The sequence below is a fragment of the Cydia amplana genome, chromosome 25 (assembly GCF_948474715.1).
Source record: "Cydia amplana chromosome 25, ilCydAmpl1.1, whole genome shotgun sequence".
Lineage (NCBI taxonomy): Eukaryota > Metazoa > Arthropoda > Insecta > Lepidoptera > Tortricidae > Cydia > Cydia amplana.
The window spans coordinates 7,139,964-7,207,734 of NC_086093.1; the positions used below are offsets into that span (position 1 = coordinate 7,139,964).

The following is a 67,771-nucleotide window of genomic DNA, read 5'->3' on the forward strand; positions in this document are numbered from 1 at the left end:
AACGAAAAAATACCGTTTCCGTTCCCATACAAAAAATACCGGTATCCGATCCCTGGCTACAGGTAGCTAAAAGTACATCCGTTCCGGCGCCAATTTTGGGGAAAGCCATAAGCCGCGCGTGGCGCTGTCGCCACCTAGCGGCCATATCTGTGCTGATCGTAGCAGACGCGTTTTGTTAGAGAGTGAGTCTTCTATACTTAGTCATAGAGAAAAAAATACATAGAGTGCTCACTCCATACATCAGTTTTAGTACCAAAAAGACTATTAGCATCTAGCATCGAGTAGCGGAACTATCAGTACTGCTACTTGACAATAGATGTAGCACCGACCGGAAAGTCTTATGCTGTTGAGATAAGACTTTCCGGTCGGTGCTACATCTATTGTCAAGTAGCAGTACTGATAGTTCCGCTACTCGATGCTAGATGTAGACACTGAAATTAATAGTCTGAACTGATGTATGGAGTGAGCACTCTTGTCTTACTTATTTCTCTATGACTTAGTACATATACTATTATTTATTCTGTGGCAGCACACAAGTTACGAGATACGAGCTGTTTAAAGTAACTGTCAACGCTTATTAGCAATAAGGATGGTATTCTCATGCTTATGTTGTGTGCGGAAGAATTGACTTTAAACGGTTGTAAATCTTGTAATGTCCACTGAAGCGCGGCGTGCTCGCAAAGTCGATCGCGGGCCTCAGTAATTGTGTTACTAGCAATTTGCGATTAATTTGCAGCACGTACAGTGGAAAGGAATAGTGGTAGAATATTATTAGTAAATAAGGACAGCCTCCCATTTAAAACTAAGTATATACAAGTCTCACCAAAAACCTTCAACTCATTCTAGAGCATTCTAATCCCTATTCAAACACTTATTAATTATTATACATTTCCAATTTCATTGCAGAACTGAGATGTTAGTATTTTAGTCAAAATTTGGTCACCCTTGTTACCTAGGCAATAGGGACCAAGTAAATCAATTAATTGCTGCAGAGTAGATGTTCGCGCGGCGAATGGTTTGCCGCTGTGGACTCTATTGCTTAGGTAATAAGGGTGACGATTTTGACTAAAATACCAATATCTCGGTTCTGCAATGGAATTCCGGTTGGTGCCATAGAGCGAAATTAATTACATAGAAATACCTATCTAAAGACCTAACTCTCATTTCTGTTGGTTTTTGGACCATTTTGACGCATAGTCCTTTTCTATGGTAAGTCAACTCTTCACACCTAGGTACATACTATTTTTTTATTTTTATTTGTCGCCTTTTTCTACTAACAAAGTGGGTGTGTTGGTGTGGCCAGAATACATACTGAGGAAAATAAACACTTGTGTAGCGGACTGTACTGGCGATAGGTTACCTACATTGTGTAACATAACGCACTGGTTGAGCGACTGCATGCAAATATGCCCGTTCCTTCGTCATAAGATGTAACAAGGTCAGATTGACTGTACATAAGTACAGTCGCCATTAGAGCGGTCAAGGTGGTCGAAAATGTCTGAACATGTTACTCGTATTTAACATCTAAACAATTGAGGCTTCGTTCAGATATTTGTGAACACCTAGGACGCTCCGATATAACTGATGGCGTACACACGCAGAAAAACAAAAGTAGATCGTTCTAGGTGCGTTGGTAGCCTAGCGGTAAGAGCGTGCGACTTTCAATCCGGAGGTCGCGGGTTCAAACCCCGGCTGGTACCAATGAGTTTTTCGGAACTTACTTATGTACGATATATCATTTTATATTTACCAGTCGCTTTTCGGTAAAGGAAAACATCGTGAGGAAACCGACTAATCCAAATAAGACCTAGTTTCCCTTCTGGCAGGCGTGTCTCACTCCGCGATTTCATCGCTTTTCTACAGGTAGCTAAAAGTACATCCGTTCGGCCCCAATTTTGGGGAAAGCCATAAGCCGCGCGTGGCGCTGTCGCCACCTAGCAGCCATATCTGTGCTGATCGTAACACACGCGTTTTGTTAGAGAGTGAGACTTCCTGTACTTAGTACTATTATTTATTCTGTGCCTCTGGGTCGAAAGGTCGGATATGGCAGTCGCATTCGTAAAAATTTGTGACTACGCCAAATTCTGGAGATTAGTTGCGAAGCGGACCCCAGGCTCCCATGAGCCGTGGCAATAAGCCGGGACAAACGATGTAGATGTAGTGTACGTGTAGTGTATGTACGGGACAAACGCTAGGAAGAAGAAGATGTTCGTTCTAGGTGGTCTAGTCATGTGTGTGTGTGTGTGGGTGGTGTGTGGTGGACATTAGTCGCGTAAGCTGATGAAGACATATATCGATACCTACGGAAGCGCAGCCAATCCGGCCTTCGGAGGGCTTGGTCACTTCTACTTTAGCATCATCATCATCTTCCTCGCGTTGTCCCGGCTTTTAACGGCTCATGGGAGCCTGGAATCCGCTTGGCAACAAATCCCAAGAAATGGCGTAAGTAAGCACTTATTTTTACGAAAGTGACTGCTCAACTCCAACCCAGAGTAGAAACTAGACCTTGTTGGTATTAGTCCGGTTTCCTCACGATGTTTTCCTTCAGCAAAAAACGACGGGTAAATATCAAATTATATACTGGTCGCAAAAACTCATTGGTACAGTCACCTGCAATTATATGTTAATCTTCAAAGGCCGCAAAAATATGTGACACGCTCCCTATGTCTCCACAAATAAGATCGTGTCAGATATTTTTGCGGCCCTCGTTGTGTATCAAATTATAGCAGGGGGCCGATTTTTGAATTTCCACCACTCGATTTCGTGTATTTCGTTAATTGATATCTCCACTACTAGGCATTTAAATTCTACTAATAGAATTGAAATCGAGTGGTCAATGCCAATAGATTCCAAATTGCTCCGTTCGGCTCAGCATTGCTCCGAGCAATTATTAGGGTTGGCACAACTTGACGTCCCTTTGCGTGCACGACAGTGCACGACCACAGATAAGATAATGACTTGAATTTTGACAACCCGAAATAGCCGAAAGCGATAGTGCCATAAGTTACAAAGGGATATCATGATTCGACCCTGAATCGCTGTCAAACTTCGGTTTTGTAGGAAATGGCCCTTTCTGTACGGTAGTACTACATATTACTACACATAATATGTGTTAAAACTAGAGATGGGTCGAATATTCGGTAATTATTCGGCATATTGGCAATGATATATAACTCAAGATAGGTTATAGGCGTTCCAAAATTGAAGCGCTTAACTTGTGGCAAATTGGATAAGTTCCCTTTAGACGCGGCTGGACAAGCGAGAAATGTGCACGTGCTAACGAGCTCCCGCACACCGAAAGAGAAAGAGACGACCTTATGTTTAACAACGAGTGTGATAAAGATGGATGTAATGAGAAAACTAATCAAAAATAACAGATTTCTTCGTAGGCACAGAAATAAATATGGAAGTATTTTTTGTGCTCCTCAAGTATGAGTATAACCTATCTATGGTTATATATATAATATCATTGCATATTGGACATATTTTTCAATGTTCGTATTCGGTTGAATAGTTCGGTTTTCATGTTACATTTGGTGTGTGTGGTACCTACCTATCTACAAAGATTTTATAGGTAAACGCGTAGGTATTCTTTTATAGGTAGTCTTCTAAAGGATTTCAATTATTTGTTAGCATCTTCCTTAATTATCTTGCGTAGGTACAAAGTATTTTAATAGTGTTATTAACTTTCATGTTAAGCGACCCCTCCCGACCCGATATTTGCGGTCGACTGAGTTATTGGCAACGCTATATATGACGGCGTTTCATCACGCGCCCACACATTCTGTACAGTGCTGTGTTAGTGACCATGAGGGTAGGTGGATTTCTTATATGTAGATTGTAAAAATATGGGTATGTGACATATACGTCAGGTGTAAAAATATGGGTGCACACATCATAACTCAAAAATATGTCCCATAGCTCTTATGTCAGCGAATAATCAGGTACATAGTATAAAACAAAGTCGCTTTCCGCTGTCTGTCTGTCTGTATGTATGCTTAGATGGGGCATTATCTATGAAAAGGGCCCTTATTGTCGATGGCGCTTACGCCGCTCAGCGTCGTGCGGCATTGTATTTATATCGGAGCATCGTAAACAAAGGCGTAAGCGCCATCGACAATAAGGTCCCTTTTCATAGATAACGTCACAGATCTTTAAAGCTACGCAACGGATTTTGATGCGTTTTTTTAATAGATAGAGCGATTTAAGATAAATGTTTATGTATAATTTGTTAACCCGTGCGAAGCCGGGGCGGGTCGCTAGTTAAGAACTATGGGACATGTTTTTGAGTAAGTTATTATGCACCCGTATTTTTACACTTGACTATACAAAGTGAACAATATCTTACGCTAAAAGTTTTTTAAAGGAGTGAACAGGGTTTTATATCAATAGGCTACCGTAGCCGCTTACCATCAGGTGGATTGTATGCTCGTTTGCCAGCAACGAGGCATAAAAAGAAAACAAGCCATAAAAAGTGAAAAAATACTGTATAATATGTGTATACCTGTTGGTGAAAATATCTTAGTTTCGTAATTATATTCCTGAAATATAATTAGTTCCTGAAACATTAATTATGAGCATTTAAATTTATTAGAGTGCATTTAGCGTTCATGTTTGTATGCAAAAAAATATTAAAACTAGCCAGAAGACCCATCCCCTTATTTTTGTTATACTTATGTTTTAAAACGTGAAAAAAACTTATACTTAAATATAAATACATGCATATATTTTATACTTCATGTTATGACTAATCATTTAAATTACCGGCAGCTGGGGTGAATAGGGACCAAACTACTGATGTGCCTAAGGAAACTTTCCAAAATTGCGAAATGTTTCTGAATATTAACGTAGGAGAAATTCGGAAAATTTCTTACGTTTTTGTATGAGAATTGAAACTTTCCAATTTTAAATTTAAATTTCCCATATTTCCTAGTGAAACTATCATGAAATTTCCGAGTATTTATAGAACTTTATGGAAACTTTCCGCAACTTGCACTTGCATCTGTAGACCAAACGACCAAACTTAAAAGGTGATTTATCTGACAATTTCTTTAAAAAATATAATTAATCTCTAAAAAGAGTAAAACCGATTTAAAAAAGATAAAATAAAATATTATTGTTATATGCACTAGCAACTGACATGTTTGAAGTCGGTGCCAAGCCGAAGTTTGTATTAAATTGAAATTAAATTGCCGTTCCACAGTACTAACAAATGTGTGTTTACAGTTAATATGCATGTGGTGTGCGGTGATGGCGGCGGCGCGCGCGCAGGACGACTTCTACACGCCACAGACCTTTAAACAACATGTAAGTAACCGTTTCCCAAGGCCACTATATCGGGAAACCCATGGTATCGGCTACAACCTAAGACCGGCTAAGAACCGAACTGCATTAGAAATCACCAGTTTAAGGAAGCTTAAACAACCGCAAATGTTGTTTTTAGTCGACTGTAATGGTTGAATTAAGATTTCGTATACCAAAAATTATAATAGCGTACTTTTCATGTCGACTCCCAACTCAACTATAATATATTTTTTGGATACGCTGTAGTCAACTATAAAAAACCGGCCAAGTGCGAGTCGGACTCGCGCACGGAGGATTCCGCACCATCAACAAAAATTAGAGCAAAACAAGCAAAAAAAAAAGAAGCAAAAAAAACGGTCACCCATCCAAGTACTGACCCCGCCCGACGTTGCTTAACTTCGGTGAAAAATCACGTTTGTTGCATGGGAGCCCCACTTAAATCTTTATTTTATTCTGTTTTTAGTATTTGTTGTTATAGCGGCAACAGAAATACATCATCTGTGAAAATTTCAACAGTCTAGCTATCACGGTTCGTGAGATAAAGCCTGGTGACAGACGGACGGACGGACGGACGGACAGCGGAGTCTTAGTAATAGGGTCCCGTTTTTACCCTTTGGGTACGGAACCCTAAAAATGACCAATCACGTGCCGCAGCGCTCCCGTAGAAAAGAGATAAACGGGCAACTAATTTCATGGTTTTTGATTTATAGTTCTTCAAAGAACTGTCTCATTTCAAACATAGAAAGAGAGAATCATACTATCTTTGTCTTACACTAGTACTAGCACCCAAAAGAAAAGGATGAGTAGTTTTTTTTGTTCTTATTTAGTGACAATTTGGTTTGACCGACTACTATATGAGCATATTTGTGAAATAGTCGCGCGTTGATGTCTTTTTTTTACTACATTTTTGTGTATTCTGAGATACTTAAGGTTTATTCGGGTAATTCCGGAAATCGGGTAATACCGAAAATCATTGTGAAATCACTCATATTCCGTTGTAGTAAGAGTCAGCTTTCGGAATTATCCGCCACCTTACCAATTTTCATTAATTATTAAAGTATTATTTTAGATGACTCGTAGAAAAAATATTGTTTCATTTTTATTTTTTTTATTATATATATCTTCTGTCCGGCGGTTTCCACCCGTCAACAGTCAAATACCTTATTGTATGTAAATATGTATGTATGTATGTATGTATGTATGTGACAGGTGAGGGGAGCGCTCTTCCAGCCCATGCACCAGCCATGGAACATGCCGAAGGAAATGGACAGAGTAAGGTTTTAAAAAGTTCGGTCCTAATTATCACACAGACCAAATTGTAAATTTATTGGTACCTATCTGTTTTCCTGCTAAAATATACATCTAGCCATGCGGTTTCAAAATCATTGTCGTTTCACCTATTTTTTGGTTTGTGAAAATTCTCGTACGTTTGAGTAGGTAGCTTATAGAATCGCAAGCATGATAAATCACTAGGTACCTACACCTTTACGGCTACCATCAGTTTGGCACTGAAATAAACGCCGTCGAGAACGTAATTTGCTTTCTATACATCTCGCTCGTACTCGCATATTAGTGCAAACGAGATGTATAGAAAGTAAATTACGTTCTCGATAGCGTATATAAAATTATGTCAATTTTGACACCGTCAGTGAGTCATGGTACGGGATATGTAAAACAAAGCTAGTCTCCCGCTGCGTCTGTCTGATTGTGTGTATGTATGTTCGCGATAAACTCGAAAACTACTGAACGGATTTTCGTGCGGTTTTCACTTATCAATGGAGTGATTCTTGAAGGTTTAGGTGTATAATTTGTTAAAGTTTTGTGTAACTCGTGCGAGGCCGGGGCGGGTCGTTAGTTAATTATATAAGTAAATATTACCTCGAATTAATTTTTAATGGAGAAAACGTATTCTTATTTTAACTAACCTTTTTCAATTTCTATTGCGTTACCTACTTATTTTTCCAAAAATACTCATAAACATGTACCTACCATAAAAAGAACACATGTTTTTCTCCCGTCCCTCATAATTTTGATTATAAAAAAATTAAACCTTACTTTACGTATAATTTATAGCCTACGTATAATGTATAGCCTCGGTAGAGAGTACCATCATTGTGTACCATTTGGAGTCGAAACTCTAGGTCCATGGGGTCCCAGCGCGCATAAGTTGTTCGCAGAAATCGCGAAGCGTCTGGTTGACGTAACTGGTGACCGAAGAGCTGGCGGCTACCTCGCACAACGTATCAGCATTGCGATACAGCGAGGAAATGTCGCCAGCATCCTTGGTACAATGCCTCAAGGGCCTATTTTAGATTTAAGCTACTTTTTAATTTCTTTTAGTAATACCACTGTATATAATTATCTTGTTACTAAATAAATGCTTAAAAAAAAAGAAAAAATAAATAAATAATGAAACTTTTGTCAACAGTTGGAGTCGTACCAAAAGGGCATGTTCACGCCGGCCCTGCGTAACGACGTGGATCCCCAGGCGAGTCAGAACTGGAGACCAGCCGTGAACGAGCGAGACTGGCGAGGTTAGTGTCGTAGCTACTTGAAACATGTTACCACAACCTTAGAACAAATAATAGTACTAAGTACAGAAGACTCGCTCTCTAACAAAACGCGTCTGTTACGATCAGCACAGATATGGCCGCTAGGTGGCGACAGCGCCACGCGCGGCTTATGGCTTTCCCCAAAATTGGTGTGGAACGGATGTACTTTTAGCTACCCTGTAGCAAAGCGACGAAATCGCGGAGTGAGACACGCCTGCCACAACCAAATTGTCTCGATTGTTTCGGTTCTCACAGAAGTACCAAACTCCCGGGCCGGACCGATACCGATACGATACCGGTATGATACCGATCTGTCAGTGTCAAAAGTGTAATTTCTTCTACCATAAACATCACTTTTGACACTGGCAGATCGGTATCGTAGCAGTATCGATCGTTATAAGCATTGTTCGAATTGGTCCGCTGTCTCTCAAATGACAAGTAAATCGACCGGCCGTTCAATCGTAAAGTACATATTAATGAAGTTTGAACTTTAAATTTCATCGAAATCGTTAGAGCCGTTTCCGAGATCCCCGAAAATATAAATATATAAGAATTGCTAGTTTAAAGGTATTAGATACCTTTTACGTTATTAACTATATATGTTAATATCTAGATAGTTTATAGGTAGATAGATTAACGGGTCAAACGCGATTAAATTTCATTATTTTACCGTTTTTCCAACGAAGACTGACGTCCCAGCATAAGGTATTCAGTATTCAGTATTCAGTAATTTATTGCTTTCATAGGTACATTAGATATGAGCGCCGCGCCGGCGCGCCGCCGCCGCCGACAAAATTTTCGCGCCGCCGCCGCCGACGCTGCGCTATCGGCGTGGCATCGGCGTGACCTTGGTAGTTACTACTACTTTCGGAATCAGATAATATATTTTTAATCGAGTTTAGATCATTAACGGGCCACTTCGAATAGTTTATAGGCATTCAAAAGGTATTTTAGGCCCATATAATTAAAAAATATCGAAGGCAAATGCAAACTTATCTGTCTAGTAACCGCGCTACTAGTCTTGGGGAAACGAAATTATTTCAATTTTAACATCAATATGCTTGTAATAAACATACTGATTTCCTTCCATTTTTATTGTGGAACGTTCCACATTACAATTTATAGATTGTATATTATACACTAGACATAAATATGTCAATCACAATGAAAAAATTAACTGTGATCAACTCTGGCTAACGTGAGACTCGAACGTCTCGAACCCACATCTTTGGATTACCGATCCAATGCATAACTAATTTTGCCAGCTAACCATCCGTCATTTACCGCGAATTTAACCATTGCAAGCATGGTTAAACTTCTTTAAAAGGTATTAAATGGGGTTAATTTTGAGATATTAAGCGTTTCCACGTCCAAATGTCCAGCCGTTGGCTTCGCACGGAAGGGCGTCGGAATCGGGTCTCAATTAAACTTGGCCACTGTTCAAATTTCAAGCTTTGCTCTCTCGCAGCTCAATCTTTGGCCTTGCATTGCTCGCATGGAATTAAGCCGCTATCTGAACCTGCAAGTTTTTGGCCCGGTTTGGAGCTCAACTTTCGGCCTGTTTTAAAACGCTTGAGCATTGGTGCTTATCCGATCTTAGCTCCATTGTAGCTCGGCCTTTGGCGTCGCACGAATGCGCCCGCAGGAAAGCTCCAGGTCTTTAACACTATGGCTTCAGTCTTTATCGGCCTGCGCCCTCACTCTGCTCTCTTGCAGCTCGGCCTCGCAAAGAAGCGCGCCGCAATCGGCGCTCCAGGCGTTCGGCCGTCAGCCAAGCTTACACTTGGCGTTCGATTCTTAGCTGTATGCTTACCTGCAGCTCATCCTCTGGCCTCGCATTGGGAGGCGTCGAAATCAAGTCTTCGGTGTTACATGGAGCTCGGGGTTAGGCCTCACTTTTTGACATAAATCGGTTTTGTTGAATCGATATTGGTTAATGACGGAGCTCGATTTTCTTTGGACTGTCGACAAGACGTTTCCCTGATACAGTCAATCCGCAATTTTTAACTTATAGAAAAGATAAGGGCCTCGTTAAGATCTTCTGGCCAGAGCCTCGCCAAGATTAAGACCGCCTCCGCATCCACAGTTTATACGATATCAATTTTTTTCGTACCATTATTCAATAAATTATCCTTGAAAATAAAAAATGCATTTATTTCATAACTTTCTTACAGCAAAAACATGTTTTTTCGGTAAAATTTTGGTTTGAATTCTTTTTTCATTAATCGAAGGTGTTTCAAGGCCACGCCGCCGATTCGCCGCCGCCGCCGACCAATTTTGACCGGCGCGCCGCCGCCGGCTATATGCCTATCGGCGCTCATATCTAAGGTACATTACATGGTGGTACAACAAAACAAGATCAGCTATGAGCCCTGCAAGGGCACTGCAATTTACATTCTGCAATAGATCCGTTAATGTCATTAATTATGTGTACAATACGCGAGAGTTTAAAGTGTTATAAAAGTTTCTCTAGTCATTTATCCTGTATTGTACCCCAGGTTCCCCAAGCCCGCTCGCCCCCGCAGCGCCCCTGCAGCCGATCCTCCAACCAGAGCCTTGGAGGCCCGCCTTCAGCCCCCAACTCACTAAGGAACAGCAAGCCGCCATCCTCCATCACAAGCAGGCTCTTACATCAGGTAACCCCCCCCCCCCTCCCCCTTCCTACCCTTCCAACCAGAGCCTTTGAGGCCCTCCTTCAGCCCCCAGCTGACAAAGGAACAGCAAGCCGCCATCTTGCATCACAAGCAGGCTCTTACATCAGGTACCCCCCCCCCCCTCCAACCAGAGCCGTGCCCCTACCTTCAGCTCTTACATCAGGTACCACACACAGTACAGATAATACTATTACTTATTCTGTGGTATTAGCATAGGTAATATGACATGTATTTCATTTCAAATGGAACTACTCACATTTGGATAACATATTAGATAGATAGATTTATTTATTGGTACTGATCATACACTGTCAACATGGGTTCATATTTACAATGGGATTCAAGTGCATTACAATTAATGATTTCATAGTAGGTATATAAAACTTCAATTAAATATCAATTCAAAAAATAATACAACAGCAAATTAAGTCCGTACATAAAATAAAATTTACAATAAATTAAAATTAAAAACATTAATAATTAATTAAAAACAATAAATTAATAATGATGTCAGTGTCAGTTATGTATTTTTATAGGTATTTTCATTCATCAAAGAACTCGTTTACTGTGTAGTAAGCCTTCATTAGACAATACATTTTTAGCTTATTTATAAATTGACGTTCGGTGTCAACGTCTTTAATTGCCTCAGGAATCTTATTGTAAACTTTAGCACCCATTATCTTGAGAGACTTGCCGGTTTTCTGCAGCCTGTCATTATGCTTTGTCCTCAACAGATGGCGCGTTCCGTTTCGAGTACGCTTCCGACAACGGCCTGGCCGCTGGCGAGCAGATCGAACCCGACGGCACCCGAGTGGGAGCCTACCAGTACAAGGACCCGAGCGGGCAATTAGTCAAGCTGAAGTACCGAGCTGGGAAGGAAGGTTTCCAGGTAGGAAATTATCTTTTTCTTTGTATTAAGAGGTTATATGTAATGTTTGCTCCATAGACCTATTATATTACTTCGTATTCGCTAGGTGCACGACTGGTACTGCCCTCATTTTGTCGAACTTTCTACGTTAAATCTTATGGAGTAAAATTAGTTCAAGCAGCTACCGCTAGTACTAATGTCGAAGATTCCATAAGATTACCTATGTTTGTGACGATCAGGCCACTTCTCTCTCCACCGACTTTGCACCTTGCCAATAGTTTATATCTATGGTCTGCTCACAGGCTTCGGTCCGGTCACATTCCGTTAAATATGTTTGCTCATCTGATGAGGAAAGCAGAGTCGCCCAACTGCGATATCTGCGACTCTGTCGAGGATGTACAGCACTTCCTTTAATGGAATGTGTTCAGACTCGAGACAAGAGGGCGCAACTATTTCAAGATAAGTAACTGATATTGGGGTTTTTCACTCGATATTGGCGGAACCCCTGTCTAGAACTGCGGAATTCGTGTACAGTTTTTTTGATATCTAGTAATACTTATTGAAACTCTGTAACGGAGCCGACATGTCTCATTGATAAAGTATCTTCTTTTAAGTATGTAGATAAAAAATAGGTCTGCTGTCGACACTGGCAGATTTTTTGCCTGACTAATGGAGTTTAGCGCGTAATGCATGAAGTCTGATGGGTTACTTGACACCCTTCGATAGCCGTTCACTCACGATTCGTCGGTACACGCCTTTTATAGGCTAACAGGTAATAAAACATTTTGTCTTTCAGATCCTCGAAGGCAGCCATCTCCCGAAGAGCCCAGAACCAGTAGCACCGCCTACTTCTGGTGAGTTATCCCACTCAATTTTCAATGATATCATCAACAAGTTATTTATTATCACGTTTTAATAACATTAATCGGTATCGGGGCTATAATGTCTCACTGCTGAACTTTTATAAGCATCCTCCCATTCTATATTTGTATAGGTTTAAGAGAGTGTGGTCTCCACGTTTGCCCAAAGCATATCACACACTTCACACTACTTAAAAAATACACACACTCATTTGAATTTCTTCTCAGATATATAATAAGCATTGGTTTCCTCACTTGTATTATTTCACTCTTCGAAAAGCACTACGGAAATATCTATTGATATTTTTTACATATAAATGAATTAGAAATGAAATTGAAATTAATTGATACAGTGTCGAATCCCGTGACCTCCACACGGTCCGGGCCCGGACCCCGCCCAATACTTTTAAATCTATGAAAGCACCGCGTGTTCACCTGTCATAGAAAAAGAAGTGTCGGAAGACACGTCCCGGGCCCGGACCGTTTTAGCGTCATCCTGTATACCTTACGTCTCAGCTATCAGTACTATAGTTCGTTTTTTTAGCATTAGAAAGAAGATAAGCGATCTTGACATGTCTTTTAATTGAAAAACGCTTGTTGAAAATCAGTAACTATTGTTTATGAAAGCTGAAGAATATAAATGATCGTATTAGATTAATAATTGCTACATATTTGCCGTAACTTATTTTTATAACGTGTGTTTTTCAATTAACAGGCACATCAAGATTGTTTACCTTTTTTCTAATGCTAAAAAAAAACAAACTATTACTATACTTCGTTTTTTTTTTAGCATTAGAAATAAGGTAAACAATCTTGATGTGTCTTTTAATTGAAAAACACATTTTAAAAATAAGTTACGGTAAATGAGCGTTTTCCAAAAAAAGTGTACATTTCATTCATGTCTTCAAAATATTGACTTCTTGGGCTCATTTTACTCAGAATCATTTGTACATTCACGCGTCATACATGAAAAAATGTGTCCCAAAATTTTGTATGAAAAAAATTTTTTCCAGTGCGTCACGTTCATACAAATAAAAAAATACAAATTTCATACAAGAATGTGACGATCAGGAAAGGAAATTTTTGGACACATTTTTTTATGTATGAGGCGTGAATGTACAAATGATTCTGAGTAAAATGAGCCCAAGAAGTCCATACTTTTGAAGACATGAATGAAATGTACCTACACTTTTTTTGGAAAACGCTCAAATATGTAACAATTATGAATCTAATACGATATTTTATAGTCTTCTGCTTTCATAATGTGTTTCATAAGTAATAGTTATTGATTTTTAAAAAGTGTTTTTCAAGACATGTCAAAATCGCTCACCATCTTTCAAGTTCTTTCTAATGCTAAAAAAAAAACTATTATAAGCACCCTTTCATAAGATTAGGTTAGTAATAACCTGCATTATTCATTGTCCACAGACCAGCATTACCAGCAGGCGTACCAGCAGCAACGGCAGCAATACGACCTGCAGCAGCAGTACAACCAGCAGCGGATAGAACCCCAGCAGCAACAGAATACAAACTGGCAGCAGAATAATGTGAGACCCCCCACTGTTTATACAGGCCAGGCGTTTTCTAGGACTACATTTGGGGCATTACCTATGAAAAGGGACCTTATTGTCGATGGCGCTTACGCCGCACAGCGTCACGCGACATTGTATTACTATCGGAGCATCGTTATCATACATCGGGGTTTCATACAGACAAAAAATTGGTAATAACTATAAAAACAAAAACTATTTAAAAAAATTTAAGCACATTAGGGGCCCGATGCGGATTTTGAACTAGACATCTATTAGATGTCTATTAGACATCACCAAGATGCGACAACGATATGTTTAAGATCTTGCCTGTCAAATTTGACACTTGTGCGATTCTGGAGATACTCTTGAACGATTTCCACAAGATATGTAGATAAATAAATAAAATAAAATAAATAAGATATTATTACCATATTTTAACGTGACATTTGTTGCCCGAATTGAACTGCAAAAGATAACTAGTTGAAATCTAAACTACAACGTATCTAGTACATATCGTATCGTTCTCTAGTCTAGAACGGATCTTGTTTTCCGAATACCGCGGTATATAGGAGTTTAGTAACAGTTTTTTATTCATAGGTTGGTAATTAATAACTTTACTATAAACAAAGTTACATAAATACACGAAATCGTTCCCGCACCCAAAACCCCGATGTATGTTAATATGGCGTAAGCGCCATCGACAATAAGGTCCCTTTTCATAGATAACGTCACATTTAGTATTATGAGTCATCCTTAAAAAAATTCATCGCTACTACGTGTTGATACCGTGTTTATTCTAGTTTATTTTACCGCTTTATTTTGTCTGCGTGATTGATTTAAATGTATCCATGGGGGTCCCGTTGTTTCCCATTAAGTTCCCAGTCATATTGTATTGTTTGTCATATTATCATTAGTCTTAAAACTGGAACCGTTAACATTTCAGGATTTTAGTTAGGTCACAGGTTATCTATATAGATAGGTTAGGTTAGGTTTATTTTATGGCAATCCTGAAAAGTGACGCGTTTCTGAACCAAATGAATTATGACTAACGAAAATGCGGGCAAACAATACATTATGGCTTAAAAATATTTGGGAAATAATAAAGACTCGTATCCATGCCAGTCCTTTTTTTGTGAAACGTAAATAACAAAATGATTACTTAATGATTATTGTAAACTGTTTGTTTGTAGGGTGGCGAGGGCGGTCAACAGAGGGCGACGGCGTCGCAATACTATCCTCAGAGTTGGAGGGCGCAGGGCCAAGAAGATGACGGACAGGTAACTATATCCTCCTAAGGCCCAAGGTCCTACCCATAGTACTTATTAACTTTCTTATTCAGACCCAGCTCCTACAACAATTGTGTAGTCATAGCGTACCACGGTCCTACCAGTAGGACTTAATATGTAGAAAACCCATTTCAAATTTTGCGCTTACCGAAATTGGCGTGTACGAACTTCTAAAGGACTGTTTTGTTTTGTCTGTGAGCCCTTTAACAAGTTCGTAAAAAAAAATCAAAGTGCTGTACAAGATGCTGTATAAGTACAATAACATAAAAAAAAGTATTTTAAGTACTTGGGTCTGAATCTAATACCTTTAAACGAGCAATTATATATATATATATATATATATCTCTAACGATTTCGATGAAATTTGCTATACGGGGGTTTTTGGGGGCGAAAAATCGATCTAGCTAGGTCTTATCTCTAGGAAAAAGCGGTTTTTCGAGTTTTTATATGTTTTCCGAGCGAAGCTCGGTCACCCAGATATTGAGTATAAAACAATAGTACTGGTAGGACTACGGGCCGTACTGACTACATACTCAATTTTTCGTTGGGCCTTAGGAGGATATATGTACACTATGTACAGTCGCCATCAGATATATCGGCAAGGCATACTATACTTCTAAGGCCCAGCCATACAAACGACACATCCAAAATTTGCCACTGAAATTTGAACCTAAACTGTAGGAAATAGAGTTGATTTTGCGTTGTTTGAAAATTGAACGAAACAAAGCAAAAGCGACTCTGTTCCAATTGAACATGGTTTAAATTACATCGAACTGAATAGGTACTATAGGAGGACCTTGGGCGTTAGGAGGATACTAAACCGTCACTCTATATATGAAATTAACAGCGCCCACTTGACAATGATCATATACAGGAAGCGGAAATGATAACCCTTATTAAACCATTTAATAATCGAGATTAAACTTTCGTGAGAGATATTTTAAACTGTTTAGGCGGCAACGCTTTCACTCGCTTGAATTTTTAGTCGCTATTGGCGACATGTTTCGGGCCCATGGGCATAGAGAAATATAGTAAGAAAAGAGTGCTCACTCCATACATCACTTCAGACTATTAATTTCAGTGTCTACATCTAGCATCGAGTAGCGGAACTATCAGTACTGCTACTTGACAATAGATGTAGCACCGACCGGAAAGTCTTATCTCAACAGCATAAGACTTTCCGGTCGGTGCTACATCTATTGTCAAGTAGCAGTACTGATAGTTCCGCTACTCGATGCTAGATGCTAATAGTCTTTTTGGTACTAAAACTGATGTATGGAGTGAGCACTCTATGTATTTTTTCTCTATGCCCATGGGTTGCCGAAACATGAAACCATTTAATTTTAATAATTCCCATTTTTCATGTATTTTTTTCTTTTCAGTATCGTCCGCAAGAGAACGAAGTGCAAAGCGGGCCTCACAACTTCGGCGAAGGATTTGCCTTCTCCTTCCAGGGTTAACCAGTTAGTTACACAAACATAGGCAGTAAATTATAGGTATTAATTCAATACAATACATGCACGATCGTGTAGTGATCGGCTGAAAAGCTCTGCTAGACTACTAAGGATTCTACGGATTCTCTTACTTAACCAGTAATTCTCTAAAATCGCATGCCATTTGTTGCATTGTCTGTAGTCTGTAGAAACCTTTAAATAATAGTCACACTAAGATTAAACTTGTAATTACTGTTAAATTTTCTAGTCTCTGAAGTTCAGAGTCAGAGTCTGAACTATGTTGTATTTTGCTACTATGAAAACTGACGAATTTCTGAAATGAGTCTGAGTGACTACTAAATTAAGATGAAATCGAGCAACACAAGGAACTCTCAAAAATTAAAAGTCAAAGTAATATACTTAACTACGCAATCTATGCATATAAAAAATCTTGTTGACAATAAGTTTTTTTTGCATCACAGGCAATTTCGACTGGCAGAGATTGTCATGCCAAGTATATTTTTAAATTTATATTTAATGACTGTGTCCTAAACTGTGAATGACTTTATATTTATAATATATCAGTCGATTTATCGCTTTCGTTAAAGTCTTGTCAAAGTCCGCCTTCCTTGGAATAGGCGAGATATTTTAAAATATATTTCTTATGTGACCATACCTGTGTACTTAGATAATTTAAGTAAAAATAAAATTGTGATTTTTTACCTATCAGTTTTTTATTTTTATAATATGTATAGTCCAGGCGAATGTATCTTTATATTATAGCGGGAAAATAAGTATTTAAAGAATAAACATTTTCAATGCGTGATCCCGGTTTTTCGCAACGGCTCATGAGAGCCTGAGGTCCGCTCTGCAACCAATCCCAGTTTTATGAAAGGGACTGCAATCTGACCTCCCAGCCCAAATAATAAATAAAATAGATTTTATTGGGTTTTATATAATTTTAAAGATTATTCACCTAATAAAACAAGAATGTAGTTCATATACCCACATTTTATTAAAATAACACCCCAACACAATTCAAGACATTCATTATATAACCACTACAAAACTTGTACATTCATGTATATATTGTTTTCTAAGCGACTCAAGACCAGAGACCAACTGGACAGGACTAGATATTCGTCGTAACCTAGAACATTTTATATATTAATAAAATATACAATACAAACACAATTGAACACTCGAAAATATAAACACATTATCACAATTTATATTTTGTAAAATATTAACAAACGCATCTATTTTTACAGTAAATAATTTATAAATGGACGAGAAATAATTACTATAAAAGCAATAACTTTAACAACTACATAGTATTGTTAATTAAATTTAAAAAGCTTCCAAATATCACTAAAACTATCACATATATTTTATTATTCTAACAAGATTATGATGCGAAATATTTCACTACCTATTAAAATATATAATATGTTATAATCGTAAAATATATAATATAGAATAGCAATATTTTACAGAGGTTTCCGTTTATTACTAACATACACTTTTCAGCTCATGGCTCTTGTACTAATATTAGTTATTATTAGTAATTTATAATTATAATATTTATTCAAAATATGTATTATAATAGTGATAGTGTATGTATGTCGTATATTATATGATCTGTACAATATATTTAAGAAGTCTAAAGTAATGAATAAAAATTAAAATAACGCAATTAAACATTTATATAACTTATAAGTATTTTATTTTTAATAATACTCTAAGGTATATTTATGATTTACATAAGTAAATCATTAGTAGAGGACCCAAACCCAGCTATTGCTTAATAAGGTGCTTATGCACAGTGTTAACAGATATACAGAGTTAAGTTCGCTAAGACGAAAACGTGACTTCACGGCAAGTCGATTTTTCAAGCACACACACTCACATCGGGTTTTTATTCAACTAGTTCCCGTTCAGATTTGAAAATGTGTGAGTACCACGTGTAAACACAATGAAATTGGCTTGTTATTAAATCATAGTTTTTGTCTTAGAATCCCTACGTCTGCCTATCTTTGAACTCTGTGCGTATATGTCATAATTTAAGCAAGATGATTAAACACGATTACAAAAATATAATCATCAAATACGAATGATATAATTATTACTATAAATATAATTAAATAAAATCTAATTTAATTACACTTAACAAAAGTCTGAAATGTAACATATGAAGCTTCTCATTCAATATGATAATATTTCAGAATGTAAAATGATGAAATGAATATGATTTCATACAACATGCTTAATGTAAACCCTATATATCTATGTAGGTATATACAGCGCATGCAGCTACAATTATATCTATTACTGGAAGATTACGTGATTAAATATGTTTGTGATATATATTTCCAGCTTATTTTCGCTAATTCATTAATTACTAGAATTTTTAGAGGACACATGTTTGACGACGATATTATATTTGATAAAAATTCTAATATCTAAAATTAATATTTTTTGAACATATATTTATAAAATCTAAAATAATGTGTAGGTACTGTAAAAAAATATAAATTGATTTTAAGCAAATGAAAACAACCAAATAAAAAGTAAAGGAATACCTTGGAAATTTTTGCTAAATATATAATATAAATTTAAAAAAGTGGTTGACTGATAGAGAATGCTTTATAAGTCCGCCTTTTTACTTTTACTTCTTTTTGTGATATAAAATACACATTAATAAATAAGGTAAGAAAAATGAATGGAATGGACAATATTTTGATCACTTCCCTTCAAACTGCCTGAGCAGCCATACACAGGCAATTTTGCTTTAAAATTATATAAACTTTTAGATTTTTTACTCAGTTATTTTTAAGAAATGTAATAAAAAATATATCTGGGATCTTCGCAGTGATATTTTGTTTGTATTCCTAAACTGTGAAAAAATATTGAATCCACTCCATTTTAGATAAGATTTGGATGACAACTAGATACCTAGATACATACATTTTAAATATTTTAAAGCTAAATATTATCTACTCTACTGCTAAATATTTGTAAATAGTTTGGTTAATATTTTGGTTCGATGTATTGAGACTATTTTGGAACTGAGAAATATGCTAAATGAACCAACTATTATGCTTTGAAAACAGTTTATTTTTCGTTAAAATAATTCAATTTGTATCTCGTATTTTACCTTATTTTGAATGAATTACTAACGTAATCTTATTTGCTCATGAGATTCTCATACCTAGGAGATCATGACTGAAGAAATTTCCTAAGAAGTCCTATAGTATAATTTCTCATAATAATTAGCTTATAAATAAATGCTCTACAGCTAGCTACATACCTACTTATTAATTTATTTTTACTAACTATAAATATTATATTGATTGCAATATATTTTTCTACATGAATGATTGTTTAAAAAAACATTCATATTTGATGATTATAATCGTTAGTAAATAAAATATAACTAATGTGAAATTCAGTATACTAATATATTAGTTTTAAAAATAAATAAATAATATATGGGGATGATAATGCTGATAATATATTTTATTAAGATATAGTGATCGAATGAAAGCTTAATTGCCTTTTTATTTACAAATATCTTATGTAAGCTCAAAAAATATCACTCAAAATTAAATTCTACTTGTCTTTGGTCCGTCACCCAAATATTTTTCAAAATATTTGTAAAGAAAATATAAAAAAGTGCGTCATTTAACACGTGAACCGAACTAAATACTTTATTGTCATTTTATTACAAAAAGTAAAATGTAAATTTATTATTGTCTACATTACGCATGTAGAAATATTGTCATTATATGTCATAGTAATATTTTACTGGAAACTTATATCTACCTACAGTAGGTGCCTATATAATAATATAATTATTATAAATGGCAAATACACTTACCTTTATTGCAATAGGTTTTAGTTAGTTTGTATATTTATTTCCAGTAAAATATACTATATGTTACAATCAATTTTATTGTCTATAAAACGCATATTTTATTATTAAAGATAATGATAATTAACGTAAAAATAATTAATATTTAGAATAATAAGAAACATATTGTCCAAGTCACACATGCAAAACCATACATTTATCTTTATGTGACATAAATAGCATAATATATATCCAATAAATAAACACCTGTAGATATAAATTAAGATTTAGAAATACAGACACGACTTTCGTGAGTCACAGACATATTAAATCGGGTCACTCACGTATTTTAAGTCGAAAATTGCTCGAGATGTTTCGCTCCATAGCGAGGAACATCATCGGAGCACGCGTTGGCAGACCGACGCACACAAGGTAACATATCGAGCAATTTTCGACTTAAAATACGTGAGTGACCCTTTTTAATAAATTTAATATACAGACACGAATTTTATTATTCTCTTTGTTTACTTCTATTAGTGTAGACATACAATATATTTCCCACGGATATGTTTGGCATATAGTTTTCTAATACAGACACCCTGACTAAAAGGCTATAGATACTCGTATATCGAAATATATACCAATAGGTATTTACATTGATAAACATATTTGAATCAGAAAATTGGTCGAAACTATGAAGATAGAATAGTTGAAATATATGATCGAAGAAATATATAGCTACTTCTCTGGGCAATAAATAGGCCATATATTTGGTCTCATTCACACTTTTTTTACATCGGCAAATCACTCCTTAGACGCCTCTAAAGCTACTAAGCAAACCCCTTAAAAAACATTTTGGCACATTTAGTCACTTTAAAATTTAAAATTAATTTTAAAATTTAAAACTAACTTTAAAATTTATAATTAACTTTAAAATTTAAAATTAACTTTAATATTTAAAACTAACTTTAAAATTTAAAATTAACTTTAAAATTTAAATCTACATACCCGAAACCTCTTGGTCTCAGTTTAAAATCAAGGAACATATTTTATTTACTTTTTCAAGATGGCGGGCAGTTAAGATGGTGGCAAAATAGATGTTTTATTCATGGTTTATTCTTCTTCCTCGTTCTGGTAGCTCACGTAGCGCACTGACGACTTGTCGCTTATTATCAGGCTCTGAAAAAAGTATTTAATTAATATAATAACGAAACTAAGTTATAAAAGTTCTTCAAATTGATTTAAACACTTTATTTTGTTTTTAGTTGCCCTTTAGGTTCATGGACGTATCGTATGTTTTCACCACACCAGGCCGTAAAGATTATCTTTCTTCTTTAAGAACTGTCTTTAATCTTTAAGAACTGTCTTTATTCTTTAAGAACTGATAAGAAAGTAGCATTTTATGCACAAGAGCGGCAATGTAATTTCATAATTTGATGCAAATTTTGGGTTGTTTCCTTGTTGAATGATAAATAGGTAAGCAATGTTTCGTTGTTGTTGTGTATATTGTGTAGTGTTGTTGTGTGGTGTCTGTACCAACCTGCTTCTCATCTCTTGCTGGAGGTGAGCGCAGGAGAAGCAGACACGGCGCGTAGGCGAAGTTGAGCACGGCGATAATGACCAGCCAATGTTTTGTTGTTGTGTATATTGTGTAGTGTTGTTGTGTGTTGTCTTTACCAACCTGCTTCTCATCTCTTGCTGGAGGTGAGCGCAGCATAAGCAGACACGGCGCGTAGGCGAAGTTCAGCACGGCGATGATGACCAGCATCCACTCGAAGCCGATGCTGTTCACCAGGGTGCCGGAGAACGCGGGGCCTGGAGATATAAGCATATTTTATAGGAGTCTTTACAAATGATTCAGTCAAACATACCTAACCTTTATTAAATTCTTGAACAGAAAAATCATTGATAATACCTATTGGTCCATAAGTGTGCAAATTATACGATCTTGAACATAGAAATATCGTTATAAGGCTGACTACTGGTGCTTTTATCCTACGCTCCTATTTAAGGATGACTCACACTAGACCGGGCCGAGGTGTCATTTTCTATGACAGCTGATCGGTGGTGGTATAATGCGGTGTTTCTGTAGTCTGTACAAGATGGCTACTCACCCACGGTATAGCCCAGACAGAAGGCCGTGTCCCCGATGGCGTACACGGAGCCGTAGACCGCGGCGTGCCTGATGTCCACTAGAAAGCCCAGCTCCAGCATCATGTTGCTGGCGAAGCCGAGGCCAGCGTGGGGATTATCAGGTGCAGTTCATGCTGTATCCCTCTAGCTGCACTTCTCACTCACCCACGGCATAGCCCAGACAGAAGGCCGTGTCCCCGATGGCGTACACGGAGCCGTAGACCGCGGCGTGCCTGATGTCCACTAGAAAGCCCAACTCCAGCATCATGCTGGTGGCGAAGCCGAGGCCAGTGTTGGGGATTATATAGGTGCAGTTCATGCTATATCCCTCTAGCTACTATCCTCACTTACCCACGGCATAGCCCAGACAGAAGGCCGTGTCCCCGATGGCGTACACGGAGCCGTAGACCGCGGCGTGCCTGATGTCCACTAGAAAGCCCAGCTCCAGCATCATGCTGCTGGCGAAGCCGAGGCCAGCGTGGGGATTATCAGGTGCAGTTCATGCTGTATCCCTCTAGCTGCACTTCTCACTCACCCACGGCATAGCCCAGACAGAAGGCCGTGTCCCCGATGGCGTACACGGAGCCGTAGACCGCGGCGTGCCTGATGTCCACTAGAAAGCCCAGTTCGGGCATCATGCTGGAGTCTACCATGCCGATGGCGAAGCCGAGGCCAGCGTTCGGGATGATCAGGTGCTCAAGCTTGCGTGCCATTGGGATCTGGATTAAAGAGTATATTAAAGCTATAAGCAAAGAGAATAAATAGAGTGTATAGAGGCGTATTATAATAGTAAATTTTGTAGTCACAGTAAATTTACTGCCATCCTTTCGATACAGGGTTATTAAAACTAAAAATGAAAATGAATAAAAATATCAATTACATTGTATATGGGAGTGGTTTTTTTTTTCTATTACGTTTAGAATGCCATTATTATGACTCAATTTTGACCCATGTTCTTTTACTGATCAATAGGTATGTGTTAAAATTATTAAATATCAAACGGTGTCGCCATCTAAACGAGTATAGGCCAAAGGTGAGCCATCTATTAGAGCATCTTTGTTTGGTTTTTTCTTAGACTACTTATCTTATACGAAGTTACATATAACTTATAAGTTACAATTTTACACCTGACCAATAGGAGAGTTTCATCTATCAAACTTAAATTATGAAAGTGTGTTATTTACGAGTACCTATATAGTTTTTACCATAAGCAATACTTATCTTACCAGTATAAGACAGACGCCGATGATGATGAGGCCTGAGCAGGCGGCCAGCCATCGGCCCATCTTGTGTCCAAGCGGGCCGAACAGATTCGTCCCTGCAAACATTATAAATACATAAATATTATAGGACATGACACAAGTTGATCAAGTCCCTTAGTAAGCTTAATAAGGCTCGTCTTGTGGGTACTTACACAACGACATATATGCATATGTAAAATATCACTACACCTTATAAAACATAGTCCCCTGCCGCGTCTGTCTGTGTGTGTTTGTATGTTCGCGATAAACTCAAAAACTACTGAACGGATTTTCATGCGGTTTTTACGTATCGATAGAGTGATTCTTGAGGAAGGATTGTGTACAATTTGTTAACCCGTGCAAAGCCGGGGTGGGTCGCTAGTAAACGATATAAATATGTAGTTAAAAACATAGAAAATACCCATGGTTCAGGAACGCTACGCCCCGCTGCCAGCTCGCTTGCATAGTGTCTCTCTCTACTCACCGATGAGATAGCAGATGCTAGCTGGCAGGAAGGCCACTCCCTGCTGCCAGCGACTGGCTTGCATGGTGTCCACCATCCAGATTGGTAGACTGGGTTCCAGCATAGCGATGCCCACATTTGCGAAGGTTATGGCTCCTGTTAACAGGCGGAAAACCAGGAAATTAGAAGAAATAGTATATTGTTAACCAAGGGATGAAAGGCACTCATTTCTGCCGAGGTAGTTTAGCGCTCGAACGCAGTGCGGCCCGAGGCTGAAATGATGCCTTTCCCCCGAGTTAAACACTACTTTTCACTCTAGTTTAGTGCAGAAACGTATCATGTTCTGCACACCTTTTAGAACAACAATGACCCTCTTTTAGAGAAACTTGCGACGGAAGATATGGCCGTCGCGCGGGTTTTTTTTTTTATCTTTTATTACTTTGAAAGATGGTCATATTGAAAACGTACCGGCAGCAACAATGATGTAGGGGTCCATGATCAGTTCCTTCAGAGATGGCGGGTCGCTTTCCTGTCGTACTACGCCGGGTTGCAGTATCATTAGTTGCAGCACTGTGGACAAAATTCTATAAGCAACCAATTCGAAAGGACCTCAGGGAGCCTAGCCAAGATGACAATCGTTGGTAGCTTGGAGGATATAACCAAACAGAGACGCCTTCTCTGTAATTTTCTATACAAAACAGTCTGCCAATTTTTGTCGAGGAGCTTATATTAGGGGCACGTCAAATGTATACGAAATGTAAAAATAGCCGTGTCAGATAAACCTACATTGTGTATGACCATTGGCCGTCTATTTTAGACAGAGGGGGACGCCTGTTAATGGCTACTCCATTTGGTTATATCCTCTAAGGTTGGTAGAATACGTTAATCGAAACTTAAATTATGTATGGACAGTGTCACGTAATTTTTCGTAATTATTTAAGTAATCATTATAACTTAGCTAGGCACTCTGCCTTGGTCTACATTTTCCCCAAAAGCAGCTAAATTTACACGGAGGATCAGTCTGTCTCATTCGTACTTACATCCATCTCCCAGTGCCAGAGCGGACAGCATGAGGAAGGGAGCAGTCTTTCCCACGAACTCATACATGAGGCCGCCGAACGGGGGTCCAATCAGCACGCCCAGAGCCAGGCCTCCGAGAGCTATGCCCATCGCGTTGCCTCGTTCCTGTAGACCATTTGAACCATGTTAACCTAATTTTCATCAGCCTATAAACACCCCACTGCTGAAAAGTTGGGTCTATCTATAGTCCCCATGCTAGCCCAGTGTCGATTGGCAACTTCACACATTTTGTGCAAATATATGCACTTGCATAGCCTGCCCTAACAAACCCTCCCTAGCAATGTTTTCCTTAACGTTGAGCTTAGTGGTTTCATAGTTTTACTTGACTGGTCCGTTGAAGGCATTTGAAAGCGTTGATCACGAGAATTTTTGCCACTATGGGGTAAATAAATTAATAAATTGTGTCATATCTCTTTTGTACTTTTGGGGTAGAATATATCAAGTAGTTAGTACGTTAGAACTCAATCTGTTAGGTTTTTATAGCCCTTGGAGCACTGGGGTACCTCAAGGGTCAATTTTTGGTCCCTTCGTGTTTTCTGTTTACATTAATGGACTAACTTAATTAACATAATTTGCAAGATAAAGATGAAATACGGTTTTTTATAGACCACAATAACATTCATGCTACCAAACGTCTAACAGGTTAACAACAGCAAGATTAAAATGAAAGGTTATTTGTTGGTATTTTAAGATCGAACTGCTTTCTTGAGTAGAGTTAGACCAAGCTAAGTTGAAAACTATGAAACTACATATGACGTTTAAAATAACACTTGCACAGTCTGTGCTACTAAAAAAGCTGCCAACATAACTTGGTCTTTCTACAAAAATGTAGGTCACTAGAATTTGGTAACAATTTGTCACCTCTAATAATAAATACCTATTGTTAGTATTTTTTTAGGTTTTTATTCGTATCTAGGTTTTACCTTATCGTCCGGGTAGCGTTCAGCCAGCATGCCCATACCGGACACGGAGGAGCAGGACGAACCGATGCCTTGCAGCGCGCGTGCGATGAAGAGGACGCTATATGAGCGACCGAACGCGAATACTGAAACAAAATATTTAAAGGTTAGGTTAGATTCGTGTAGGGTATGCAAAATTTCAGCTAAGAGCTAATAGAATCTTTTTGCATTACCGTCTGGTGTATTACTTGTATTAGCCTTAAAACTTGAAGCACTTGAAGCATAGGGATAGCTGTTATCGATAATCGTTATCTAGGTACCTCTCTTTCGCTAGAATATGTAAAGCCCCCTCCATACTCGTGCGCGAAGCCGCGAGCGCGAATGTGGAGTTGAGGTCGCAGATCTGCGAAATCGACTCCACACTCCCGTATCGATAGACAGATATCGATTCTCGATTTTCCGATGTTAGAGTGCCCTTAGATTTAAGGATGACGCTTCTTTTCTATGGAAAGCACCACGTGAACACCGATCAGTCATTATAGAAAATGACATGTCGGACGCCTCGGCTAGCGTGCGTCATCCTTTAAGTATAATTGACTTACTCAGTGTAGACAGGAACATGAGTATGAATCCGGTGAACATTGGGATGCTGTAGCCAATTCTGAAAGAAAAAAAAACAAACGTTACATTTGTAAAATTATTGGAAATATGACGCACATGTGCGTCTTGGTTAGTTTCATGGTGATTATTCTATGACGCATATATGCGTCATAGGCATTAGGACTCGTGCTTGAGAGATTCTACAATCGGTTATGTAAGTTCTTTTACGCTGAATATACTATGACGCACATATGCGTCGTTGGCCTTGGGACTCACTTGTGCGTCAGAGGTCCTACGAATGGGTTGGTGAGTAGCTGCACGATGGCTTGCAAACATGTCTCTGACTTTGACAGTTTCGTAGTCGTTTTGGTAGCAGGTCATTTTCTATGGCGCACATGTGCGTCATTGGCATTACACTGGGACTCACTTGTGCTCCAGAGAGTCTACAATCGGGTTGGTAAGTTCTTTCACGCTGATTATTCTATGACGCATATATGCGTCAACGGCATTAGGACTCACTTGTGCTTGAGAGATTCTACAATCGTTTATGTAAGTTATTTTACGCTGATTATTCTATGACGCACATATGCGTCATTGGCACTGGGACTCACTTGTGCGTCAGAGGTCCTACGAAGGGGTTGGTAAGTAGCTACACGATGGCCTTGCTTCCAGACATGTGTCCGAGTTTGACAGTTTCGTGGCCGTTTTGGTAGCAGGTCATTTTCTATGACGCACATGTGCGTCATTGGCATTACGTCTACATTGAGACTCATTTGTGCTTGAAAGATTCTACAATCGGTTTGGTTAGTTTCACGGTGATTATTCTATGACGCACATATGCGTCATTGGCACTGGGACTCACTTGTGCGTCAGAGGTCCTACGAAGGGGTTGGTGAGTAGCTGCACGATGGCCTTGCTGGCAAACATGACCCCGACTTCGACAGTCTCGTGAACTAGCTCTTGGTGGCGGGCTTCTTTCTGGGCGGTGATGTTGACTGGAAGAAATTGTACATGTCAGCCGGCCTAGCCAAGCTGACAAACGCTATCGCTTCGACAACGAAACGCTTTTGTCTCTCTATCACTCCGTCATATTAGTGCGACAGTGACAGTTGCGTTTCGATTGCTACGGAGCGTAACGTAAGCGATTGGCACGTTTGCTACGCGGCCAGATAGGGTAGGTAATAAATAAAAATAGGAACAGATAGGAGAATAAACATAAACCAATTTGACTTTTTAATCCCCGACGCAAAAAGAGGTGTGTTATATGTTTGACGCCAATGTCTGTCTGTCTGTGGCATTATAGCTCTCCAACGGATGATTTCGATGTGGTTTATGTGATACCTACCGAGTTTCCTTGCGGTGGTTTTTAGCTATGTTTGATGCAAATCGATCCAGCAGTTTCAAAAGCATCAGCGCTTTTCCAAAATGGTGTAAGACATTTTTGGCATAAAATTGTTTTTTTTTGGCATACAGCGTAGGGGTGTTTAATTTAATAGTTACACAGGGTATTTGGTACATCGTTTGCCAAATTAAAACGGCAGATAGGTTGAGTCATTTGCTATCTTCTTACGGCAAAAAAAATAACCCACGGTTTTTCTCACTACTGCGCAAGTAACAATTTGAAATTTACTAAAACTGGCGTATAGAGCTGGAAAAAAAAACTAGCGAATTTTTTCTAAGCATGAGAAGATAGCAAGTTATTCCACCTATCTGCCATTTTTTGGCAAACGATGTACCAAACAACCAGTATAACAACTACAGTGTGTGGCCTGTAACACGGGCGAAAATTAAAACGTAGATTCTACTCCTCAAACTAGACAATGTTTGTTCAGCTACTTTTAAAAATAACTTGTGGTTTGGATTTTAAAACACTTTAAAATTGATTCGAACACGCAATGTATTACGAAATTGATTATGCCTGTACGGTGACAAGGCTGACAGGCAATGTCAATTAAACGGAATTTAAAGTACATTGAAAATATTATTTAGTTTGTTTGAAAAAGGGACAATCTTAAGACTACATAATTTCAAAAAGTTGTTGAACAAAAGTTTTATTGTTTGAGGAGTAGAATCTACGTTTTAATTATTCGCCCGTGTTACAGGCCACACACTGTATACAGCGACTTTTTTGGTCGTTAAAGTCTATTTAAGGTGATTATTTTTATATATAGGGTGACTATACCTTGCGTGGCATTGCTGACGGCGAGGCTGGTGTTGAGGCAGGGGCAGTACGGCGTGGGGGCTGCCGTCGTGTCCAGAGACATGGACAGAGGCGCGTCGGGGTGTCTGATGTCGTAGAGGAACTCCGGTATGATGGGGACTGTAGAACATAAGATAAGTTTTTGACACAAAAAATTTTTGGTACAAGCTTTTATCGCTGACTGTACTTGTCTTTCAACAGGCAACTAATACTCAAAAAAAGCTTTTTTATATTTTAAATAACGAAATAAATACATATTGACTTCGCAGAGTATGGCTAGTTGGGTAGCCGTAACTAACTTAAGCATTGCGAGGGTTTCAAGACACGAGGGTTAAAGAAACTTTGTTACCGAGTGAAACAAAATTATTCACCGCACCAACGCGACTAACTGTAAAATAGGTACCTACCTAGAATACCTAGAGTTAGACCAAGCTAATTTGGTAGCGATTTTGATAGCCCAGACGGTGCAAGTGTTATTTTAAACGTCACACTTCTATTGAAATTGTGAGTCTATTACAAATTTTGACACGTTTACAGATATTAGATATACAACTTTCTCAACAGTTTTTGAAGAGTAAAACGAGTCTTTACGAGCTAGTGTGGTGAAAACAAAATTGTCTAAATAAGCACTAGAATTCGAATAGAACTGCACCATGCTCGGTGCCCTATTGATATTCCGAGAAAAATTACGCCGATTTTTGTTTCGCCGACAACGATTCGCCGACGGGTTGTTTGGCAGAGTAACGATTGCCGAATCTCATTACGCATAATAGTTGTTTGCGAGAGTAGTCAATAAGCAGAACATTGATACGCATATTTACTATTCGTAGAATAATCATTTAGTAACTGTCACAATTGCCCGAGAAACCATTGGTAAAAATGAATAGGAAGGTGTTGAATTGAATTGTAGCCTTACCACGAGTTTGACACTACGTATTCGCTAACTTCTTCGTAACTTACTTTATATACATATACTTAACGCATTTACTTAAAAAATGATAATATTTTATTTTATCCTTTTGTTTCAAAAATAACGACTTATGTACTCCTTATATGTAAAATGTAAAACGTTATTCGACTAAACATTTCTTAAACGAAACGATTACTCTGCCAAATGGAAATCGTCCATTAATTGTTCTGCTAATTTACACAGAAGCGAACTGAACGGTATGTGAACCAAGAGTCTACGTAACGTTAGTCGACCAAAAGTTACATTTACAAATAAATTACTCTGCGAAACGATGTTCGGCGAATCGTTGTCGGCGAATCGATAATCTGCTAAAAGTTTCTCGGAGAATCATTAGGTACCCGCAATGCTCAGCAGGAATACCTAAGTGAAGTGCATAGAAGCCTTTTACTTAATGCCCTGGAAGATAGTTCGCAATGTGTGACCTAGGCATTAGTTAGACTAACTTTAATGGCCTTTCTAATCTGAGTTGAGGCGAGGTTGGCACGTCTCTAATAGCTATTTAGATATCCTAGCTCACCCTGTGTAACAAGGAAAGTAGTTATCAATGTTCTTTCCACCACATCATTTCGTAAAGGCTCTCTTTGTTAGATGAGAAAGTTGCATTTTATCCACAAGAGTGGCAAAATTTGATACAATGTTGAGTGATGATTTTGATCGCTACATCACTACATAGTTTAAAACAAAGTCGCTACCCTGTCTGTGTATCTGTATGTATGCTTAGATCTTTAAAACTACGCAACGGATTTTAATGCGTTTTAATAGATAGAGTGATTCAAGAGGAAGGTTTATGTATAATTTGTTAACCCGTGCGAAGCCGGGGCGGGTCTCTAGTATTTAATAGAATTCATTTGGATTTGATATGCGAACATGTTTGTGTTTCACTCGAAGACAAAGCTTGTTTAACCCTCGTGCAGTTGAAACCCTCGCAACGCTCAAGATTCCACTTTTCAAACCACTCGCTAGGCTTGTGGTTCAATTTTGGAATCTTTCGCTCGCTCGGGTATCAATATTGGCACGAGGGGTTAAACAACAACTTTGCCCTCTTGTAAAACAAATAACATCTATCTTTTGGATAAAAGCGATTTGGATCAAAAAAGCCTGAAAGCGCCATTATCAAAACATGTTTTTATTTGAAAAATTGTATGTTAAGTTATTCACGAGCTCTTTAGATAATATTAAAAAATGTTCAAAAAATTAATTACAATTTCGTACCGTACAGTCACCAGTAATAATATGTTACACAACGAAGGCCGCAAAAATACCTGACACGATCTTAATTGTAGAGCCACAAGAGCGTGTCAGATATTTTTGCGGCCTTCGAAGAGTAACATATTATTGCAAGTGACTGTACATTCCGTTACCGTAATTCCAAATTCTGTGAAAAATGGTAACGAAATGTAAAAAAAAGTTACACATATTAAAAATGGCTCCTCTTTTGATAGTGTCTAGGATTTTAAACCTTTGTAACCTAAATTCTAAATTCCGTTCTAATTTCCTACATTTAACAATGTCTGACATTATCAAAATTACGCTATGCGGGTCTCGCTTGAATTCCGGACACAAAATTAGATGAGACAAAATTTTATCCATGGTCTGGTATTTTATATTCACAGACCGGGCCGTGCCCGGGCCGGAGCTTCGTTTTCTATGGAAAGCATCACGTGATCACCGGTCATCTGTCATAGAAAAGTAAGCGCCGGAAGCTCCGGCCCGGACACGGCCCGGTCTTACGTGAGTCATCCTTTATCCTTCTCCTATCTTCTTTATTTATAAGTCAAAAAACGTATTTTTAATATTTTGTCAGTATTTCCTAGCAAATTCTGAAGACAACTTTCTCGAGTGTACTGAGCAAAATTCAAAAACTAAATGGAATTTGTCGAAATCGTTAACCAATCAGAGACGAGAACACTCGATGGGAGTTTTGAAAGCCAATCGCGGCGCGTGGCGTTGACAGCTCATTTCCCGCGTAGTGTTGTGCTGAAACCGGTATTTATCGGTAATGGGCTCCTATAAATATCGCGGAAAATCCGGATAAATTATAGTTCTATTCATATACCCATTTTATATACGTCATATTTAGGGTATGGACCGTGATTACCTCTTGTATTGTTTTCGAGCTCCCGATATTGCGACGCAGTTGCATGCATCTTGTTCACGGGTAACTGATATAAGTCTAGTGAAACTAACCGTGAATCATTCAAAACTGTATTTAGGTTTCCACAGTTAACAAGGAAATTCTATATTTTCTCTTTTTGTATGTCTTTTCGTGAATCAATCAGGCAGATTATAGTTCAATAAGTCTTGATCTGATATAAGTTAGGTTAAAGCCTACAGATTATAAATGCTTTCACTTGTCTATAACACAAAAAAATCTGTAATCTGTGGTTTATGTTGCATGTATCATCCCACATATCCAGTATTTAGTCCATCGCTTTCACCCAAATACTTAGACCAGTTCATTTTAGATTTCAGCTCTCAATAGTCCTTACACACTGGCGGCTGCCTCTGCGTGCGTCCCTTGAACACGGGCAAGGGCAGCATCCGCTCGGTGTAGTGTACCCCTTACATCTCATTAAGTGTCAAAATGGCCTCTACGTGTCTGGCTCCCCACACGCCTCCCAAATGTCCACACCATTGTTGATGGGTAAAGACTTTCATAAACTTGTTTAGTAAATACAGTTCGACCCCAAAAAATTAGAAGTCTTTCAAAAGAAAAATGTAAAGAATTTATCAGCATTCTTTATTTTCGCGTAACAAAGGGTTCTATTGTTCTTGTTTAAGCTCATACATAAATATTAAAATACTTTAGTCGGACCCTTAGATACTGACGTTGATTATAAAGAATAATTGGGGCGTTCAAGACAAGATAAAAGTTATAGGTACTTTCTGTATACTATTATTGGTCTAACACTTATCTCACGTGCTTGGTATCGAAGTAGCGTAGCTCATAGATTAGTATATGTTATTATGGCGTAGCTATCCAATACATAAAATAGAGTATTTGACTACTAGTCATATCAGTTTCTTTTTTCGAACTGTCAAAACGATTTTGCTGCTATGGAATTTATATAAAACACTAGCATGTGACGTCACAATCAAATTACCTACTCTTTATATTATAGTTTTAGTTAACACTACGGGTTTTAAAATAGAAAGTGTGTCTAAAAATAACTGCTGTCTACGTTTCTGTATTAATCTTTGGGCGTTTTATTTCAAGCATGGTGTAGAATTTTTTTTTTCACCACGCCAGCTCGGAAAGGCTTACTTTGCACATTAAAAACTGATAGCAAAGTTACATTTTATTCACATGTGAGGCAAAGTAATAAAATGAAAATTTTGAGTTGTTTTCTTATGTTTTCTGGTAGAATTGACTTTTAAATGATGATTTTGGATAAATATTCAATAACATTCATTTGGATTTGATTTGGTTTGATTTTGTCTGATATTTTACATTTAATATTTGCTTCAAGTTAGTGTGGTGAAAAATATTGTGTTTCACTCGGGGCAAATTTTGTTTAACTCTCGTGCTTTGAAACCCTCGCAACGCTCAAGATTCCATTTTTCGAACTACTCGCTACGCTCGTGGTTCAATTTCGGAATCTTTCGCTTGCTCGGGTATCAATATTAGCACGAGCGGTTAAACAACAACATTGCCCCCTTGTAAAACAAATAACTATTAAATACAGTCAAATTCCCTACTAAAGATAGATACATTATTTAAAAAATCATGAATAGACAATAACACCCTGTATAGAATCTCCCCGTATCTCAAGAAGGCCACTCCATCGTCCAATCGCCAGAGTGGCTCATGTCTTATTCATTAGGTGTTGGGTTCGATTGTACTTGCCTTGAGTACAGTCCGCTTCGCAAGTGGGAAAGTATCATTATAACATATTATACACCTATAGTCTGGCAAAAAATGTCAGCGAAAAAGGCGACAAATTGCAAAAATTTAATCGTGAATAGTAGATTTCCTATATAATATTTTCCTTCTACTTTTTCCTAATCTAACACAATACCGAAATGTGCCCTTACAGATCCCCACTATTTTTGTTACCCTGTATGTATTTTTTATTTGGGTTTCTGTTTACGTATAAAAATATTTCTATATTTTATTGTTTGTGATTCGAGGTCGCGGGTTCACACCCCGGCTCGGACCAATGAGTTTTTCTAAACTTGCCTATGTACGAAATATCATTTGATATATATTGATACCAGTCGCTTTTCGCTGAAGGAAAACATTGTGAGGAAACCGGACTAATCCCAATATGGGTCTAGTTTCCCCTCTCGGTTGGAAGGTCAGATGGCGACTGCCAAAAACTAGTTGCCCCGCCAATTCCTGGGATTAGTTGCCAAGCGGACCCCAGGCTCCCATAGGCCGTGGCAAAATGCCGAGACAACGCGAGGAAGAGGATGACGTTTGTGATTGTCCATCGATTTAACAAGACATCTTTGGCAAACGGTTATAATTGTGACTATTATGCCGTCTGAAATAATACATCTTTTTAAGTATTGGTATGCCAACCAAACAAACTGTGTTAGGTGGGCAGGCAAATTTTCTGACGCATATAGGTTGAATTGCGGTGTTCGACAGGGGGGGCTAACGTCGCCGAAGCTATTCAACCTATATGTGAACGGATTGATCGGTGAACTCAGCAATGCCAAGGTCGGATGTTCAATCGATGGCGTAAGCATCAATAACATCAGCTATGCTGATGACATGGTGTTGCTGAGTCCATCGATTAGTGCACTTAGAAGGCTGCTTGGGATATGTGAGAGGTACGCAGTTGCACATGGGCTCAAGTACAACATAAACAAGAGTGAGCTCCTTGTTTTTAAGCCGCGTAGTGGTACTGTTGGGACGGTGCCCCCCGTCTATTTGTACGGCAGTGAACTCAAACAAGTGTCAGAGTTCAAATACTTGGGCCACTGGGTGACTGCGGACCTCTCAGATGGCATGGACATGGAAAGGGAGAGACGCTCCATGGCTGTGCGTTGTAATATGCTTGCCCGCAGGTTTGCACGGTGTACAAAGGAAGTCAAAATAACATTGTTTAAAGCCTACTGCCAGAGCTTCTACACCTGCAGCCTGTGGGTAAGTTACACGCAGAGTACTCTCAATACCTTGAGAGTACAATATAACAATGCTTTTCGGATACTGTTGGGTCTGCCGCGCTTCTGCAGTGCATCAGGTATGTTCGCGGAGCATCGAACCGACGGTTTTCACGCTATAATGCGTAAGCGTACTGCCTCACTGATGCGGCGGCTGCGCGGGAGCTCCAACAGTTTGCTACGTGTGGTGGCCGAGAGGCTAGACTGCCCGTTCCAACACCACTGGATGCTGATGCACGTACAGCGGTAGTGTTTGGAATGTGGCAGTTTTTGCTATATTAAATAAGATATTTTTGTGTAATGATTATTATTATTTCTAATTTAATGTGTACTTACTAACATTAGCATATTAAGATTAATTTATATTGTATTACTAACAAATGATATGGGCTTGTACTTGTACTTATGTCTGAAATAAATGATTGAATTGAATTGAATTGAATTGAATTATAAATTATAACTATGCTAAATATGGAGTATCAAGGCCCAAAGCATGACTAGTAGCTGCGGCCCTCAGCCTTAAGTCCTAGCTGTAACCCAATTGCTTTGACATTACCGCGTCTACCGTACTCCCTTACAAGCCAAATTCACCATTACACGACTAGCAATAAGGCTCTTTTTCCCACGTTATCGTAAGGTGGAGTTAGGATATTTTTGAAGGGAACGACGCTATTTTCCGTGATCAAAGTGGAACTCACTTAAACGCCACAGGCGTCGCGTAGGGGTGGGACATCGCTTTACCGATTTATAGTTTTTTTACCGCTTTACCTAAAAAATAATTTAGTACACCTACTTATACAGAAAAGTAAAACAGTAGATCTGTAAAAATAAAATCTAAGTAATGTCCGTGTTGGCTAAATCTTCACTGTGCAAAGTTAGCCTGGTCCGACTTTAGCGAGGCTTTTTAGGGTTCCGTACCCAAAGGGTAAAAACGGGACCCTATTACTAAGACTCCGCTGTCCGTCCGTCCGTCTGTCACCAGGCTGTATCTCACGAACCGTGATAGCTAGACAGTTGAAATTTTCACAGATGATGTATTTCTGTTGCCGCTATAACAACAAATACTAAAAACAGAATAAAATAAAGATTTAAGTGGGGCTCCCATACAACAAACGTGATTTTTGACCGAAGTTAAGCAACGTCGGGCGGGGTCAGTACTTGGATGGGTGACCGTTTTCTTGCTTGTTTTTTTTTGCTTGTTTTGCTCTATTTTTTGTTGATGGTGCGGAACCCTCCGTGCGCGAGTCCAACTCGCACTTGGCCGGTTTTTTAAGGTTCCTTACTCATTCTGTACCTAGTCAATTATTTATCATAACACGTGGCCAATAGGCATACGGCGCACCTGATACTGCTACACTGTACTTACGTAGCCTATGGACTTCGAAAACAATGGGGTTTCGACTGGTCTTGGGTCCAAATTTCACCTTTAGAAATTTTCATTAAAAAAATGGGTGCGGAAAGAGAAGAGTCGTGGAACGTATGGGGCCCAATGCATTCCACGACTCTTCTCTTTGCGAACAGATTCTACGATTACTCCTCAAAAATGATTTACTTGAAGATTTTTATCATAAATCATGTAAGTAATATTATATTCACGGCAGATTTGGTTTTCAATAAAAAAGTAATGAGTAGGTACCTACTGATCTGGAAATAGCAAAGTTGGACGGATATCTGATATTAAATTATCTGATATAAATACGGAAGCGCTGGTGGCCTGGCGGTAAGAGCGTGCGACTTGCAATCCGGAGTTCGCGGGTTCAAAACCCGGCTCCTACCAATGAGTTTTTCGGAAATTATGTAATGTAATGTATCATTTGACATTTACCAGTCGCTTAGCGGTGAAGGAAAACACCGTGAGGAAACCGGACTTATCACTATAATATAAGGCCTAGTTTACCCTCTGGGTTGAAAGGTCAGATGGCAGTCGCTTTCATAAAAAAAAGCGGCCAAGTGCGAGTCGGACTCGCCCATGAAGAGTTCCGTATTTAGGGGATTTATGACGTATTAAAAAAACTACTTACTAGATCTCGTTCAAACCAATTTTCGGTGGAAGTTTGCACAGTAATGTACATGATATTTTTATTTTAGTTTTATCATTCTCTTATTTTAGAAGTTACAGGCGGGGGGGACACATTTTACCACTTTGAAAAAGAGATTAGAAACCTCAATATCATTTTTGAAGACCTATCCATAGATATCCCACACGTATGGGTTTGATGAAAAAAAAAATTTTGAGTTTCAATTCTAAGTATCCCCATTTTTTTTTGTTTTTATTTTCTATTTTTGTGTGAAAATCTTAATGCGGTTCACAGAATACATCTACTTACCAAGTTTCAACAGTATAGTTCTTATAGTTTCAGAAAAAAGTGGCTGTGACATACGGACGGACAGACAGACATGACGAATCCATAAGGGTTCCGTTTTTTGCCATTTGGCTACGGAACCCTAAAAAACTAGTGCCTATGCCAATTCTTGGGATTAGTTGCCAAGCGGATCCCAGGCTCCCATGAGCCGTGGCAAAAATGCGAGGAAAATGATGATGAGAACATGTGGAAAATGTATAATTTATGTCAACCAAATCTTGTCAGTAAACAGGAACAAAAAAAACTATACTCATCCTTTTCTTTTGGGTGCTAGTATTAGTGTTTGACAAAGATAGTATGATTCTCTCTGTCTATGTTTAAAATCAAACACACCTTTGACACACTATATTTAACAGACAAAAAAAAATCGGTCAATGTATAAATACCCGGTTAAACTATCACGGAACTGACGGAACATCACTATTAGTGGCAGCTCTATTACTCAGCTAACTAGATTAGTGCTCAGTTTAGTTTCAAATTTGCTGGAAATGGAGTTAAATCTCCGTGTCCAAAGTTCAAACAACACGCTGTGATCAACAATCACGTTTAATTTCAAAGGCTCTGGCGTGTAACTTATTTTAGAGTACATATGGTGCTACTTTTCCGCACTAGTGCGGTAATGAGCACTTTCCGTGCCTATGTCGAAAGTTTAAAGGGCCATACGTATTATCATGCCGCGATCAGAAAGGGATTAGAAATAACAGATTTCCATACACTTACGTCAAAATCAATATGGATTGACAGCTATCTCAATCCCTTTCTAATCGCAATTCAGTAATACTGTAAAACGTTGTACGATGCACGTGCGAATAGGTAATTCGCACTTGTATCGTAATTTACTATTACAGTAGGTACCATAGTCCCATAGTGGAAGACACTCGAACATTTATTGCATGGTTTATAGAGCCCTAATGAGAGAGTTAGAATCTATATCGATCTATGTATATCTGTCTGTATCAATCTGCGCCCGTATGCCAAACGGTCCATCTATCTTATGTAGATACATGGTAATGCGGTCTGTAAGGTAATATACTGTATCTTGTTATCGGATTGTGGATTTTACCGTAGCGCTATTACGCTAGATAAAAAGCGCTGGTGGCCTAGCGGTAAGAGCGTGCGACTTGCAATCCGGAGGTCACAGGTTCGAACCCCGGCTCGTACCAATGAGTTTTTCGGAACTTATGTACGAAATATCATTTGATATTTACCAGTCGCTTTTCGGTGAAGGAAAACATCGTGAGGAAATCGGACTAGTCCCAATACGGGCCTGGTTTACCCTCTGGGTTGGAAGGTCAGATGGTAGTCGCTTTCGTAAAAACTAGTGCCCACGCCAATTACTGGGATTAGTTGCCAAGCGGACCCCAGGCTCCCATGAACCGTGGCAAAATGCCGGGACAACGCGAGGAAGAAGAAGAAGAAGACGTGTGGATAGGGTTGCCAGATGGTCGGGATTCGGCGGGATTCTCCCGATTTTTAGCATGTGTTCCCGATTCCCGACAAAGTGAAAATTGTCCCGAAAAACAACTTCACGCTATAAACAATAATTTCAAGTTTCGAACTGTCGTCGAGCGAGCAAGCGACCCGCGTCGAGCCCGTCAGCGCGCGCGCGGGGCGTGCGTGGCGAGAGTGTGCAGAGCAGCGGACGTAGTGCCAATAATGTAAAATATCGTTGTTTTTAATGCAATTAATTTAGTTTGAATGGTTTTTTTTCCCGACTTAAGGCCCAAAATCTCGAAAAATTGATATTTTTTCCCGATAATAGCGCCTTTCGATCTGGCAACCCTACGTGTGGACACTAGATGAGATTAGCGCCAATTATTTTCCTGATCAAATCGGTCGATTTGCCCAGCTCGTCTGGACTCTACTTAACCTTGCACTAGCTTACGCGACTCGCGGCCACCTAGGCGAGGGTCATACACATTATTTAGCAAACTAGTTAGCGTCTTTCCTGTAGACATCGCAAATATAACCTTTTCCACGCCGTGTCAAACACAAAAGCTGTCACTCAGACGCCACATCATTGAAGTGTCAAAACTGAAGTTGAACTTTATGTATACGCACGTAGGTCGATGTTGCTCTGTGGTATGTGACCGATTAATCGGTCTTTGGCGTTGAACCTACGGTGCGGATATATCGGTCATTGGCGTCCAAAAGGTTAAGGGAATCTAAAGCAAATTTTTACGCGGCACCTTTACAGGCGGGATACATTTTTTCAGTAGGTACTTGAGATTCAAATAAGAAAAACGGGACATCTATGTACCAGAGTCCTTAACTTTGATTGTAATGTCTACAGAAGTGACCTTTTTATAAGGTGTTCGGACTCGTTCGCGTCTTTCCTGTCGATATCGCAAATTTAAGGGAATCTAAAGATAATTATTACGCGGTACCTTTACTGCACGAGTAACATATGTTCAGTAATTGAGATTCAAATAAGAAAAACGGGATATAAATGTACCAGAGTCGTTAACTTTGATTGTAATGTCCACAGAAGTGACCTTTTTGTAAAATGTGTTTGAACTGTAAGGCTGTGAGGCTGTGGACTCACCGACGGTAGTCAGCAGCATGTTGTCCAGCAGTAAGGCTATGGCCACTATGATCAGCACGAGCTTGCGCGACTCGCGGCACGCGGCGACCTGCGAGTCAGTAAGGCTGTGGACTCACCGACGGTAGTCAGCAGCATGTTGTCCAGCAGTAAGGCTATGGCCACTATGACCAGCACGAGCTTGCGCGACTCGGGGCACGCGGCGACCTGCGAGTCAGTAAGGCTGTGGACTCACCGACGGTAGTCAGCAGCATGTTGTCCAGCAGTAAGGCTATGGCCACTATGACCAGCACGAGCTTGCGCGACTCGCGGCACGCGGCGACCTGCGAGCCAGTAAGGCTGTGGACTCACCGACGGTAGTCAGCAGCATGTTGTCCAGCAGTAAGGCTATGGCCACTATGACCAGCACGAGCTTGCGCGACTCGCGGCACGCGGCGACCTGCGCGCCAGTAACGCTGTGGACTCACCGACGGTAGTCAGCAGCATGTTATCCAGCAGTAAGGCTATGGCCACTATGACCAGCACGAGCTTGCGCGACTCGCGGCACGCGGCGACCTGCGCGCCAGTAACGCTGTGGACTCACCGACGGTAGTCAGCAGCATGTTGTCCAGCAGTAAGGCTATGGCCACTATGACCAGCACGAGCTTGCGCGACTCGCGGCACGCGGCGACCTGCGAGCCAGTAAGGCTGTGGACTCACCGACGGTAGTCAGCAGCATGTTGTCCAGCAGTAAGGCTATGGCCACTATGACCAGCACGAGCTTGCGCGACTCGCGGCACGCGGCGACCTGCGAGCCAGTAAGGCTGTGGACTCACCGACTCGCGGCACGCGGCGACCTACGAGCCAGTAAGGCTGTGGACTCACCGACGGTAGTCAGCAGCATGTTGTCCAGCAGTAAGGCTATGGCCACTATGACCAGCACGAGCTTGCGCGACTCGCGGCACGCGGCGACCTGCGCGCCAGTAAGGCTACACTCACCGACGGTAGTCAGCAGCATGTTGTCCAGCAGTAAGGCTATGGCCACTATGACCAGCACGAGCTTGCGCGACTCGCGGCACGCGGCGACCTGCGCGCCAGTAAGGGTACACTCACCGACGGTAGTCAGCAGCATGTTGTCCAGCAGTAAGGCTATGGCCACTATGACCAGCACGAGCTTGCGCGACTCGAGGCACGCGGCCACCTGCGCGCCAGTAAGGCTACACTCACCGACGGTAGTCAGCAGCATGTTGTCCAGCAGTAAGGCTATGGCCACTATGACCAGCACGAGCTTGCGCGACTCGCGGCACGCGGCGACCTGCGCGCGCAGCCAGCCGGCGCTGAAGCCGTCCGATGCCGCGCCCATGCTTATCTGTGGACAAGGGAAACAGAAAATTTAATATAATAACTACTGTAACTCTTCAGAAATTCGTAAGTTGGCAAAACAATCAAGACATAAATATTATAGGACATTCTTACACAGATTGACTAAGTCCCACGGTAAGCTCAAGAAGGCTTGTGAGGGTTGAGTATTTGTATATTCAGAGATGCGATTTATTTGAAATACTTCTATTTAAAATGCAAATACAAAATGCAAAATACCTATTTTGTATTTTGCATTTAAATGCCTTTTAGTAAAAACCATTTTGTATTTTATTTGAAATACTTTTCGAGATGTATTTTGCATTTTTAATATTCATTTCAAAATGCAAAATACTTTGTGATTAAGTTTAGCCAACATTACCAGTCAAACAAAATGAAATGAACGAATAACGCTTGTATTGCCGAATTTGACCGATAGAGGCGTCTGCTAGCCATGCGCGCCCTTTTTTAGGGTTCCGTACCCAAATGGTAAAAACGGGACCCTATTACTAAGACTCCGCTGTCCGTCCGTCCGTCCGTCCGTCCGTCTGTCACCAGGCTGTATCTCACGAACCATGATAGCTAGACAGTTGAAATTTTCACAGATGATGTATTTCTGTTGCCGCTATAACAACAAATACAAAAAACAGAATAAAATAAAGATTTAAGTGGGGCTCCCATACAACAAACGTGATTTTTGACCGAAGTTAAGCAACGTCGGGCGGGGTCAGTACTTGGATGGGTGACCGTTTTTTTGCTTGTTTTGCTCTATTTTTTGTTGATGGTGCGGAACCCTCCGTGCGCGAGTCCGACTCGCACTTGGCCGGTTTTTTTCTTTGGTCAGAGTGCGCGCCTTATAGCCGTCATAGAGAAAAAAAAATACATAGAGTGCTCACTCCATACATCAGTTTTAGTACCAAAAAGACTATCTAGTATCGAGTAGCGGAACTATCAGTACTGCTACTTGACAATAGATGTAGCACCGACCGGAAAGTCTTATGCTGTTGAGATAAGACTTTCCAGTCGGTGCGACATCTATTGTCAAGTAGCAGTACTGATAGTTCCGCTACTCGATGCTAGATGTAGACACTGAAATTAATAGTCTGAACTGATGTATGGAGTGAGCACTCTTGTCTTACTTATTTCTCTATGTAGCCGTTTAGACTCGCGGCTCGGCTCCCCGCGCGTCTCGTGGCTCGCCTCGACACACTCGCATTCGGCTTGTCATTCGGTTATAAACCTTATGCCGTGCCGTTAGTGTTTAAATTATATTAGCTCGACGAGCTTGCGAGCCACGAGAGTCTAAACCGGCTATTATGTCTGACTAGTGTCAATGTGAAACGAAAATGACAAACATTATCTATTCTATGGCTATTCTCATGATAAATACCTAAAATAAACAAAAATATCTGAGATTTGGTCAAAAGGTATTTTATTTTGAAAAAGCATTTTGAAAATACCTATTTTGCATTTAGCATTTGAAATACAAAACGCAAAACTATTTGGTATTTTGCATTTGAAATAGTAAATCTGAAAAGTATTTTGCATTTTGTATTTAAATGCTTTTTTAAAACCATTTTGTACATCTCTGTGTATATTTATACATAGGGTTGTCTGAGTACCCATACTCAGACAACCCTATATATAAATATACAAATACTTAAATACATAGAAAACACCCATGACTCAGGAACAACATACGAGTATATCTTATATAATTCATTATACGCGATATAATCCGTTTCCATGTTTCATAGTTACTTCGCGGTAACCAAAGACTATATAAAATTAAATTTGTTATAATATAACTGTTACTCATTCAGTATTCACGTGACATATATGTAGGTTTAAATTAAATAGGACATTAATAGCGTATTACGCACGTATTAACCTACGGCACACTCGAATCCAAAAATGGAAAATATAGGTAATCAAATTATGCTGGGATTGAGAAGGCGATACTTATTTTTTCTACTCCCGTACTTTTATTTGTCATTTAAAGAGTCGTGGACACACCTTTAACCCCTACCTTATAGTTGTCAAAACAAGTCTTTAGTCTATTCCCCAAAAAAGAATTTTTGCATACACGCAGTATCTTTTTGGCGATTTTACGATACTTCGTGTAATGAACACTTAAAAAATATTTAATGAAATACAGTGTTGCCAACCTTATTTTAAATGTCATCTCTGACAAATAAGTGAACCATAAACATGTTTTTTTTTAAATTTCATTCATTCATTCATTCTTTTCCCGCCCGTACCCTCCATTTTTGCTACTTCTTGAATTAAAAATATTTGTTAAATTTACAATTTTAGTTCAAAGTAAGTGCTTGGTCGTAGAAAAAGTATTGTATGCAACGTTGTTTAACTGAGTCAAAAAATACTCGTGGCATCTTTATTAACAATTTTCGGCTTCGCCTCAAATTGTTACTCACGCCACTCGCCTTTTTTGACCTCTCTTAAACAACGGTTGCAGAATAGTAGTTTATGCAACAGTGATATAATAAGGTCTTTTTTTACAAAACTCGACTACGTCTCGTTTTGTAACTTCGACCCTTGAATTTTAAGAACCAATTATGAGCTGTTGCATACATTACTTTTTCTATGACAGCTGCAGCAAAAAAAAAAGAGTTATTATTAAAAAAAAGAGTTATTATTTAAAAAAAACTGAGTTATTATTTAAAAAAAAAAGAGTTATTATTGTAAATGAAAACATACCTCTTTCAATCAAGATGAACGGAACTTGTATCTTTAAAAAAAATAAAGCAGTTGTATTATACTCATAAGATGACTGCTAGCAGTCATCTTATGAGCCTATAGACAAATCATTCAAATGACATTGCTTTAGATATCACTGTCAGTCATTTAATTGACACATTTAAGTGCTGGAGTAGAAAAAACACTATATAACTCTCACGTCGCAATTAAATACAGAATATATTAATATTGTGGTTTATTTCTCTTTGGAAACTTACGTACCTAATTGGTAAACGTGAAACATTATAATATATTCAGGGAGCCTATACTAACCGAGATGACAATCGTATTTTCTGTATTTTAGGTACTTATCCAGAAACTTAAAAATAAATGAAAACGTGACTTTTCTCGGTACCTTTAAACGAGCAATTCTTGTTTATATATATATATATATATATATATATATATATATATATATATATGTGTATATATATATATATATATATATATCGGGGATCTCGGAAACGGCTCTAACGATTTCGATGAAATTTGCTATATGGGGGTTTTCGGGGGCGAAAAATCGATCTAGCTAGGTCTTATCTCTGGGAAAACGCGCATTTTCGAGTTTTTATATGTTTTCCGAGCGAAGCTCGGTCACCCAGATATTTTTTACTTATCCTTGGACGTATGACGAAGTGCGATTGTCACCTTGGCTAGACCGTCTGGTCTTAAATTAAACGTTCTTCAGTTAGAGTATATTATCGTAGTGTGTCCACAATTACTTAATCTGGCAAATTCACTGTCGTCGGAGCGGTGATCGCATCACTTTGGGTAGGTACATCCGCGCCATTAGCGCTACAATGTCATGGCTTCTCACCTTTTCGCAATAGGGGTTACTGCAATGTTCTGCCGCCAGAGTAGCAGCACTAGCTCCCATCGTAAACCATAGAGTAACTTGTACATACTATGCCACAAACTGTTTTTTGACAAGTTTTCACTGACAATAAAATATGACATTGGTACATCAAAGCGGTTTGTTTATAAAGGGCCTACCGGGAAATGCGAAATCGAAACTCAGCTATTTGCTGCCTCTTTATCGCTCGAATATGCAAGAGTGATAGAGAGGATAGATAACAAAATTTCGACTCTCTCGTTTGCAGAAGACCCTTAGATTGTGACTGATCGTGGTAGTGGCTCCCCCTACGCAGAGTATCGCGTAATATTCCCTATTTTTAACACGCTTTTATTAGGTCGACCTGTATGTAACTAACATGTAATGGAATCTTGCAAGTTAAATTTAATCCACTTCCCGGTTTCCGATTGAGCTGCAATTTTGCATACACATGTAAGTCGGGTGACAATGCAATATTATGGTACCATCGAGCTGATCTGATGATGGAGACAGGAGGTGGCCATAGGAACTCTGTGATGAAACAACGCAACCTAATTGTGTTAGGGGTTTTTAGAATTGTCTCGATGAGTATTAGTTGTCTGTCGTAAGAAAAGTAGTCAGCGATAAAAGCGTGTACCAAAAATAAAATTTTTGACAAAAACTTATCTTTGAATATAACTTTGTATTTTTTTAGGACAAATCAATCAATTGTTAATTTCGTATACCACCAGGAAGAAGAGCTTTAACCCAACCAAATTTTATCGAAATCTGGCGTTAAAATCGGGAAAAAAAATTAAAATCGGCCGATATAAAACTTATACCTTTTTATACTGTACCGTGTATATCCTCAACGCTACTCGTACATTATTATCCGGAGATTCCATATCATGTTACACTACATTGAAGTAGATTTATGGTCATTTAAACTATTCAAAGGAAGTTAGCAAGATAAAATGATTCAGGAAATATGGTTACCTACATTATACATACTGGATAATAAAAAATCTTCCATTAGTGAGCCAGATTACATTTTGAGACCGATTCTGTTATAATTTGTTTTGGGTTTTTTTATCTGGTTTTGATACGACGATCGTCTTGATGATGGCGCGCATCTTTCCACTCATTTCTCAGGCACCAATCAGCGTGAGCGACCTTCAAAGTCGTATTAGTCGGGACTATATCAAAATATAGCCAATCAATAGCCAATAGCCAATTTGTATGTATAATTTGCAATGCGATGTAAATATTGCTTGTGAATAAATGAAATGAAAATGAAATTAATAAATAGGTAAAATACTTGTATTCTTAACTTACCTATTTTTTTGCTTTGTTTTTCTTTATGACCCCAAAAAATTTGTAGCCATATTGTACGTACCGCAAGATATTTAGTAAGTACGAATTGGAACGAATCGCACTTTTTTGGAGCGAATTACACAAGACCGTTTTTAGGCTTCCGTAGCCAAATGGCAAAAAACGGAACCCTTATGGATTCGTCATGTCTGTCTGTCTGTCCGTCCGTATGTCACAGCCACTTTTTTCCGAAACTATAAGAACTATACTGTTGAAACTTGGTAAGTAGATACAATGTATTCTGTGAACCGCATTAAGATTTTCACACAAAAATACATAGGTACTTAGAACTGAAACCCAAAACATTATTGATTTTTTTTTAATAGGTCTTCAAAAATGATATTGAGGTTTCTAATATATTTTTTCTAAACTGAATAGTTTGCGCGAGAGACACCTCCAAAGTGGTAAAATGAATGTCCCCCCCCCCCCCCTGTAACTTCTAAAATAAGAGAATGATAAAACTAAAAAAAATATATGATGTAATGACCATGCAAACTTCCACCGAAAATTGGTTTGAACGAGATCTAGTAAGTAGTTTTTTTTTAATACGTCATAAACCCCCTAAATACGGAGCCCTTCATGGGCGAGTCCGACCGCGCTTTTTATTTTACTCGTAGTTGGAAACGGCAAAAATACCTTATAAATGTAGGTACTTACTAGAACTTAGTTTTCTGAAATTATGGAAATATAAGCGTCCAATTAAAGTAGACAATGGTTCCAAAACGGCGGAAATGAGCGGGAGCGGTAACGACCCTCTTCCGGAAGATGGCGGTACGTTCCAATTTCAATATCTCACTTGACTCTTACTTAACTTAGTCGAGTTTCAATCACAGATCTACAATTGTACAAGATTGCCTGTCAAATATCAAAAGTGCGACCAAAATCGGAATGATTTCATTCATGGGAACCATAAAACGTGCCTACTTTGCTCCTTGGCGAGTATGCTCCAATTTAAAAAATGACTTAACGTTTATTATATCCAACCATGATATTTCTATTTTCTATATTATTATTTATATACTCAGATAAACAAAATTGTCTATAATTTTGGAATTGCTACTTTAGTCATAAAATTAATCTCTTTTCTTGGCGGGGTCTATCAATTTGGCGCACAATGGGGTGACTTTGCACGTCTAAGTGAACTATAGGTAGGAGCAAAAATTTGACTTGGTCAGTTTTTATCAGAATTAAAAATATATATATATATATGTTGAATAACTTTATAAAATGACTGATGTAATGGAAACTGGCCAAGTCAAATCTAACCTACTTTAAGATCTCACATTTTTTTAAAATACATAACAGCTATTGTTATAGGTATCCAATAAAGCAAAGAAATAGAGTTTAATACTTGTTCATAATGTTATTTTTTTCCTATAAATACATATTTGGATTTTGCATAGAACTTGGCATTCATTTAGATCTCCATTCTTTTTGCGGCGAAGCCCACAGCCAAGCATAATTTTTGTATTGAACTTGGCTCCCCTTTTTTACATTTATGTTTTTGGTGGGATATTCTACTCCTCAAACTAGACAATGTTTGTTCAGTTACTTTTAAAAATAACTTGTGGTTTGTATTTTAAAAAACACTTAAAAATTTATTCGAACACGCAATGTATTACGAAATTGATTATGCCTGTACGGTGACAAGACTGACGGGCAATGTCAATTAGACGGAATTTAAAGTACATTGAAAATATTATTTAGTTTGTTTGTAAAAGGGACAATTTTAAGACTACATAATTTCAAAAAGTTGTTGAACAAAAGTTTTATTGTTTGAGGAGTAGAATCTACATTTTAATTATTCGCCCGTGTTACAGGCCACACACTGTATATAATTAGATGCTTACAATAGGTACCGCTACAAATTAATTGGCACCTGACCCAGCCGATATGTGACAGTGTTTCCGGAAAACCGGACGCCAAGATAACCGCATAATGTATCGCCACAAAATAAATAAAATAATACGTTAGTGTAAGGCCTGAAGTAGACGCTCGAAGCGGAGCGTTCGGCGGGGCGTGCAGCGTGGCGTCGGGGTCGGGAGTAATTTGAGCAGCGTGCACTAAGGCCGCTACTATACGCTTGCATTTGTTTAACATGCACGCCGCACGCTCCGCCCCGCTGCACGCCCAACCCAACTCGAGCGTCCACTCAGGCCTTACACTTACACGAGTAGGTACTTAGTAACGCTGGTGGCCTAGCGGTTAGGACACGCCGTGCAAGTGTTATTTTAAACGTCAAACTTCCATGAAATTATGACGTATTTAACACATACACTGTGCTGAGTATGCTATCAAAATCGTTGCAGACTTATCTTGGTCTAACTCTATGTGGCTCATCGTTTGAGATTTTAGGTGTTTAGTATTATAAGATTTTTCCATAGTTTTTTTAAAAGCTCCTAAACTCCTATAATAAATTGATAATCAAAAAATCTAAAAAAGTTAAATGAAGGGGCACAGCTATGGTCAATGTATGTACATCAAATTGTGTTAACCTAGGTACTTTTTATAATGTTAATATCCAGAGAGGAAAATGAGGACTAAGTTTGTGTGGAAAAGCGGTTGTTCCCTTTCCTCTTAAAGCGTTCAATTCGAAGATTTCTCTAGGGAGTGTATTATCTCCGACTTAATCTGTAATGGGGGAGCGGGGATTTCAATATCTATGATATTTCTAAGAAATTATTCATTGTAATACTAATAAATGGGGATAAGTTCGCCATTATACTTTCAATAATATATTGTAAGCGGTGGCCGAGTGGATATGACGTCCGACTTTCAATCCGGAGGTCGCGGGTTCAAATCCTGGCTCGTACCAATGAATTTTCGAAATTTATGTACGAAATATCAACTGATATTTACCACTAGCTTTTCGGTGAAGGAAAACATCGTGAGGAAACCTGCATACATCTGCGAAGAAATTCAAAGGTGTATGTGAAGTCCCCAATCCGTATTGGGCTAGCGCCACTATAGCCCATAAGCCACTGACAATCCAACCTCTAGACTGAGCTTAGGCCAATTCTTTCATGAAACCGATGCTGCCAAAAATACGGGGGTGCGGGGGACGAGGTGAGCGAATTCCGTGCCGTGATTGGTCCGTTCAAAGACACGGACCAATCACGGCACGGCATTGACTCGAAGATGGAGTAACGCTACCGTATGTGTGGCAGAGGGGGTAGCGCGACTATGCTATGTCTAGAGGTTGGATTGTCTGTGCCATAAGCCCTCTCGCGTATGAGGGGAGGCCTGTGCCCAGCAGTGGGACGTATATAGGTTCAAATTATTATAATATATATAATATATTGAAACCAATTGCTTTATCGTTATCATTACACAAGTAAAAAATCTTAAACAAGTAGGAATTCTACTTTAACGCGGTTAGCCGTAGAAATGTTATAGATACAGTCAAAGAAATTAATTTCCGACCCATTTCGTACCTTGTCACAGTGACAATGAATACGAAAGTCACTAGAGACTTCATACTATTGTCACTGTGACAAAGTAACAAAATGGGTAGGAAATTAAATTATTTGACTATACCAGTGAATAACATAAATAGGTCCACACGACATACATATTCACGTACATTCTAAAAATCATCCTCTTTTCTTTATCAATTGGTTTTAAAAAATCATCGTAATTTTACGTTAATATCTGGGAGACAGAGCTTTGCTCGGAAAACATATATAAAAACTCAAAAATGCGCGTTTTCCCAGATATTTATAAGACCTAGCTAGATCGATTTTTCGCCCCCGAAAACCCCTATTATGGCAAATTTCATCGAAATCGTTAGAGGCGTTTCCGAGATCACCGAAATATATAAATAAATAAATACACATATATACAAGAATTGCTCGTTTACCAAAGTATATATAAATCGTTTAAGGAATAAACTAATTTAATATATTTCCCTATTTAGAATTAATTATATTACTTAATTAAAAAGGTTTAAGCTTGATAATTACGTTTTTCAGAATGAATTCACTCAAGTTTTCATACACGTCAATCATTGAAAAAATCACAATAAATAAATGAACATTTCATTCAATATTGTAGGTACCAAAAAAAACATCAAAATTATAGTAGGTAGTCTTATAAATAATACTCACATTTTACCAGCTCCCCATTAAAAAAAACACAAAAAAATACTAAACTCACGTCCTGACGGTCCGAGGTCCGAAGACCGACTGAAAATTACGACAAGAACGGATCCTACCCAGACTCCGACCAGATTGTATCGACCTGTGACTTACTTCACTCGGTACCTTTATACTGAAGAGAACGCATTAGGCGCGGGGGGCGGGGGGGCTCAAAACAAAATGGCCGTCATTATCAAGCGTTTTCTTAGTTTACATTCGATTTTGGACTCTATAGTTTAGTAGTCAAAGTTGCTTTTAGATTGTAGGTGTTGAGCTTTATTGAAGTGATGGAATGTTTTTGGATTTTAGACGTTACGTGGGTAGGTTTAAGGTTGGGTTTTGTGTGGGAAAGAGACAAAAGCTACAGGTTTTCGATAAGTTCACGCTGAAAGTGCGCGTTTGTGGGGCTCCGTGGAAAAGGCTGTAGCTGTAAGTATGTTAAGTATTTTTCTGGGTAAATTAAATGCAATACAATACAAATTCTCTTTATTGCAAAATCTCAGAATAAATGTACATGGAAACACAAATAATACATGAAGACCGAGGTAAACAACAGGCGGACTTATCGCTAAAGAGCGATCTCTTCCAGACAACCTTTAGGTAGTGGAGAAATGAAAACTGATATATTAACTAATTAGGAGGTGCAAAAAAACTAAATTTAAACTAATTAAAAAAAAACTAAAAGAAAGAAATATTACTTATTAAGAATTAAGTGTTTTACTCGTTACACGTAGAAAACATAACTATAACATAACAACTCAGTAAATTTTAAAGAAAATTCGTCGTTATTAAAATATTACTTTCTCTAGGTTTTATCACAGAATAAATAATAGTAGGAACAGAAGATTCACTCCCTAACAAAACGCGTCTATTACGACAATTATAACCGTTAGGTGGCGCAAACGCGAGCAGGCGTCCGTTCCGTAGCGGTGCGCGGCAGGCAACTACTATGGCTAGACACCAAAATTAGTGTGGGCCGCATGTACTTGTAGGTACTTGTAGCGACGCGATGAAATCGCGGAGTGAACCACGCCTGGTGCATGCTTATCATACTGGAGGGTTAAAAGGACATACCCTAGTCTAATTATCAGGGTCAGTTATCTTTTTAATGATGAACTATTCCCTTATTATGTATCACTACATAGTATAAAACAAAGTCGCTTCCCGCTGTCTGACACTATGTATGCTTAGATCTTTAAAACTACGCAACGGATTTTGATCCGGTTTTTTTAATAGATAGAGTGATTAAAGAGGAAGGTTTATGTATAATTTGTTAACCCGTGCGAAGCCGGGGCGGGTCGTTAGTAAAGATTAAGAAAATAAACAAACATTGCAAGTTGAACATTTGTTATAAAAATTAAAACAAAACTCACTTCCATCCTCCTTCGCCTAGTTGGCTTTGGTCCTTAATTTCTATCTCCGTCTCCCTCGCACCCGTGACCTCACGTATCACCGTCTCGCTCCACCATTAAGTACAATTCCATCATTTCATTGTAGGAGAATATAGTGCGGTTTAAGATAAGATAAGATAAAATGGGTGAAAATGGTTTTATGGTGTCTGTTTTTATACGGTGGCAAACTAGACGTGTGCGCCGCGCCGGCGCGCCGCCGCCGCCGGCATTTTTTGCCACGCCGCCGCCGCCGATAAATGGTCGGCGTGAAATCGGCGTGACCTTGAATGTTGTTAATTAGCATTTCCGAGTTGGTATTTGGATTAGAATATGGATTTTTTGTATAATATAGTTGTCAAATATACATCAATTATTAATTAAATGAAACAGAATAACCAAGTTGCATAAACTATTTGACACACCAAGTAAAGTAACTGAGTAATCCTAAGTATTCAATAAGATGGAGCGATAATTATGAAGTAGGATTTGTTCCTGTTAATTGGGAATTCACATTGCCTCACATACGAAGGCAGAATGCTCCATCATAAAAAGACTTACAATTAACTAAAGTCTATTTTATATTCGGTAGACTAAAATGACATTTCATAGTATGAAATGTCACATGATGTTCATACTATGAAACGTCATTTTAGTCTACCGAATAAAAAAATAGACTTTAGGCAACGAAAACAGGGCTCATGTAGTGGAGTCAAGCAAAAATCTGAGAACGTTGGTGTGCGAAAATTCTCGAGACCTAGACTTTCCAAAAAAAAAGTCATGTGCTAAAAATGTCAAGAAGAGAGAGACAGAGTAACAACACTGTCGATTCACTGTCAATCTGGCGAACAGCGCAAATGCTTGCCCAGCGGAAATGTGCAAGCAGTAAATGGGTAAAGCAACATTATCATATCACTCGATGCTATTTCTTGTAATAAACTGTGCTACTATTGTCGCCTTCCTGACGGGGTTAAACCTTTAATCCTTTAACTAAAGAGTCTGATATATAAGACATTACATATCCAGCTCATTTCGCCACAGTCTGATAAATAAGACAAAGATCTGATTTGGTTTTTACAGCACATTTATAACTCCCGTAACTTTGCCAACCTTACTCTGCGTGGTAAAATTACTGTCGGTGGCGACACAAGCACGCTCGATCAAAAATTGCTGGCAGTTAAAAGGTTAACAACAAGAAATACATCGAAATGGTGACTCTTCTGAAGAAAATTGAAGATGAAAGTTCTAGAGAGGTCTTAAGATCAACCATTCCAAAGCCAAAGTAAGGCGATTACGAAAGAGCGAGCTAGTCTATATCTTGGGTTGATAACCAGTGCCTGTGGTTGCACCGCCGAGATACGCCGCAAAGCTGGCATGGCTAAGAGATGCTATGGCTAAGGCTAACCTAGACAAGATCTGGAAGAACAGAGGTATTCGACGTGCAACTAAAGTGCGCTTGGTACGAGCTCTCGTCTTTTCAATATTCCAGTATGGTGCCGAAAAGAAGATACGTCTCAGTGAGCCTGGTGCTTCCTGCTTGTACGACAAGAAAACCAATAAATAAAAGCCGTAGCAGTCCACTATGTCTAGCAAACTTCAAGGATATTTGGAGTTCTGTTTTGTTAATGTACGTCATTTTTAATACGATAAGCCAATGAAATCATGAGAAAATTGAGAGTTACCGATCGAATCGAAGGTCATTGGGACCAGGTAACCCCTTAATGCAAGCCAGTTGCTAGAGAAATTTAAGTTATTATAGCTATGCTATATTCATTTACAAACCCTATTTTAATCACAGTCTATTCAAAACAATACGTATTTCATTCACCGGCAATCTGGATTGATAAAATTTTCAAGAAAAACAACTAATTACCTAACGACCTCCAAATCTACTCTCAAGGCCCGGTAGACCGTTTACCCCAACTTATCAATTCCACTAACACCGACTTAGTACGCTTATCTGAATGGAGCTCTTGCTATGGTTTAAAGGTTAATCCGTCCAAAACTCAAGTAATTATTATTGGCAGCCCGAGAAGCATAGCAAGGGTCGACTTCGAAAATTTACCTGGTGTTTTTTTCGATGGGGTACTTATTCCTTTTTCTAACCAGGTTAAAAATCTGGGCGTGATCATAGATCGAACTCTTTCTTGGATTCCGCAGATCAGTGAGGTGAGTAGGAAGATCTTTGCTACGGTTGGTTCCCTACGTCGAATTCGTAACTTCTTGCCTCTCGCCACTAAAATTGCGCTGGCTCAATCTCTCCTCCTGCCCATTTTGGACTATGCGGATATTTGTTATTTAGACCTTACTGAAGAGCAATTGAATAAACTCGAGCGACTTCAAAATGTGTGCATTAGGTTTATTTTCGGGTTGCGCAAATTCGATCATATATCAAGCTTTCGTTCGCAGCTTAAGTGGTTGCCTATCCGTTTCCGTCGCAACATGCATATTCTCTCCCTCCTGTATGCCACACTGTTTCATCCCAATACTCCCTGTTATCTCAAAACCCGGTTTAAATATCTTTCCTCCATTAGAGGCTCTCAAAATCTGCTACTTGTTCCTCCTCCTTCTTCGTCAAAATTTTACATTAACTCTTTCAGTTTTCGCTCTGTCCGGCTGTGGAATGCTCTGCCTGTTGATATCAAACGTGCTAAATCATTATCTATTTTTAAAAGCCTATTAAAAAATCATTATTTATCTCTTTCATAATTTTTTCAAAAGTTTTCTTATAACTCCTCGCCGTTGTCCTTTAGCCTCCTTTGTCATTTACATATTTATTTGTTATTTATATAATGTTTATATAGTAATAAATGTAGTATATTTTTATATCTTATATTTGTAGTGTATGTATTTTATTTTATTTTTATTATTTGTTTTATTTTCGCGCCACCCGTTAACTTGAATCTGTTTCGCCGTCTCACTATCTGAAGGTTGTCTGGAAGAGATCGCTATTTAGCGATAAGACCGCCTGTTGTTACCTACATTTTTGTACCTGTTCATACTTTTGTACTATTTCTTTTGTAGTGTGCAATAAAGCATTTTATTATTATTATTCTCTTTATTTATTTTTCCTCTTAAGTTAGGTTATTTATAATATGAATATAAAAGTAAAATATAAAAACACTTACAAAACAATAAAAAATACATATAAACACATTATAAAAAACCTAACCTAGAATGCCGCCGGCAGCGGGGCAGGGCCCAAGCTACCGGTGGTCAGGGCCGCAGAGAGAGGAACCGGCGGACTATCCGCGCCGTGTCCAAGATCACCGCCTTCTGCATCTGGCCCTTGATCCAACCACCTAGCGAGAGTCTCTCAAGATGTTGGTCGAGACTCTTCGCTATTAGACCGTTCGCTGAAACAACTATCGGGACAATGATCGTCGAATCAACATCCCACATGGCGGTTATCTCGTGAGCCAAGTCTAGGTACTTACTGGACTTGTCCTTCTCGGCTTTCACGAGATTCTCATCATGGGGGATGGTAATGTCAACGAGCACGGCCCGGCGTTGCGCTCGATCTATTATCACAATATCAGGCTTATTGGCTACAATAGTCCTGTCAGTGATAATAGATCGATCCCAATAGAGCGTGGCACGACCATTCTCAAGAACTGGCACAGGTGAATACTTGTAGTACGGTACTTCGCGGTCCACAAGACCGTATAGAAGAGCAAGCTGTTGGTGAATAATCCTGGCTACGAGATTATGTCTGTGCAAGTACTCGCCGTTAGCAAGATGAGAACAACCGGAAATGATATGCCTGAGTGACTCTCCGGGACGGCGGCATGCCCGACAAATGTCGACCGTACCGTCCTTCAGGATATATTTCCGATAGTTGTTCGTCATTATTACTTCGTCCGCAATTGCACAGGCAAAACCCTCGGTTTCTCCGAAGAGGTCCCCGAATCGTAGCCAGTTCACCGACGCGAGCAGGTCCACATCGGGTCCCGTGAGGGCCTTGTAGAACCGCCCGTGTAGCACCTTATTCTCCCATGCCGCCTTGCGATCCGCAGTACTTAGTACCACAGGTTTGCGCCAGTTCTCGTTTGCCAAGGAGAGCGGCGTGAGGTTTCTGTCTACTGCCACCACATCACGATGCATCCCACACTGGTTGTTAAGGAAATAATTCCTGAGATTGTACACCTCGCGGTTGTGGAGATCCTTGGCGTTTAGGAAGCCTCGGCCTCCACATTTCCGTGGGATGTACAATCTCATAACTGACGAGCGTGGGTGTAGCATCCGATGTGCGGTGAGCAGTGACCGGACCCTCCGATCCAGGGCATCCAGCTCGGTCTGAGTCCACCTTAGTATGCCAAAGGAGTATGTGAGTAGGGGCATTACCCAGGCGTTGAAGGCGCGCACTTTGTTGCCTCCTGACAAAAGACTGTTAAGAACTTTTGTGAGCCGACTGAAAAAGCGCTCCTTCACCGACCGTCTAATACCCTCGTCCTCAATACCCAACGACTGTGACATACCAAGGTATTTATAGGTTTCTGATTCAGAGATAGATCTGAAAGACATTGTCTCAGAAGGTTGTAAATTTGTTGAATTTACAACCCTCCCCCGCTGTACATGCATAACCGCACATTTATCGACACCAAACTCCATGTTGATGGCACTACTGAAGACTTCGGTGGTTTTCAGTAGCTCCTTCAAGTCTTGGTTATTTGGTGCAAATAATTTGAGGTCATCCATGTATAGAAGGTGAGAAATGACCCTCTCTCCGAAGCCGGCAACCTAGTCCCAAATCCTTCAGCAGGGTGCTGAGGGGATTCAGAGCTAGGCAGAACCATAGAGGACTCAGACTATCACCCTGAAATATTCCTCGCTCAATCCTTATGAAATCCTGCGGGCCAGGGCGGTCATCCCCGCCTCCTGGTTGACGAAGGACTGTGGTCCACTGCCTCATACACGCGCTTAGAAAGGCTCTCAAAGCTGCATCAACTTTATACAGCTCTAAGACCCTCCCCAGCCATGAATGAGGCACCGAATCATAGGCCTTCTTATAGTCAATCCAAGCGGCTGAGAGGGCCTCCCTGTTCCGCCGGATTTGTTGGCAGATGGTCATGTCTATGAGGAGGAGCTCTTTAGTACCACGGGACCCAACCCTACATCCATTTTGAGCGGGGGCCAAAATATTGTTAGCGACAATGTGCGCGTTGATTTTTGTCCTTAAAATGGATGTAAGGAGCTTATAGAGTGTAGGTAAGCACGTGATGGGTCTGTAGTTCTTCGCTTCCGTGGTACTACCGGACTTATAGAGCAGGAAGGTGACACCAGTTGTTAAGGAAGGTGGGAGAGAACCAAGCTCAAGGGCTTGTTGAAATTGTGCTGCCAAGCACGAGTGCGAGCATCGGAACCATTTTAGCCAGAAGTTGTGCAATCCATCCGGCCCAGGACTTTTCCAGTTCTGGGTCGTGCGGATGGCACAACTTACGTCATCGGGGGTGATAGTGACTACCCCCATAGGTTCGATGGACTCGCACTCACGCTCGACAACATTCATCCAACTCCCCTCGGTGTGTCCGACAGGCACCGACCAGATGCTACGCCAAAAGTCAGTCATGGCAGTAGGATCCGGCGGCTGCGTGTCGGACTCACGAAGGTTAGTTTCCTCCCACTTTCGGTACACCTTCCTTTGGTCACTCTGGAAAAGACGATTCTGCTGGAATCGATCCACACGCTCTCTGTAGCGGCGAATACGGTTATTATTATTATTATTAATTAATGATTTTTCTTAAGAAACCTGAAAGTCAAGGTCACGCCGATTTCACGCCGAAAACACGCCGCCGCCGCCTATTTTTTGGCAAACGCCGCCGCCGATCATTTTTGAATCGGCGCACACGTCTATGGCAAACAAGCGTACGGTCGAAAGTGGACATCGTAGCCTATAGAAGTTTAGTAGGGGTGTCACATGTATGTTGCCTACATTTTGAAAACGAGTTGGCTTTTTCTTTGAGAATTTAATTATATAGCCAATGTGTACTGTGTATCTATCTAGCTAGCGAACACATTCACCGCTGAGCTACGGTCGTAGCGCTACGTTGTAGCCGATAACATGGGTTTCCCGGTATGTAGCGGAAATGCTTCGGCAAAACGACGAAAAATCTTAGGTATTTTTTAGTTAAGATACCTTAACTGATTCAACGCTAATCACGAAGACGCTCACGCTTTTACCTCTACGAATAATTTCCGCTACATACCGGGAAACCCATGTTATCGGCTACGACATAACGCTGCGACCGTAGCTCAGCGGTAAATGTGTTAAAATAAAAACCTTACTTACAGTCGTATTCGAACAATAAGGTACGTCAAATATTAGATATTGAAACGATATGTCAGTGTCAAACAAGTGTCAAAAGTGACGTTTCTTCAAACAAAACTTCACTTTTGACACTTGTTTGACACTGACATATCCGATCTATATCGTTTCCATATCTAATATTTGACGTATCTTAAAGTTCGAATATGGCTGTTAATTATTAATTACCTTTTACCTTAACTCATTCAATGCGAATCACGAAACGTTGTCGTTTCGTGATTCGAAAGAATTTCCGCTACATACCGGGAAACCCATGTTATCGGCTACGAAGTAGCGCTGCGACCGTAGCTCAGCGGTAAATGTGTTAACCTTAGAAGCTTCGCCTACGGCGTACACACCTACGGCGTAGCCCTGATGTAGTTAGCTACGCCAGTGCTACGCCGTTCGTAGCTAAAGAGCTACGTTGAATTTAAACGAGCAATTCTTGTATATTTATTTATATATTATATATTTCGGGGATTTCGGAAACGGCTCTAACGAATTCGATGAAATTTGCTATATGGGGGTTTTCGGGGGCGAAAAATCGATCTAGCTAGGTCTTATCTCGAAAAAAAACGCAAATTTTTGGGTTTTTATATGTTTTCCGAGCAAAGCTCGGTCTCCCAGATATTACGGCCCGAATCGAACTTTAAGATACGTCAATTAATAGATCTAGAAACGATATGGATTAGATATGTCAGTGTCAAAAGTGACGATACTTCAAACAAAAACGTCACTTTTGACACTGACACATCTAATCCATATCGAATAATTTTACGGTTTAGACTCACTTGTTTTAAGTCACTCGCGCGACATGTTTCGGAGAGCCTAGGTCTCCTTTCTCAAGCACTAACAGTGCGAGCAGCGTTCACGACGGCCGTGTATCGCGTACTGTGGCACGCACTGTTAGTGCTTGAGAAAGGAGACCTAGGCTCTCCGAAACATGTCGCGCGAGTGACTTAAAACAAGTGAGTCTAAACCGTAAAATTATTCAATGTTATAGTATGTCTCACAACAGTTTAAATTCGACTAATCCATATCGTTTCTAAATCTATTAATTGACTTATCTTAAAGTTCGAATCGGGTAGTTATCTTAAAACAGGCACATTTTACGGTGCGTGATATTATTTATCTAAACGGCAAAATCTCCAATATTCCCTAAGCACCAACATAAAGAGTCATATCCCCTTACAGTTTTACGTCCAAAACATGTGACATTATACTTACAAGCAAAATTGAGCCTTAGCCTCGCGCCGCCCGATGTACATTAGGATGTACACTCAGTTTCGAGGGAATGTCAACCTTATTGAATAACAAAGTAGGTAGCATTTCATTTGTCTCGAAATTTTCAAGCAAATAAAACTCAACCTAATTAAAAATACAACAAGGTTCTAACTTCCTTGGCTATAATTTTGTATGGCGGGGCACGAGGTTAGGCGGTTATCACACTGGATGCGATTCGCACGTCACTCCGATGTGCGACCGCGATGTTGCTATATATAATACGCGCATAGCGTTGTCTCGCTCAAACATCGGAGTGACGTGCGAATCGCATCCAGTGTGTCGCCTTAGAAGCGGTTTTGGCTTGTACGCATTTTTATGTAGAAATGAATGGCTACTGCAGGTTTTCTTGTTTTAACGGTGTTAATATTGAGATTATGATAAAATAAGATGGTCTTAGGATTATGGGGGTAGATGGTAGATTTTTGGCAAAAATATCTTAAAAATGATATTATATCTCAAAAATAGCTTGTACCAAAAATTAATTCTTTGCCAAAAAAATTTTTATACAGCATTGTCGTGCACTGAGACGTTTACCTTACTTGTTAAATAGTAAAAAAAAAACAGGAATACATCACTACATAGTATAAAACAAAGTCGCTTCCCTGTCTGTCTGTATGTATGCTTAGATCTTTAAAACTACGCAACGGATTTTGATGCGTTTTTTTTTTTAATAGATAGAGTGATTCAAGAGGAAGGGTTATGTATAATTTGTTAACAAGTGCGAAGCCGGGGCGGGTCGCTAGTATGTTATATGTATAAGTAGTCCGTACCATGATTCACTGACAGTGTCAAAACTGACATAATATAGGCTATCAAGAACGTAATTTACTTTCTATACATCTCGGTCGCAGTGTTAGTGAGATGCATAGAAAGTAAATTACGTTCTCGATTGCGTTTAAAATGTCAGTGCTAAAGGTGGTAGCCACACAGTAGTCGGTCAGTCAGTGTTGTCAGTCAGTCACGGCGGAGTGCAGAGCTGTGTAGCGCGGACAGCGCACGCCGTAGAGTCGAAATATAATGCTTACTTTAACAACTTTTTACTCACAACACAACCATTTGCAAACATTATTTATTTGTTGTAAGAATACTCTACGACGCGCCCTTCAAAAAATGACGTACGATGATACAGAGAACTTACTAATAGTCGTAAAATAATTACCTACTGCCTACTGTTTTCTGATATTTAATATTTAAGAACCTACTTTTTTTGTTTAGGTAATAAGACTTATATTGTGTACTACTTATAGTTTATCATTAAGTGAATAATTAATATTGTCCTTCGCTGCCTGAAACACAGGGAATCCTAGTTCAAGCATTTGTAAATCACTTGTCTTTATAAATTGTTAGTCTTTAAGAGCAACCACTGTACTATATACTTTTCTCAATAAATTATTTGTATTTGTATTATTGACTAGTGGCTCTGTAAGCTACATTTTATTAATGCAGCATTGTTGAAAAGTTATTTTGCTCAAAAACTCAGCCTCACTGTGCAGAGGGGGAACGCGGCTAGTGTCCTGGGAACAATGCCTCAGGCTTTATTTATTTTATTTTACATTATTTACATTTATTTATTTATTTTGTTATTTGTAAGCTGCAGACCTCACGATTTATTTTTATTTTTAGCGTGAAAATATATCACGAGGTATACGGCTCACAGAGCCACTAGTATTATACCTTTAAACGAGCAATTCTTGTTTAATTTATTTATTAACCTAAGTAATATATATTTTGAGTATCTCGGAAACGGCTCTAACGATTTCTATGAAATTTGCTTTATGGGAGTTTTTGGAGGCGAAAAGTCGATCTAGTTGATGTAGTCTTATCTCTGGGAAAACGCGCATTTTTGACTATTTAGATATATGTTTTCCGAGGAAAGCTCGGTCTCCCAGATATTTATATTATATATTTACCATACAAATCTTATTTTTATCTTCAATCATTATAAAAATATATACGCCTAACGCTACTCCACAGGCCCCTGTTCTCATTTCATCATCCCTAAGGGTCTGTTTAAGTGGCCGAGTGGGACGGCACGTCTCTCCCCCACGAGTGCGAGTGAGATAGACACCGGGGTGCAAATTATAATGGAAATAGCTGAAATTCGATCTGGAATGCCCGGCAGCGGGGGGGGGGGGGGTTTCTATGTTTAAGTGGGGCGGACAGGGAAATGAATATTTTTGTAATAGGGAGTATTACTGCAATGTTTTGCCGCCAGAGTGCAGCACTAGCGCCTTTAGAAAACCATAGAGTAACTTATACATGTAAGTACCTTAAACTGTTTTTTGACAAGTTTTCACAGACAATCAAATATGACATTGATACATCAAGGCGGTTTGTTTACAAAGGGCCTACCGGGAAACGCGAAATCGAAACTCGGCTATCTGCCTCTTTATCGCTCGAATATGCAAGAGTGATAGAGAGGTTAGATAACAAAATTTCGACTCTCTCGTTTGCGGTAGACCCTTAGATTCTGGCTTATTGTGGGAGTGGCGCCCCCTACGCAGAGTTTCGCGTAATATTCCCTATTGTGGTAGAATTATTTTGGTTTTTGGCGCTTGTTTCAGCTTGCAATATTTGTATGTATGTTCGGGTCAAATCTTGCAAGCTACAAGCACTTCAGATTATTTGATTGAGCTGAAACTTTACATACCTACATAAATATAGTTGGTCAAACCAAATTGTCAGTAAATAAGAAGAAAAAAAACTATACTCATCCTTTTCTTTTGGTTGCCAGTACTAGTGTAAGACAAAGATAGCATGATTCTGTCAGTCTATGTTTGAAATGAGACAGTCCTTTGACAAACTATATGTAAGTTAAGAGTTAATTATATGAATGGAATCTGTACAAAAAATCCATCTAAAACCAAAAATAATAATAGATTATTGTTAAAAAAAATAGCTTATAGTTAAAAAAACTTAGTAAGTACAGTGCTCTAGATCACAAACGTATCATTTTCTGCGCCCTTTTTACAACAACAAACAACACGACGCGAAAAGGCCTTTCTGGGTCTTGGCTTGTCCAACAGGTCTCCGCCGTCATACAGGGTGCACGCAACAGGGACTTTTTAGGCAGTTTTAGATCACTTTAAGGATAGCTTACTTATTTCTCTATAAGATAAGCTAAGAGATAAGATAAGATAATATTTATTCAATAAAACTTATGCTAGTTTGATTTTTACAATGGTAATTATGCAATATATACTTAAGACAAATCCCATCCCTAATCTGCATCCAATCGTACGCATGACGCGGGATCGCTCAAGAAAGTGGGTAAGTAATATAAGAGATAAGCACGTATACTATAATATTTATATGTATTTAATCAAATTAAAGAACTTTATACTTAAGTACTTAATAGGACATTCATAATATACATATTATTTTCTAATTAACAACATTATTCATTTATTCATTCATTCTATGGTTAAGATAACTTCGGATTACATTCTGATTGACAGAGCAAGCGCAAAGCGCGAGCGGAGCGTCTCCGTTTCTGCTTAAGAAAAATATACCACCACTCCACCCACTCGTAAAAATAAGTACCTACTAGTATCGAGTCTATGAAACTCTGATCTGATCCTTTTCAGAACTTCAGAAATTGTTGGCGACATTTTTCGCCAAATATCCAATCCAAAACGACTAAAATCACGCTAAACTACAAGCTATTCTAGCCCGTAACATCTTAGAAATAGGAACGATAATCGTTTGCGAAATTAAAATGACTTTTAGTCACAGTTGGAACAGTTTCGTGCTAAAACGATATTGGACCAATTTAGTAAGTTCCGCGCAGTCGGCTACAGGTGGTTATGTGTTTACTGTCGGATTCAGGGAAAGATCGTAGGTAAGGATGACTCACGCCAGACCGGGCCGTGTCCGGGCCGGAGCTTCCGGCGCTTACTTTTCTACAACTTTTCTATGACAGATGACCGGCAATCACGTGATGCTTTCCATAGAAAGTCCCCGACACGGCCCGGTCTTATATTGTCTTTTTTTTTAATTCAATATTATACATATAGCTGGTCAAGCAAATCTTGTCAGTAAAAAAAGGCGCGAAATTCAAATTTACTATGGAACGATATCCCTTCGCGGCTACATTTTTAAATTTTGCCGCCTTTTTCTACTGACAAGATCTGCTTGACCAAGTATATGTCTTATATGTTTAATCCTAAAATAAACTTTAAGTGTCTTTGACCATTTTTCATTTTAAATTATTATTTAAGATAAAATACCTATATACACTCCTAAATTCATAACATAACCCTTCCTTTTATGCCGTAGTCGGCTAAAAATAGTTTCCGCACATGTATTTTTCACTGAAACCACAAAAACTTCAAAAAGCCCATTCTTGCTCTCATTTCCGTTTCCGGAGGAACGTTCCGCCAGTAACCCATTTATAGGGAATTCCTTTTCAAACCCATTTAGCCCTCATTTCATAGAAAGACCCGTACTTTATATATACACCCTACTTTTAACATCCTTAGACTTGACAAATAAAACTTCAAAAAGAGACTCTATCTTTATATAAATACAGTTAAATTTCTAACTACGTGGTTTCTCACTTAAGCCCTTTTAGAACTTCCGCGTTCATACAGCAATACATTCATACATCTTTAAATGAACTTCAATCTAACTGCAAGCAAGATAAAGCTCAATTTTAAACGCTAGTATAAAATATTCAATATATTTGAAATGCGAATCAGCGTCAATCTGAATTGGACTTTAAATCGTTGTGTTAAAGTTGAATATAGATTGGTATTTATTTGCATTAATACGCTCGTAAGTAGGGCGACCAAGCGATTTTAAAACAATGGAAAGGATTTAAGCTGAAGAATGCAATCCTTATTCTTTTATGAGTAGATGCGATTAAAACGTTTGTTACAGACGTTTTACTTTTCATTCTTTAAGACAATGATAAAAGAGTAAAATTAGCTAAACTTGCGATAGAGATTCCGACAAAGAAGATTTGAGAAGATCCTTTTTTTTTGAAGTCTGTTTGTAAATGAATTAACCGTAACCGTAGCGGCGTAAAGCCCAGAATTATGAAGGAAACAAAAGAAATGGAGGCGCCACGCGAAACTAGTGACGGCAGATATGGACGCCGCAAAGGAATTTACCTTTTATCTCAATTACTCTGAAAATATGTATACAGCTGTTTAAATTTTTGTGTATTCGTGATTTTTTTCTATCGATCCAAATAGTTTTGGTTGGAATATAGTCTAGTCTCCGTGCGATTTTTTTCATGTCATTGGTCCTTGGATAAAATGTGTAAATTATCAATAAAATCTAAAAAAAATGTTAGTCCGGTATAGATAGAGGCGGGAAGCGTGGTCATCACACGGACAATGTGTATGCGGCGCACGGCGCATAGCGAACATTCCGAATATTCCGTGCGAGTCCGCTTTATCTATATATATAAATGCAAGTGTCCTGACTGACTGACTGACTGACTGATTCATCAACGCAGAGCCGAAACTACAAAAGCTAGAAAGTTGAAATTTGCACACTAGGTTGCATTTATAAAGTGTACAGGAGATAAGAAGCGATTTTGAAAAATTCAATCCCTAAGGGGGTTAAAAAGGGGATGAAAGGTTGTATGGGGTACAAGTTTAATTTTAAGCTAGGAATTTGAAACTTTGTAAAAATGTATTATATTAAAAAACAAGAAAACTAATTTCAGCGTTTTTGAAAATTCATCCCCCAAGGTGGTGAAAAAGGGGTTGAAAATTTGTATGGAGATCAAATATTTTTGTGAGTGTGGTACTTGAAACTTTGTATATGGGGATATTATTATAAGATAAGAAAAGTAATTTCAGCGTTTTTGAAAATTCATCCCCTAACAGGGTTAAAAAGGGGTTGAAAGATTGAATCCATTACAAATGCTTTGAAACTTCTTAGAAAGGCATAATAGCCGATTATAAAATAAAGTGATTGCGACGTTTTTGGAAATTCAACCCCTAAGGGGGTTAAAAAGGGGATGAAAGTTCGTCTTGGGGTGCAAATTTAATTTTAAGCTAGGAACTTGAATCTTTGCAAATAGATGTTAAATTTAAATACAAGAAACTAATTTCAGCGTTTTTGAAAATTCATCCCCTAAGGTGGTGAAAAAAGGGTTGAAAGTTTGTATGGATATCAAACATTTTTTCGAGCGCGGGACTTAAATCTTTGTATTTGGGGATATTATTAAAAGACAGGAAAAGTAATTTCAGCGTTTTGTAAAATTCATCCCCTAACAGGGTTAAAAAGAGGTTGAAAGTTTGTATGTGGTTCAAATTTTATTTTAAGCTAGGTACTTGAAAGTTCGTAAAAAGATATATTATTAAAATACAAGAAAACTAATTTCTGCGTTTTTGGAAAATTCATCCCGTAAGGTGGTAAAAAAGGGGTTGAAAGTTCGTATGGATATCAAACATTTTTTCGAACGCGGGACTTGAATCTTTGTATTTGGGGATATTATTAAAAGACAGGAAAAGTAATTTCAGCGTTTTGTAAAATTCATCCCCTAACAGGGTTAAAAAGGGGTTGAAAGTTTGAATCCATAACAAATGCTTTGAAACTTCTTAGAAAGGCATAATAGCCGATTACAAAATAAAGTAATTGCAACGTTTTTGGAAATTCAACCCCTAAGGGATTTAAAAAGGGGATGAAATTTCGTCTTGGGGTGCAAATTTTATTTTAAGGTAGGAACTTGAAAATTTGCAAAAAGATATTAAATTTAAACACAAGAAAACTAATTTCAGCGTTTTTGAAAATTCATCCCCTAAGGTGACGAAAAAGGGGTTGAAAGTTTGTATGGATATCAAAAATTTTTTCGAGCGCGGGACTTGAATCTTTGTATTTGGGGATATTATTAGAAGACAATACAAGTACAAACACACACAAGAACAAAAAGGGGTTGAAAGATTGTACAGGGTACAAATTTTATTTTAAGCTAGGAACTTGAAACTTCATAAAAAGGTATTATTTTAAAACGGAAAAAAAATAATTTCAGCGTTTTTGAAAATTTAAAAATCTCAAGGTGGTGAAAAAGGGGTTGAAAGTTTGTATGGAGTTCAAACATTTTTGTGAGAACGGGCTTGAATCTTTGTACAGAGGCATATTATTAGAAGACAAGAAAAGTAACTTCAGCGTTTTTAAAAATTCATCCCCTAAAATGGTTAAAAAGGGGTTGAAAGTTTATATTTGGTTCAAATTTTATTTACTTCAAACTTCGTAAATAGGTAGTTAGCTAGTAGGTTTTATTAAATAGAGGACATGAAAATCTTCTAAGGGGGTTGAGAGGGATTATGTCGAGAACAATTTTATTTAGTTAGGGGCTAGAAACTTCGTAGGTTGTGAAAGACAAGTCTCATGCGTTGTATAATATTAATAATTAACAAATGATTAACCGTCCTACTGCAATATTTTGCTGCATAATGTTCTAAGCTAATGTAGAATATATAACCACCAATATACAAATCCACGCGTACGAAGTCGCGGGCAACAGCTAGTTGATAAATAATTGTATTAAATTATAGCGACCCGCCCCGGCTTCGCACGGGTTAACAAATTATACATAATCCTTCCTCTTGAATCACTTTACTATTTAAAAAACCGCATCAAAATCCGTTGCGTAGTTTTAAAGATCTAAGCACACATAGAGAAAGACAGCGGAAAGCGACTTAGTTTTATACTATGTTGTGATATATATGTATAGGTTTATATATGAAGTGTCCGGTATAGAGGCGGCAAGCGTGGCCACCGCACGGACGATATGTATGCGGCGCACGGCGCATAGCGCGCGTTCAGAGTATTCCGTACGAGTCCGCTTTATTGATAAATTATTATATACTAGTGACCCGCCCCGGCTTCGCACGGGTTAACAAATTATACATAAACCTTCTTGAATCACTTTATCTATTTAAAAATCCGCATCAAATCCGTTGCGTAGTTTTAAAGATCTAAGCATACATAGGGACAGCCAGCGGGAAGCGATTTAGTTTTATACTATGTTGTGATATTGTTAGCGGCTTTCCAAAAATAAAAAGTAATGTGATTGAACTTGCCATTTTAACTTAAGTTTAAATTATTAAGTAATTGTGACGTCACTACCGGTCGCCTACCCCACCTGACGAACAGGTAGAAGTGGTCAGGCAGGTCAGATGGCGGGCGCTATAAAAATATCTTCAAGCTATACGCATACTCGTAAGCGGGGGCGGGACGTGTCGTGCTGCGGTAATTGAGATGCCATCATAGAATAAAAACACCAGACGCGCCACGTCTGCCCGTGACCACAGAATAAATAATAGTACTAGGTACAGAAGATTCACTCTCTAACAAAACGCGTCTATTACGACAGATATGACCGCTAGGTGGCGCAAGCGCGAGCAGGCATCCGTTCCGTAGCGGTGCGCGGCAACTACTATGGCTAGACACCAAACGTGATTTTTATGCCGTTTTA

General features: G+C 38.9%; 2 protein-coding genes across 3 annotated transcripts; one reads left to right on the forward strand and one right to left on the reverse strand.

The window, feature by feature from the left end:
- Window positions 1–3,808: 3,808 nt before the first annotated feature.
- On the forward strand, window positions 3,809–16,516 carry LOC134659608 (transcription factor SPT20 homolog). Of its 2 annotated transcripts, XM_063515286.1 has the most exons (10): window positions 3,809–3,814; window positions 5,227–5,307; window positions 6,514–6,576; window positions 7,733–7,838; window positions 10,355–10,492; window positions 11,245–11,399; window positions 12,175–12,232; window positions 13,667–13,785; window positions 14,961–15,047; window positions 16,439–16,516. In XM_063515286.1, the coding sequence occupies exons 1-10, from the start codon at window positions 3,809–3,811 to the stop codon at window positions 16,514–16,516; spliced, it is 891 nt and encodes a 296-aa protein (XP_063371356.1). The 2 variants fall into 2 exon arrangements, with proteins under 2 accessions (XP_063371356.1, XP_063371357.1); XM_063515287.1 differs by lacking the exon at window positions 6,514–6,576.
- A 4,874-nt stretch (window positions 16,517–21,390) lies between these two features.
- On the reverse strand, window positions 21,391–50,483 carry LOC134659627 (synaptic vesicular amine transporter). The gene is made up of 13 exons (XM_063515309.1): window positions 50,329–50,483; window positions 41,152–41,293; window positions 28,941–29,078; window positions 27,621–27,753; window positions 26,761–26,819; window positions 26,183–26,304; window positions 25,220–25,364; window positions 24,648–24,749; window positions 24,201–24,335; window positions 23,702–23,793; window positions 23,011–23,194; window positions 22,024–22,157; window positions 21,391–21,521 (listed from the first exon to the last, which is right to left on the reverse strand). The coding sequence occupies exons 2-13, from the start codon at window positions 41,285–41,287 to the stop codon at window positions 21,456–21,458; spliced, it is 1,446 nt and encodes a 481-aa protein (XP_063371379.1). The 5' UTR covers window positions 41,288–41,293; window positions 50,329–50,483; the 3' UTR covers window positions 21,391–21,455.
- Between the last annotated feature and the right edge of the window lie 17,288 nt (window positions 50,484–67,771).

Bases quoted from the DNA above. Each gene is read 5' to 3' on its own strand.
- LOC134659627 (XM_063515309.1), bottom strand. From the start codon at position 41,287: ATGGGCGCGGCATCGGACGGCTTCAGCGCCGGCTGGCTGCGCGCGCAG. The intron at 26,305-26,760 runs GTAAGTCAATTA...ATTTTGTTTCAG, and splicing joins CATGTTCCTGTCTACACTGA to TATTCGCGTTCGGTCGCTCA. The intron at 25,365-26,182 runs GTAAAACCTAGA...AATGGTCTACAG, and splicing joins AACGCTACCCGGACGATAAG to GAACGAGGCAACGCGATGGG.
- LOC134659608 (XM_063515286.1), top strand. The intron at 12,233-13,666 runs GTGAGTTATCCC...CATTGTCCACAG, and splicing joins AGTAGCACCGCCTACTTCTG to ACCAGCATTACCAGCAGGCG. The intron at 13,786-14,960 runs GTGAGACCCCCC...GTTTGTTTGTAG, and splicing joins CAAACTGGCAGCAGAATAAT to GGTGGCGAGGGCGGTCAACA.